The sequence below is a fragment of the Macadamia integrifolia genome, chromosome 11, assembly GCF_013358625.1.
Source record: "Macadamia integrifolia cultivar HAES 741 chromosome 11, SCU_Mint_v3, whole genome shotgun sequence".
NCBI classification, from domain to species: domain Eukaryota; kingdom Viridiplantae; phylum Streptophyta; class Magnoliopsida; order Proteales; family Proteaceae; genus Macadamia; species Macadamia integrifolia.
Window position 1 is genome coordinate 1,308,314 of NC_056567.1, and position 72,089 is coordinate 1,380,402.

Consider the following 72,089-nt stretch of genomic DNA (forward strand, 5'->3'; position numbering starts at 1 on the left):
TGTTTAGAGTTTTCAGATGAAAGACTGACCTGTTAGGGAAGTATTTGCTTTTGAGAGTTTGAGACCATAAGGTGTTACTTTCCTTGAGTAGTCTCCACCATAATTTAAGCAAAAGTGTTTTATTCTGAGTAGCAGTATTGCGAAGTCTAAGACCTCCAGCAAACTTGTGTAAGTAAATCTTATGCCATCCTAATAGGTGAGCTTTCTTACGCTGATTGTTGTCCCCATTCCAGAAATGTAGTTGGATGGAGTCCAGCTGAAGACAGGTTTGTTTGGGGAAAGTAAAGCACGACATGAGATGGTTCGGGGTTGCAGCTAAAACCGATTTGATCATTACCGTTCGCCCTACAAATGAAAGAAAATTTACTTTCCAGAGAGAAAGTTTAGACCTTACCTGTTGAACGACATATGTGAATTTATTCCCATGGTTCCTTCTCAGGTGAATCTCAGTGCCCAAATAGGTACAAGATCGGTCCATTTCCTTGATATTGAGTAAATGACTGATCCGGGATCTACCTGCAAGCAAGGATTAAAGTATCGGTATCGGTCACCGTATCGGTCGACCAAAATTAAGATACGTATCGGAGGGTATCGTATCGTATCGGAGATACACTAAGATACGCTAAAGATACACACATAAATGGATAGGAAACATTTTTTTGAACACTTTTGCATAAAGAATTTGTTAAAAAAAGCTATTGATAACATGTATTATGTATAAACACTAAATTGAGGGTATCGTACTAAGAATTCAAGGTCTGTAGTTGTCCCATAAATGTAAAATCCTTGTTCCCAACATTGATTTCCACTTTAGTTAGAGAGAAATATGGTTGACAGTAACTTTGGAATAAAAACCCTTCAAAAAATCGTTTTTTTCTGAAAAATTACCCATATTGGCCATTATATGACCGTAGCGCCGATACGTATCGATACTCACCGATACGTGCTAATATATACCGATACGTACCGATCGATACATATCGATACTCACCGATACGTACCAATACATACCGAAACGTACATTTTACCTCAATTTTATATTTTTCATAGAGTCGTATCGAGGCATGTCGTATTGTATCGATGTGTATTAGTGGTGTATTGATGCATATCGGTATGTATTGTAGGATATATATCGATACGAAATGATTTAAAAGATTCAATGTATCGTATCGGTGTGTATCGTATCGGCCGACTAAATTTAAGATACGTATCGAAGGGTATCGTATCGGTATCGGAGATACTTAAAACCATGCCTGCAGGTGACACATTTGAACTAAAAGCTATGCTGCTTTTGTCAAAATTCACAGTTAGTCCAGATAGAGTGGAGAAGAGGTCAAGAATACACTTGATGGTAGATACATCTTCCTCTGTGGCCCGACAGAATATGAATATATCATCGGCGAAGAACAGGTGAGAGATCTCCGATGCTCTACGAGCCACCTTTATTCCTTGTACAAATTGAGATCTCGATAAGTGTGGAGAAGTCTTGATAGACCTTCCATGGCAAAAAGGAATAGAAAGGGACTTAATAAACAGCCCTGTAGTATTCCACGGGAGGGTTCGAAGTGAGTGTAAGTAGCACCCTGAAGGTTAATGGAAAAGGAGGTAGAGCTTATTAAGTAGCTAATCATGTCTCCCCATAAATTACCAAAACCCAGATAGTCAAAAATGCCCCAAAGAAAGCCCCATTCTAGCCTATCATAAGCCTTGGCCATATCAATCTTAATGGCCACAAATCCCTTTTTACCTTTGGTATGCTTAAGATAGTGAAATATCTCGTTAGCAATTATGATATTCTCAGAGATTTGTCTGTTAGGGACAAAGGCCGATTGATATGGGGAAATAAATTTGTGAAGCAAAGGTTTAAGTCTATTAGCTAAGATTTTAGCAATAAACTTGTAATTGACATTGCATAGGCTGATGGGCGGAATTCATCAACTCAGAGGGTTGATTCCTTTTTCGGGATAAGAGAAATGAGGGTATAATTGGTTTCTGCTGGTAAAGAGACATTTGTGAAGAAGTAATTGATAAAAGAGGAGACATCCTCCTTGACCAGATTCCAGAATCTTTGACAAAACACTACTTGGAAGCCATTAGGGCCTAGGGCCTTATGCTGGCCAAAAGAAAATACCGTATTCCGGATTTCCTCCATGGTAGGAGGGGAGATGAGGGCCAAAATTTCTTCTTGGGAAATAGAAGTGGTGAAGAGTGGTTTTATGAACGAAGGGTCGAGTGGGTTAGAGGTGGTAAAGAGGTTTGATAGGTAAGAGGAGAATTTATGAGCAATTTTTGGAGGGGTGGTAAGGAAGGTCCCATTGCTGGCCCGAATTTGGTCAATATGTCTGCTTTTTAGGTTTGCATTGTCCACCGCATGGAAGTATTTGGAATTGCGATCTCCCAGATAAATGTGATCCTGTCTTGACTTTTGGAACCAGAATTTCTCTTCTGCTTCAAAAATCCAATTGAGTTCTTGAACTAAAGAGTTCCTCAATGAGAGTGATGAGGGGGTCAGGGGTGTTAAGTGATCCTCAGCTAGAAGATGAGAATCAAGAATTCTTTGTTTTAAGGAGGAAATATGACCAAATACATATTTGTTCCATTTGGAGAGTAATCAGCTAAAAGCACAGAGTTTGCTTATTAGAGAGTCATCCGCACCTTTGAGCCATGTTGACCAACAAAATGATGAAAATTCTGGATGGGATGTCCATGCATTTTAAAAATGGAAAAGTTTGGTACCCGCATTATGGACAGAAGGGTGGTGGAGAACAATCGGGTTATGGTCCAATCCAAGAGAGGATAATTTGGTAATGCGGGCTTTCGGAAAAATACTAAACCAAGATGGGGAGGCAAATGCTTTATCGAGGGATTCCTTAATAAGGTGTGGGTGATTCTGTTTGTTTGTCCAAAGTGAATGGAGAGAATAAACCCAAAGACCAGTGAAAGGTGTGGGGGATTCTATTAGTTGATCTACTCAATGCTCAACAAACCTACATCACTGTAAGGTGGCAGCATGAGTATGAGAACACATAGCCAGTCAACTAGATGATGTACTGAATGGAAAGATGTACTTCAGACTGAAAAAGAAGAGAAATTAGTTCTGAATAACCCACCATGTAGAGAATAAACCCAAAGACCAGTGGTCAAGAAATCCCTGAAAACTACACGGCATGCTGCAACAGTGTCCCTCAACAGAGTCCAGATCAATGTTACCAAGTATAGCTTCATGTACCCCTTTTTTGTGGATTCTACAATCTAGCTATGCTTTGCTGTGTCATTTTCTTCTCATCTGCATAGAAATAATTCTGTATACATATGCCGCAGCTGAACTAGTATTTTCACGGTGCTTGGGGCTTTTATCACAGGGCTAGCCACAGAACTTATCTCACCTTTGCTTTGCTGGGGAATGTCAGCGGATGCAAGTGAGGTACGGAGAGCATGTAAAAGCAGCCATCACGCACTTCAGCTGTGTAGCATGAGATGGAGCCACTACCTCCAATTTTAATTGTTTAGGGCAGCCACCATTATTCTTTTGCCCCTCATCTGCCTACCTCAGCGCATACCATAAATAAGCCTGGTTCCATACAGTACCTGACCCATATGTCAAGGTGTTTACTGAACGCAAATTTGAAACATGGATAGTTTCTCCCAATGATTACTCACACACACCCAATTATCTCTTTTTTAATCCCTTCAATAGTTTTCCCTATTGCATGTAAAATCCTCTTTTCCAAATAAATATATGTAAACTTATGAAACTTCCATTAACAATCATGCATGTAATACATTGGAGGTACAGAATATCTGGTTTGAATATACATCTTTATATGCACAGCCATAGGGCTCCACAAAAGGATAAAGAAAGGAAGAGAGAGTAGAAATGGACTCATGAATGACTATTTGCAGCAGTGGACATGATTTTATTAAAATCCTTACAATTCCAAGCACTAGGTTACTAAATTCAACCACGATTTCATACACATATTACATAGCCACTTTTTCTCTCCTTTTCACAGAAATCTCATTTTTAATAGACAAATAGAAGATTACATTCTTCTTAAATTGTCTAACCTAGCCTGTAGCTCATTATCTATGCCACCGTCATCGTTCCCTGTTGCCTCAGCTTGAGCAACTTTGGAATTTGCAGCTGGAGCAGCCACTGCTGTTGAGGGTGCATTCAGTAGCTGTACGTTAAATACCAAGAACAGTGTTTATCATTGCCTCGCATTATAAGGAAACTGAATTCACAGGGTTTGTTTAAGAAATAAAGAAACATGCAATGTCAAAGAGCGACCAGGCACTTGAATAATGGTCTGAGCATTTGGGACATAGACCCAAATTTCCCAGTCGTCCACAGTTCTTGAAGAGTATTCGAGGTTGGCCCATCAGGGTGGGTGATATCATTCAACCACTGGGCCAGAATAATCCAAGGTCTATTGTTTGTTTCAAAAAATATTGATGCAAAAGACATACCTCTGAATTGATGTCAATTCCTATCTCATCAAGCACCTGGCTCACAAGCTCATCAGTTTCCTCCTCTTCCTCATCCCCTTCCAAAGCATCATCAATGGCTTCTCCCATCACCTCTGTCACCATTTCCATCTTTTCATTCTGCCTCTCAAATTCTTGCATTATCTTCTGCAAAGATGGTAAATTCATCTGCCTATTCATCTGGCCCATTGCCTTTGTGACGCCTTTCATGGCCTCCCCCATTGCTTGTGTAGATTTCAATGTCTGAAAACATTAACAAAAAGAAGTTTCAATCTTGACACTAGATAACTCACAAGAAAAAGGAAAAAAAGACATTGTTGGCATGCAACAAGATCAAGACTTGTGGAGGCCCTACATTTATAGTGGTTTTGGTTCAGATTGGTGATTCTGTAAACTGTACATTTATTCTTTTAAATTTTTTGCTATGAATATTATTTGTATTTCTTGGGAGTTGATCATAGGGTACCCCCAGACCCGTGTTCTCTCCCTTCACTTTTATTAAAGCTATCAAAAACAATATGAACCAAAACAGTGGCAGAAACAGTAAAACCCCAGCCAATGTATTGATCATGCCCTCCGGCCCCTCCCCCAAAACAGAAACAATTTTTAAAGAAAAAAATGTAAACCAATTGCATATTCTTGAAAGAGATCAATGGCAATGAGTGCAAAAATAGCCATCAGGTTACATGCGCAAGAAGCAAGAATCCACCATGATACCCAACCACTGAGTATTTGAAAACATATAAGTAGCTAGAAGAACTATTCTCGACTTCTTTCTCCCTTTCGTCCTATCTTATTCTTCTTAGAAAAAAAGTATGGACACTCTTAAGCTTAATAGCCATAATACACAAACAAATAAGGGTACCAATTATCTGGTTGGAAACTTGGAACTAAAGTTGCAGAAATCCTTATTTGTCCTTCCAGTACTATTATAATTATAAATTCTCCATATTTCTTCCAAGTGTTGCTGTCTATTTTCAAAAACTCCTGTAGCAGGAACAGTAGTATTATTTTCAACAAGAGGATAACAGAAGCTTCTCAACTGATAAAATGGAAGCAGCTTTTCATATTCAGTTCATTTGATCAGGGTAGCATCATTATTTTTTTTTTTTTAACTATGGATGGGGCCATTGCTTGGAGCAATGGAAAAGGGTTCAGACTCCAGGGCAAATGCCCGGGTTCGAGTCTTGAGAGCGGCTACTTTGCAAAAAATACCGAAGGTTAGGACTGTCCTATTTAGCTGAGATTCTCCTGTCTTGCTGGGCTGTATCCTCTTTCCTCTTGCTTTGCTACTTTCATATTTCAACTCTCGCTTGTCATATTGCATTTTTCATCTTACATTTGTCATGTCCCATTTTTAATATGTTTGAATCCATGTAGCAAACCTCATTAAGTTGGGATAAGGCTTAGTTCGTTGTTTTTGTAGTACCGTCTCCAAACTCATCCCTCCTAGGACCCCGCATAAGTGGGACGAGCACCAATATTATAAAATAAAACATCTTGTGATGGAACACACACGTAGGTGACACTCCAAAATTGTAACCGGCATCAAATATCTGCCTCTGATGGGACCCAAATTTTCTTGAAAGGTTGAACCTGAGGTCTCCTGCCCACATGTCCAGTTTCAGCCAATTCAAGCTGGCCAGATGATAGAACCAATCATCAACAAATCCAGGATTATGAAGATGGTGCATGGGACTACAAGGGGGGACATGAACATAAATGTGGGGGAGGGGGGAGGGGGGAGGGGGGAGGGGATAGTAAATGATTGAACTTAATACTGAAATTTGGCAGATGGCCAATTCGGATCTTATTCTGTCTATCCAAGGTTTAGAATTTCTGTCATCATCCTGGAAGTAAGGCCATTTTCTGTTAGGTGTGATCTTGGAAGATCACCCACCTGGGTGATACATGGTCTTCCCCCATTACCCAAGATTAGGTGTAGAGGTTATTTGAAAGAAGAAAGGCATGCCACATGAACAAATTTCTATGATTCAAGATAAAAAAGTTCTAAAAGATTAGTTTGGACCCCTAAGAGATTGATAAGATTCATAATGTCTGAAAAAGAAAAATAATAATAATAATAAATAAAATAAAATTGGAGTGGAAATGGAAAAATATGAGAAAGTTGGAAAGCAAAGACTTGCAATAAGTCATGGAATCTGAAGACATAACGGGTACAATACGACATGAAACTTTCATAAATTTTCCTGGTCAAAAAATAATTAGCAGATTGGTCAACAAGTATTATTTTGTACTACAATAACTCAAACAATAAAGCGTTAGCACTGGGCGCTCGTTTCAACTGTTCCTTATAAACCAGTCTCCTGGTCTTTTTGTTCTTCAAGAACAAATTATTAAGCATATTTCAACCGTAAAGCGGAAAAAATAATACTCCAGCATAACGTTCCACATAAAAAAATGAGGAGAAAAATAATCCACGAGCAGGAACCCCAGTTGTAATAACAAACTTATAAAGCTTCCCCATAAAAAAAAATTATGCCATCTAAGATGATTACATATAGAATAACGAAAAGGAAAGGGTACAAACAGTATACCTGAATTCTAAGAGCAACACCTTGAAGTTGTGATTTAAGCTTGTAGAATTTTTCAACCTGATGTCGTGTTCTAATAAGGTCTTTGGCCATTATTTTGACAGCTCCCTGCACCAATATCAGACAAAGTATAGGTCAGACAACTATGAAACTCGTCCCATTTGTGGTCATTAATCATACTACAAATATTTTCTAACAGGTGAAAGGCACAGTGTCATACATACACCTATAAACAGAAGTAGAATCATGGATTGATCTTTTGAAACATGATATCAACACACATGCTGTCTTCAGTCACAACAATTAAACAATCTCTTTCTATAAAACCTTAGGCATTTATGAAAGACTAATTAAAAAAAAAATCAAATGCATAATAATTGAACAAAAGTTTTCCTTGTTCCTCTCGCAATAGTAGAAGCTAAAATCACAATCACCAACTTCAAAATGAAAGCTCCAAAATAAATCTTCCTAATATATGCACATCTATTGCAACCAAACAGAAATCTAAGCTAACTGAATAATGAAAGTGAAGAGGTATAGATAATGATATCTATTAACATCAAGATAGAGGATATTACGCTACAAAGTGTGCAAAAATAGCACTTCCAGAATAACCACATAAAAAGAAAAGGCATCACTAGTATGTTTTAATAAATGCACTGCTTAAAACCATGATATGGCCTGTACAGAGTGTAAGAACAAAACAAATTTTGAGTTTGGATGCCTTTAACAAATTTTGAGTTTGGATGCCTTTCATTCATGTTATTAAGCAAGAGGAAATAATTAATGTATTGAGATCCATGGTTACATAAGGATAAAATGTCAGAACAACTTAAGGCTATCACTCAAAAGCTTATGCCTTATAGACAAATCAACTCTATATGTTCTAGCTCCTGATATGCGTAAATTGATTCATGGGGAAGTGATGCTAAAACAAATAAACACGAAAAATAAAATTGGCATACCATCTGCCCTTGCTTAGCACTTTTTTTTATTTCTACAATAAGCTTTTTCTCTTGTGTTTGTAGACCTTGTCTCTCCCGTTCAATTTCTCTGATTGATTTGTCCAACATCCTCTTATTCTCCCGCAGAAGCTCTGCAGAAGAGAACCAAATAAAAATGTATACGTAAAATAAGGTCACAACAAGACAACCAACTTTTAATGGAAATTTTAAGTAAAAAGTGTTCATCTAGATGAGCACCAAGGCACCGAAGTGAAAACCAGCTGAATGAATACAGCAGCCGTACACTAATCAATCAAGGTAAAAATTCCAGATCATATAGGAAATACCGCAATAAGGCAATTCCCAACAACCCAAGTGACTCATTGATTGGTCAAGTGTCTGAAATTTGTTGCTTTCGATAACTTTAGATGATGGTGAGTTAGTTCCTCAGGTAAATTACCTTTTAAATCTTCCAACAAAAATTTTGATCATTACAAATTTATTGAATTATATAAGTTGAGTCATTGCACCTGCTAAGGATTTCACAGATTTGTACACTGAGAGAAAATGACAATCATGATCAACTTATTGTCTTATTCTGATCAGTAAAAATTTGAACACATGGTGTGCCACAGTTGCCTAGACGCACACATTACTTTCGATAGTATTATCTGAAAATGTTTTATCTTTCAATCAAAGACAATAAAATCATATGTTTGGAGTCCAGTGAAATCAATAAATGTTAAGAGAACCAACAGTTCCAACACAAGCCCCAGAACCTTTTGGCATTTCAGAATTAGGAACCTCAAGGGACTCTCAAGTCTCAGTCCAAAAACAAAATTACATCCAGGTGAGATCCGATACATACTGAGAAACTCATCATAGACTAAACAGGAAAATTTGAGATCCCCTTTTGGTTTTGCTTTCTAACAATTACCCATCACTGATCAACCATTTAAAAAACCCTAATTTCTGACTCGTGACTGAAAGATTCAAACTTGATAGAGTTTAAGAAGTCTTTTGTTCCCAACCCAGATAGGAAAAAAAAATTGCAATCTATCTTGTAATTGAAATTAATGTTCGGTTCTTCTGCATGTGATTTAAAGGGGTCATCTTGAAGTAATAAATAATCATCAATACTCACTCAGAGTTTTGGATAATCGGAAAAAAAAATTGGACACTACAGAGAATGAGTTAAAAAACAATCATCAAAAACTTAAAAAACCAATCGAGACACCTACCTGCGGGTGTCTTCCTCTTGCCAAAGAGGAAACTCATCTCTCCGGATTGCTGGAACGGATTGATTGCTAGACAAGAAATATCTGATCGATCGATCGATCAAAGGTGTTCTCTCTCTCTCTCTCTCTCTCTCTCTCTCTCTCTCTCGGGGGTGTGCCTTTCTCCTCTCGCGTAAAAATAAATGGATTACTTCGTTCATACAACTTTCTCACCAATTTCTTTGATCAATACGCGGTTATCGTCACAGTCGTGGGTGGGGCCCAATGGGGCGGCCCACCCAACTGGGAAAGTTGGCCTAGTTTTTGCTAGTTCCAGTCTTTTTAACATTCTTATTTTTTAAATTACATGATTACCCACTTTTGGGCTTTTGTTTACAAAACTACCCACCCAAAATTTCAGTTAACAAAAATACCCAAAGTCAGTTTAGTTTACAAAACTACCCACCCAATGTTTCAGTTAACAAAAATATCCAAAATTAGGTTTGGGTTTATAAAACTACCTAAAATAGTGATTCTTCATCTTCCACATATAATTTTGGGTAGTTTTGTAAACCCATTTTGGGTATTTTTGTTAACTTACACTTTAAGTGGGTAATTTTGTAAAGGGAAACCTAATTTTGGGTAGTTTTGGTAACTGAAACTTTTGGTGGATGATTTTGTAAAGAGAAACTCAGAAGCAGGTAATCATGTAATTTTTCCTTCTATTTTCTATTGCATGAAAACGTTGATCTAGGGAAATAGCCATTTTCCATTTGGGTCAGACTCTGGGCAAGGTTCTAATATTCGGGAATGATCAAAGGATTGGCCAAGGTCCATACCATTCTGATATTGATTGAATCGATCTGAATCTAATCATAATATCAGATAGATTTATCTTTTTTTTTTTTTTTAATCAGTTTCTATTACAATTTTACTATTGAACCATAGATCAAATATCAATACCATTCTGATCTGACCGGTACCGACCGATCCAAGTTTTAGAACCTTGTTCCTTGTCGCATAAGTACACTCTTCATTTGCTGAATGTGGGCCGTATAAGAGGTAAGTAAGAAGGGTTCAAGCCCAGTTGAACATCACGGGCTTCAGGGATTTTGGATTGGGCCCGCCCATGATCGTTGTTACGGACCAGGTACGACATTATATTTGTGATCAGGGGGAATTATGATTCATATCACAGGGCAAAGTTGACCACAGAAATTGTCACCAATCTCCTATTTTCCAGACATGGTGTGGGTACATGTTATAGATGACCCAAAACTCACTTAATGTGCCTTAATAGAGTTCAAATGGATAAAAAGGTTGCAGATGCTTACTAGGTTTCATCATGGTAGTAAATAGCATCGTATTTTACCACAAAAAGAAAAAAACAAAAGCAGTATGTAATTGGGCGTTTGTTGTCACGAAAATGAAGTGAGAAATTGTAACTTTTTTTTATTGTCACTTGTATTATTCGTAAAAATTATTTAAAGTAGGGTAAAAAGTGCTCCAAATCTATCATCATGCTTTAAAAATTGGATCGGATCGATAAGGATTGCCTAGATTGGATTGGTATTGGCAGATACCAGTCTTTGATACCTATCCGCTCCATTTTGATCCACTAGTAAGGTATCGAGGTTAAAACGGTCCAAAATACCAGTTAAAAAAGAAAAAGTTAAATCCATCTGATTCAGACTGTCATAATCAGATTTGGATCCTCTGTGGTGTAACAGGGCATCTAGTGCACATTCAACACCCAAAAACGTCTTGGGTTGTATGCGACTACCTTAGGTTGTATGGCTAAGCGTTTCTGACCATTGGATGCACACCAAATGCCCTATTATGTCACAAAAGAATTCAGTCCGTCATTTTCTCACACATCATATAAAATGACATGATTTTTAACCCCGTTAAAAAAATAATAATAAAAAAAAAAATATGCTACACTAAAAGAATTCAAAAATAAGACAACTCTTCCACATACTTTGATTACAAAAAGAATTTCACTTTATTTTACAAAACCTTAGAATAACTTTTGAACCACTTCAATTTTCCATTTTCTCTCTCTCCTTTTTTTTTTTTTTTTTTTTTTAATTTAATGATACAAAAGGTTATCGTATCCTTTCCCATTTCAGTATTGTCCAATTCCTATCCATTGCTTCTAAGTCTTTTGCATTGTCATACGTGGCGTTGTCTTTTATTGATTGTCAGATATTGTTAGATTCGTTCACAAAGTAGTTTTGCACAGCTCATACACCATCAGAATTTACCTAATCACTCGAGTTGGGTAAGGTAGGGCTGGAGGCGGTAGGACTTAGGAGTTGGTTGAGGCTGGACTGGGCCTTCTACACTTAATGATGTGGGTGCCAATCAGTTGGTTCGGTTCAATTTTGATCAGACTGCACCGGTTTTGGTGTGAAAGGGGTGAGCCTAAAACCAAACCAATAAAAGATGTTTGGATTCAGTTGGTTGCAGCCTGGTTTGGATTCAGTTTAATTCGAATTTCTCTTTTATCAGTTTGCTTTCCGTCTGATATCAGTTTCCATGCTTGGTTTGGGTTCAGTTTCAGTCTTGTTTTCCATGCTCGGTGAGGTTTTGGTCAGTTTTAATATGATCTGATTTTTTTCAATGTGATCCAATTTTCATTCAGTTCCACAATACCCTAATCCAAAATCAATCCAATAAAAAATCAGTTTGATTTCAACTGTTCAATCTGGTTTCACCAGTTCGTGCTAGGGTTTGAAACCCCTACTGATGGCTTTGTTTGGCCCCAAACCTCAATCCCCTGCAATCCATATTTATAAATCATAAAGATGACTCTAACCCTTTTCCTTCCATGGGCATATGATATCCTAACATTGAAATTAAATTTTACATTGACCAACCTCTTCACTATGTAAACAACTTATCTTGGAACAAATCTCATTCATCCATGATCCCATGTTGATTGTTTTTGTAATATTGTTGATATAATTCATAACCATCTTTTTCTTAGAAAGATAATTTGCTTTCTTTTTATTGGTCGTAAGATTCTAATACAATCTGTTCTGTATTCAATATCATCTTATGTATTGTTTTGAATTCCCTCTTAATACCTGTCATACCATTGATTCTATTTGTTCTCATTTTTGGAATGGAGGGAAACAATCTTCAAAAAAAATGGCATCTCATTGCCTAAAGGAAAATTGGTTCTCTGCTCTCTCAGGAAGAGTTGGGGATTCGGGATTCCTCGACACAAAATAAAGCCCTCCTCTTTAAGCTTAGTTGGAGATTTCTTATTGACCTAATGCTCTATGGTCTAAAGTTTTTCAAGCTAGATATTGTCCCACATCCTCCCCCTTTGACCCTAGAACTCTCAAGTACAAAGGGTCTTGGACCTGGAATGGTTTCTCTTCCATTTTAACCTTTCTCCCAAAAATTGTGATTTTTAAGGTAGGAACTAGTAGAGATATTTTCCTTTGGCATAACCCTTGGATCCCTTCCTTGAAGCCAAACCAATTCCTTTGCACCGGTTATAGAATCAATCCTATTGAAAGAGTAGCTGATTTCATCTCCAATAATGAATTGAAGATTAACAGGCTCTACTCAACCCCTCCCAAGTCCCATAACCCCGATTGGTGGTGGTGCACTATATCCAGGAGTGGTATCTTCTCTACACCCTTTGCTGCTAATATCATTTCTTCTCAAGATCGATTTTCCATTGGACCCTGGTTCAAAGGAATAGAGACAAACACCTAAATCGAAATGGTGGAAATATTTGTGAAAACTCCATATCCACCCAAATTCAAGGTCTCTTATGGATAATTCTACTCAATGGAATACTGGAAAGGAACTTGCTAGGTAAATGGATGAATATTGATCCATCTTGTGTGTTCTATGATTGTTCAACGGAAACATCACATCATCTATTCATATCATGTGATTTTTCATCGCGAATTTGGCCCTCAGGATCCTTGGGACTACGGCCTCAACAGACAAGAGGCATCTTCTTTTGTAAGTGCAGTTCGGTACATCTTTACATCCAAGCACTTCTCTTTAACAGGTCTAAAATGGTGTTTTAGTGTCTTTGTCATTACCAATTATTTCTCTTAGAAACCAGATCATTGCTAATTCAAGTGTCCCTAATAGGCTAATACCACTGCAGTTTGTTACTCAAAATCGGTAGTCACTTCAATTTATTCCTCAACCAATTAGAGGCTCATGGCCTTGGCACTCTTTTCCAATTTTTTTGGATATATATAACGAGTGCACATCTCTCCTATTTTGTTATAAGTGTACTAGTACTAATCAAGTCATGCAGTTTTTATTAGATTTAGCTTGGAAACTCTGTTCCCTCTCTTTAATGAAGGTTTTCTTTTCTTGAGATCCAAAAAAAAAACCCTCAGCCTTACCACTATGTTAAAAATAACCAATACAAAGAATATAAAGGCAAGATCTACTCGTAATACACGCATATACATCAAAACCAGCAATTAGCTACAAAATTACATACATCAACTTAACTTCTTGTTACTGTTCTTAGAGGCCCGTTTCGCATTACTTGATATTGGCAACTCCGACCCATCCTTAATTTCAGTTGCTATTGGATGCTGCTGCTGCTCAGTCTGAGCTGCTTCAAGTTGCACCATCAATCCTTGAAGCTGTCAAAAGAGTAGCCGACTATCATCAAGGGCCCTCAGTAATTTAATTTTGTTTATAATGAACACTAACATTCGGTTAAAGCTGGCCGTAGTGGAGAGATTAGGTTACCTGTTCCTCCAAGTCTAATATTTTCTTATCTTTCAACATCAATGTCTTTTTCGCCCTGCACCAAAGATGTATGAAGATTAGAAAGAACATATTTCTCTTTTCTTTTCTTTTTCCTCTTTTGACCCTAATAATCAGAAGGCAAGGCAAACAGAGGGCAGAATTGAGAGTAGATCGTTGTTTTATCAGTGCCTGAATGCAAGCCCAAGCATCTCAAAATCTCTGCCATACATTGCAGCATGGAGACAAACTCAACAAAGTGGTGATTGATGGCAACCATTGTTGTTAAAACAAACACACGACACTATCATATTATCAAAATCAAAATAATTTCCCTAGTTCCTTCATAAACTGCTCCCTCTTATGAGAACAGCAATGACAGAACTTTGTGTAAAACCACATAAATGATCTCAGTAACAGATCCTCCCTGATATACTCTCAAACCCAATTAAGGGAGGAAATGGTTTAGTGTCTAAAGTAGGCTTAGGTCGGGTTACATAAACGTTGAGCCTTGGGTCTAAGGGGTATGTGTTGTAATAGGCCACTATAATGGGCCTAAACTAAGGGTAAGAGCTAGGGATACAAGATTAGTCAAGTAGGATTAGTTTAGTCCAAATAGTGAATTAATTTGAGTCCTCTTGTTAGAAGCTAACTAAGTCCTAAAATCATTAGGACTTTCTCTGTTCTATTTCCAGAGTCCTAGTTTGAGGAGTGTCAGAGACATCTGTTTTGGCTTTTTCAAGCAGTAGTTTGAATTTCAAGTCATTATAGGATTAGAAAGTTAGTTTCATGAAATCTATACATAGATGTAGTGGTATATGGCCTCAACCACAAAACAGTGAGTAATATCATATTATCGAAGTTTTCCTCAAGTGTCGTGGATTCAGTTTCGTTTTACCAAGTAGATTCTCAAGTTCAACTTTTTTCGGGTGCAACTCAAGTTCAACAAGGTGGATTCCAAAACCATAGCAGGTGGATCGCTGCCCTGGTATCTCTTCTACTTTCTTATTCTCTAACCAGACAACAGGCAGAATCTAGTAACCAATACCAATAGGACCACTCAACCTGAATATATCAGGCCATTCAGAACATCACATTTCAATTTAAAAAGTTTGTCCCTAGTTCTCTAGTGGGCTCTGTTTTCTGGTGACCCTGTGTTGCAAATCAGTCACTAGTTTCTAGCTTGGGACTGGTGTTTGTACTAGAATAATTTATTGAGTTTGTATTAGGTTTTTATCCATCCCAAATCAAATTGAACTTCCATTTTTCTGACCCCTATTTTGAGTTGCCATAGTTCTGCACTGACCATCTCAAGACTGCAGTAGTAGTCATCCAATATAAGACATTATAAATATCGTGACCAGTTCACAATCTAGTAATATAGAACCCTATGACAACAGCTGCACTGAAATGTACACCTTGCCACAGAGAGCATAATTATCAACTGTTCAGTGCAGCAACCTCTCAATGTTTACTCTTCACAGGCTATACAGTTTTTTCAAGAAATACTAGACTTCGCTGCTGAATTATATATACTACAGAATAGGAACTCAAAACCCGTAGTTGACTAAAGTAAAACTTTTACATCTCACATATTTTCGTCAATTATGGAAGGACCAAGCCTCTAGAGGAAAACTATTGTTCTTGGCACTTTGAAGCGAAGGGAGTGGAAGGAGATGCATTGTTATTGCTATTACTACTAAAACTGATGATTTTTTCCAAACTACAGCACTACTTTAAATTTTTCATTAACTGATCTTAATGAAAAGCTCCTCCCTTCTAGTAGCTAAGTGGGTGCATGTGTTTGCCTTGCGTTAATTATTAGTTTAAAAAAATGGACGGATGGTATCCCAAAAGGGGACTGCCCACTTTTTCCTAATTTGGCCTTGACACAAAACAATTCAACCCCCCCCCCTCCAAAAAAAAAATGTGGGTCCATGTGTCTCATTGAGAATGTTTAATATCCATTAAATCAGATACCCCCTGTTAGTTTGACTTCCATCAAAAGTTATAGTTAAATTCATTTTGATAGGAGCAGCAGAACAATGCATCTACCACAAACCATCAATCTTCCTAGAAAACAATATTTGTAACGAAGGCAACTAGGCATTCAGGGTTATTTGTGGAATCTATATACCACAGCATTTACTTTTTTCCCAGAAAAGATGAAGTATTTTACAATTTTCAAGACTTCCAAGCTATCCCTTAGTCTGTAATTATACATCTAATGGTGTGTCTCAACAGGTTTTGATTTTTAGCATCATCTGGTTTCAAATGCCTGGTACCATATCATAGAGGCTAACGATATCACCAGAAAAACTACAGAGAAATCAAAAGGACATTCCTAGCCTAACCAAAACAAGACAAAATATTATCCAACTGTAATGTCCTTTGAGGTACTTCCTCATGATACTGGATTCCTTTCCCATAAGCCTATGCTTATCAATGTCACTTCTTTTTTTCCTGTGCTTGATTAATTAGGAACTAGAATCCAAAAACCAAACTCAGTGGGGATCGAGAGACCATGACTATAAAAGATGAGGACAACCTATAAGTAGCAATGCAAGCTTTCAATTTATCATTCGTACTGTAACAAGAAGGAAATATATGACAAAAGGCATACCTTTCTTCAATTTCCAGAATTTTGGCCTCCCAAATTTTCTGATTTTTGATGAGATTGTCATTGATCTGCAACAGAAACAAAAAAAAAAATGCACAAAATTCAGTAAGAAGAGTTGAGTAACAAAGAATATATAGAAATTCAAAGTAATAAATGTTTGTTGTCCTGCAAGACTTTCCAGTGATCACTATAAGATCTGCAATATGCCAGTCCAAGATGCAGCAAACGGACTTACATCATCAAAAAACCTCTTCTCTTCAACACATTTATCCAGCTTAGGTTGCATCTTTTGCAATTTAAGATTTACAGCCTTTTCAACAGCTTCAGAAATTTCTTTCTCAGTCTCCTCCTCGAGCTCAAGCAACAGAGACTCATAATACTGGGGTCAAACAAGAGGAAGGGATTAATCTAATTGCCAGACCAAAAATATGCAATATTTATCCACCTAATCATTAAAATGGAAGAAGTAGCAGAAGTTCTTTATTCAGTCTCCATGGTTTTTCCAATTTTACATTGAATATTAAGCTCCACCACAGGATCAAATGGTGGAAAGAATTGTAACAAAAACTTCAGCTGTGAAAATGGACTAATAGACTTACTTTTCTTTGATTCTCCAGTTGTGTAGTAAGGAGGTCATTATACTCGTTAACAATCTGTTGAAAGCATTTAAACAAACAAGAACCAGACAAAAAATGTCACAAGAGAATCAAATTTTAGATAAGTGTTAATGAGGAAACAATAAACCAAAATGATCGTGCAAAGAACAATAATTACAGCTTCAACTTTACTGTTGAATAAAGCTTCACTAATCCCAGAATCCACACTACATTCACAACTTCCACAACCGTCATCTGCATATGCACAATGGGAATTTAACTCAACTAGCTTCCCATCAGTTTTGGATTGGATCAACCTGTGGACATAGTTGTCTCCTACATAGTCCCACACGCGTCGGGTTTCCAATTCCAAGGAATAGCAGTGTTGTGTTTCTTTCCAATGTCTGATAGCATGACCTTCTTTATACCTACATCAGAGTTTTTCTAATAAGGGATGAAGAACATGGCATACGAAACAAATCTGACCAACCATCATGAGTTATTACTCTTGAAGGGATGATAATTATATGGAAGAGAATGAAGCTAGTTACCTCCCACAGCCAACAAAACCACAGATAACACAAATCCAAAGATTTTCAGACGTTTCACAAACAGAACATGTGGTCTTCTCAGGTTGTTGCTGGCAATATCGGCATACCTGAAATAACAAGTTGAATCCAAGTTAACTGATGATGTTTTTCTTAGGCATGACTAGGGACAAGCTAATCACATCATTGGTAACTTTATACAAAATCCAATCGCAGATAAGAAATAAATTATGAGAAAACAAGTGGGAAAGGGAAAATAAAATCGTACACCAGTCATATTTTCCCAGCGGGCTTTTCAGGATTCTTTAGCTTGTTAGGCCCAGCAGTGGGACACTCTTAAGGACATCTCAGGTCTGGTGGTAATGCATAATTTATAATACTTGAGCTTAAAACCATCTTTCACTTTTGTTGTACAGTACCGAGATATTTAAAAAGATTCCTTTACTTTCAGTAAGATTGTAAGTGTGAGTGTAGAATAGCATACAGCTATAGATTTCCAAGGCTGAACTATGAGAAAAGGTGGTGGGAGAGAGGTTAAAACTTATTATGGTTCTAAAAATAAAACAAATCAGGTACTGCTAAGGGGTTCTGAATAGTACTCACTAGTAGTAACCTTGAGAAAGAGGGAGAAGAAAGGGAATAGAAGAGAAAACCACGTGACAACACCTCGCGCACACTCAGTAAGCTAAAGGGGTTACGTCCTTTATGTGGATTAATATAGAAAAAATAAATCACAGAAACTGCCTAACTAGTAACTACGTTAGGACTACTAACTTGACTCTTACAAAAAAAAAAAAAAAAAAAACCTAGAAAAGACTCGTAACTCAAGTCAGACTCACCTGAGAAAATAGGAAACATATCAAGGCCCCTAAGACTATGTAAAATAAAGTCATGCTCCGCCTGTGACGAGTGAACCAGTAAAATATCAAGCTCGCACCACATGTAATATCAGAACAGGCAATGTTGCTACTTGCAACTGCATCATAGTCTTAGTGGAATGAGTCGTTAAAACTCATGTCATTCGGGTTATATTGTTTTGATTGTGTTTCCCATCACTAGGAATATAGGATAAGAATGTAACTGAATAAGTTATGCAGAAAAGTTTGATTTCCTGAAGATATAGTCTATTTCTAGTAGGCAAAACTTAGATTTCAGAGATGAATGACGACTACTCCAATCCCCCCACCCAAGAGAGAGAGAGAGAGACACACAGAGTTTAAAGGTCCACAAATGGGGCTGAAATTTAACAGGCGTAGTTAAAATGAACCATTTTTCCACCTTATAGCTATAATGTTCCCCTCTCAGACGTAAAAATTCATGGTGATTGCAGGTGGGTTCCTAAGAAAAAATGCCTCAGTCCAAGGATTGATCTAACACTAAACAGTAAAGCCACTTTAATGGTAACCTGCTGTCCAACCGGCTGTCCAAATTAGAAACTAGGGAAACCCTTATTCCAAATCTCAATATACTGTCAAACTAAGGTAAAACAGTAGTTAATAATATATCAATAAGACACTCCCAAACTATCGGCTGCAACAGGTAACTAGAATTGAGTTTAAAAAGTTGAGTCCCAAATAGAAACTAAGGGAGAACAGCAGTAATATCCCAAGGATGCCATGAATTGTGTTACAGGGTTTGTCCTGTTTGATTTAGGGACCTCTCAACCTTTCTTTTGGTCTGACCAAAGAAAGTTGTAAAGGTTGCCTTATTCTGTATTTTTATATTTTTCTTTTTCCTTAATACATACAAGTTACCTATCAAAAAAAAAAAATCCCAAGGACGCCCTTGATGGACCAAGTTTAATTCCCAAAAATAAAAAACAAAGGGACAGCAGCAGTAATAGCCCAAGGCCGCCACTGATGGACTTCAACTCCCTGTCGGGAGTAGGACATAAGGAGTCCAACTCTTTAAAAAACTTGGCCACAAATGATGGCTAGATCACCAAGTTATGAATATGACTCAAAATTGGAAACACAAACTCAGAATTAGTAGCGTACTGACATAAGTGTCAAGCCATTAGATGGTCTTGAAACTACTACCAAAGTAAGGCGGTGATGTGCAGAACAACATAGTAGAAGGTTGGCCTCAGGTGATAGATGGATGGATGAAGGGATCTTCTAACTTGAAGTTTTCAGCCAAAATCTCCAGGATCAGAAGTGTTGAGAGTCGCTAATCCCAATATCGGGATTAGCGCTATTTCCTGGACCCGATAGGATAGGGGCATTCCTGTCCTATCGGGTCCCTATGTGGTCTTTAGGGTTTGGTTCTCTTATTTTGGGGGCATACTAATTGTTCTCATATTATTATGTTTATATACCTAAGGGTTCCTGCGATCAGTATTATTTTGGACTGATCGCAGGTTGCTCTCGCTTTGAGGCTCTCTGTGGTTCTCCTTTCTCTCTTCTCTTTCTTTTTCTCTTTTCTTCCTCACTTCTTCTTATTTTTTACTGGTTTGGTTACAGGAATCTGGGATTGTAACATGGTATTAGAGCTTCTGTAATCAAATCAAGGATTTAGGTCAACAATCTCTGCTGATCTCTACCCTGCGCTACTCCTCTCTAGTGCGCAGCCACCTATTGCTGCTGTTACTCTAATTTTTTGGTCTAATTATAATGATATAAGTACAATCAGGCGTCCCTACCGCTGCTGCATGGATTCAGACTTGATTCCCTGAAATCGCTGAAGCTGATACCTATTTCTGCAGTTTTTTAATGGCCGCCGCCCCTAATTCTGATGTGTTTGTGGCTGCTGCCCTATGTGTGAAGCCTCTACTGCTTCACGGTTGAATGTGCTGCCGTTTACTACTTATCTACATAATCTACTAAGCTTTTGAAGCCTCTTTTGTTGCTCCCATCAAGATCGACTCTACCCTACCAGCGGCCCCTATCGGCTGGAATTTTTTTTTTCGGTTTCTTGGGGTCCGATTGCTACTTGGCTGCTGTTTATCAGATCTTATTGCTGGGTTCTCCTTATTTGGTTGTCTCTACACTACTTGTCACTATTCCTTGCTCTCATGGCTGAGACCAAGACTACTACTACCCCTACCACTACCTCCTCTGCATCGGACAATGTGAATGTCCAAATTACATCTATCAAGCTTAAGGGAAGCTCGAATTACCTTCTTTGGGCTTAGTCGGTCAAAGTTTATCTAATGGCAAATGATAAGTTTGATTACACCACCTCTGATCCTCCCAAAGAATCTGACACTGGTTACGCTCAATGGCAGAAAGAGAATGCATTAATCTTAATTTGGTTATGGAACAGTATGGAACCAGATGTCGTTGCCAATGTTATGTTTCATTCTACTGCCAAGGGAGTGTGGAATGACTTGAAGGAGACCTACTCTCAGGAGAAGAACATGACCCGTGTCTATGATATCTATGAAAACCCGTTTCAGTTTCGCCAGTCAGACAAGCCACTTTCCGAATATTACATTACTTTCAGAGGTATGGTTGAAGAACTCAATGTCTTCCAACCCTTGACCACTGACATTGACAAATTGAAGGCTCAGCGTAACGAGTTCTTCGTCTCCAAATTCCTGGCTAGTTTGAACAATGACTTGAAGGCAGTGAAGGGTCACTTACTTGCAGGGGATATTGTGCCTACTCTGAATGATACCTACTCATGACTGCAACGAATTACCTCTTCCACAAAACCTAATCAGTCTACCAAAGACAGTTCTGTCTTCCATGCCATCTGTGGACGTGGTCGCAGTCGTGGAGGCAGTCGTAGGGGAGGTCGTGGTTCGGCTGGTCGAGGATCTGGTGGACAACCCTCTAATCATACAGCTTGCCAGTGTACTTTTTGTGGAAAGTCCAACCATACTGTTGAAACTTGTTGGGCAAAACATGGCAAACCAGAGCGGGCAACACAGTTAGCTAATCATGCAGTGTCAAACGATGGTACTGACACAATGGCTCCAGTTGATCCTAAACCAACACCTTCTTCAGGAGATTCAGCTACCAATCTGCACGATGACATCAATCAGTTGCTCCGGCACTTGCACACTCTTGAGGCATCCTCTAATATATCTAATGGTGCGTCTACATCCGCTGCTACCCTAGCCCACACAGGTACCTCAGCTTTTCTTACCACTACATCTACTCCTTGGATCATTGATTCAGGTGCCTCTGCCCATATGACCGGTAAGTCATCACTTTTTAAGAATTTCTCTACTAATACCAGTTCCAATTCTGTTATCCTTGCTAATGGTGCTTCCACACCAATCCTTGGACATGGTACTATTTTACCTACCCCATCCATTAATTTATCTTCTGTCCTCTATGTTCCTCAATTTCCACTAAGTCTTCTCTTTGTAAGTCAATTAACAAGTTCATTAAATTGCTCAGCAACATTCTTTTCTTCTTACTGTGTCTTTCAGGATCTTCACACGAGGAAGACGATTGGTGGAGGGCGTGAAAAGGATGGGTTATACTACCTCAACAGCGGCTGTCCTCCTTCTACTGCTGCTGCTACAGCTGTTGGGGACGTGACTCATTTCCAATGGCACTGTCGTTAAGGTCATTCATCGCTTTCTAGGTTACAGTTTTTATTTCCTAGTTTTAAGTTTGTCCCTAGGTTAGAGTGTGAGGCATGTGAATTGGTTAAACATCATCGTGTGTCCTTCCCATCTCGCTCTGTGTCTCGTAGTCCATCCTTATTTTCTTTCGTCCATTCTGATGCATGAGGTCCTTGCAGAGTCAGTAACTGATTTGATTTCCGCTATTTTGTGACTTTTGTGGATGATCATTCTCGCCTTACATGGTTGTACATGTTAAAGGACAGATCTGAATTTTTACATGTGTTTCACAAATTTTATAATGAAATAAAGACTCAATTTGGCATTCCTATTAAAAATTTTCGTTCTGACAATGCTTTAGAATATACTCAAACTGATATTTTTGATTTTTGTGATACCCATGGGATGATACACCAGACTAGTTGTACCTATACCCCACAGCAAAATAGGGCAGCAGGGCGCAAGAACCAGCATCTTCTTGCAGTTGCCCGTGCCATTATGATTTACATGCATGTTCCTAAACATTTTTGGGGTGATGGTGTTTTAACCGCTTGTTATTTGATTAATCGCGTGCCATCTTCTGTCCTATCAGACAAGTCTCCATTTTCTATTCTATTCCCTAATTTACCAAGTTTTACTGTTCCACCCCGCGTCTTTGGGTGTGTGTGTTTCGTCCATAACTTGCATATGCAAGTTGACAAGTTATCCCCGAGGTCTACTAAGTGCATCTTTCTGGGTTACTCTCGTACCCATAAAGCGTATAAGTGTTATAACCCCATTACTCATGGGAATTTTGTTAATGCTGATGTGACCTTTTTTGAAAGCACATCATTTTATTCTCCTCAGGCGTCCCAGTCTAGTCCGGAGTGGTCTTCTCCATCTCCTTCACCCATACCCTCCCTTGTACCCCTCCCTGATGCTCCTAGTACCAGTGCCTCACCTCCCCTACAGCTTTATCAGCGCAGGAAGAAGACTGGACAGCCAGGTGGCGAGGTCATTAATCCTGAAGATTCACTCCTTCCACTGTCGTCTTCCACTGGTGAAACTCCTCTTCCTCCTCTGCTTGATGACTTCCCAATTGCACATCATAAAGGTACACGTTCCTGCACTCAAAAATCCATGGTTGTGTACCCTATTGATAACTTTATGTCATTATCTCATCTTACCTCTCCCATCCATGGCCTTGCACTATCCCTTTCCACTAACCCTATTCCCCGTACCCATAATGATGCCCTACGTATCCTTGGATGGAAGGCTGCCATGGATGTAGAAATAGATGCTCTCCTGAGTCGTGGTACCTGGAGCCTGGTAGATTTACCTCCTGGTAAGGATCTGGTTAAGTGTCGCTGGGTGTACACTGTTAAGTATCATTCTGATGGTTTGTTGAGGGGTTAAAGGCCCGTCTGGTTGCTAAAGGGTATGCTCAGACTTATGGTGTTGATTACTTTGAGACATTCTCTCCGGTTGCCAGAATGAACTCTATTCGCCTTCTTATTTCTCTTGTTGTCAACCTTGATTGGCCGTCGTTTCAGTTGGACATCAAGAATGTTTTTTTGTATGGTGATCTACAAGAGGAGGTGTATATGGAGCAACCTCCTGGTTATGTTGCTCAGGGGGAGAGTACAAGTCATGTGTGTCACTTGCACAAGGCTATTTATGGGCTTAAACAATCCCCTCGAGTATGGTTTGACAAGTTCAATTCCACCATTGTAACGTGTGGTTTTTCTCAGTGCTATTTTGACCATTCTGTCTTTGTTCGTCGAAGAGGTGACAAGCTGGTAGTCTTGGTAGTATATGTTGATGACATTATTCTTACTGGCAATGATGAGGCAAGTATTTCTGAAGTAAAAGCTCATCTCCAACGCCATTTTCAGACCAAGGATCTTTGTCATCTCCACTATTTTCTCGAGATTGAGGTGATCCGCTGCAAGAAAGGAAGTATGTTGTGGATCTCCTACCTGATACTGGGATGCTTGCATCTAAACCCATTGATATTCCTATGGATCCTCACCAAAAGTTTGGTATTGATGATGGTGAACCTTTTCAGGATGTGCATCAGTACAAAAGTTTGATTGGCACGCTGATTTACCTTACTATGACTCATCCTAACATTTTTTATGCTGTTGGAATTCTTAGTCAGTTCATACAGTCTCCTCAGAAAGCCCATTGGGATGCTGATGTCCGTGTTCTTTGTTATCTGAAAGGTGCCCTTGGAAAAGGGTTGATTTATCGTCCTAATCGGCATATGGAACTAGTTGGCTACTCTGATGCTGATTGAGCTGGCTTTGCTAGTAATCGGAGATCTACTACTGGATATTGTACCTTTGTTGGAGGTAATCTTATTACGTGGCGTTGCAAGAAGCAGACTACTATTGCCCGGTCCAGTGCAGAGGCCGAGTACAGAGCTATGGCTCATACCACTACTGATTTGATGTGGCTGAGGTCGTTACTCTTAGAGTCAGGATTTCCAATGACCAAGCCAATGAAGATGTATTGTGACAACCAAGCTGCAGTTTACATTGCTAGTAACCTGATCTTCCATGAGAGGACCAAACACATAGAGGTGGACTGCCATTTTATTCGTGATGTTGTTCTGAAGAAGCTGATTGAGACTCTGATTGTTCCTTCAACGGATCAGTTAGCTGACATGTTTACTAAGTCCTTGTTTACTCCTAGTTTTCGCAATGGTTGTACCAAGCTGAGCATAGGTGATGTGTATGCTCCAGCTTGAGGGAGAGTGTTGAGAGACGCTAATCCCGATATCGCTATTTCCTGGACCCGATAGGGGCATTCCTGTCCTATCGGGTCCCTATGTGGTCTTTAGGGTTTGGTTCTCTTATGTTGGGGGCATACTTGTAATTGTTCTCATATTATTATGTTTATATATCTAAGGGTTCCTGCGATCAGTATTATTTTGGACTGATCGCAGGTTGCTCTCTCTTTGAGGCTCTCTGTGGTTTCTCCTTTCTCTCTTCTCTTTCTTTTTCTCTTTTCATCCTCTCTTCTTCTTGTTTTTTACTGGTTTGGTCACAGGAATCTGGGATTGTAACAAGAAGATTCAGCAAGGTACAGATCAGTTTCCAATCTTCAAATCTCTGATGGAACTCAAAGGATCATGCTAGAGGACATTAAAAGCACCTTAGATGGTCTCCAATGAGGGCTCGGTAGTCCCCGACAGATCACAGTTGCAGCCTGCAGGGTATGAAAATTGTTAGGATTTTTATGTGGGCTTAACTGATACTGATTGATCCATTGGGCCCAAGCAATTATAGACCCACTATGATTAGGAAACTCCTAACTCTTTCCATTGTGAGAATAGAATAGGGTTTTAGGGATTCTATTATAAATAGAATACTGATGGTCCCTGCAGCCATTACTTAATGCCTTATTGGTTTTGGGAGCATGGCTTTCTCACAAGAGCAAGTGCACAGAAAGAGAGGAAATCCTAGAGTAAGAGGTTGTAGAAGATCTCAGTAGAAGGACTCCACTTGCGTAGTTCGTCATTGTCATCTTCATGGGAGTAATGTTTGACCACATGGGACAGAGGTTCATGATCTATGTTCATGGGGCTTCTAAACTTACACAGGTATTTCTCTATTCTCATTTATGGTTCATGTCATGGATGTCCCATTGATTGTTATAGATATGGTAAATCTATATGGTTATGTATGTTAATATGGGAGTACTTTATTGTTCTTGGTTTAGGGACTACACCCATGATTAATCTTTTATGATTGGTTGATGATTCTTATATTCTAAACACTATAGGGTTATTCATATGTTTAATATGGTAAAAGATCCCCTACAAAAATAACAACTGAAAAGAAGAAAAGGTAGAGAAGTAGAGTAAAGAAGAAGGGGGGGGAGGGGGAGGGGGAGGCGGGGGGGAGGATATGACCAAAGCCTCTCACCTATGGCCTCGGTCATTCTCTCACTGAATCTCTCACCATAACTGAATCTCACAGCACAAAGCAACAGCTTTTTTTTCTGAACTCCAAATTGCAGGGGCAGTAGTGCAGCCCCTATTTTATTAATAATCTCAAAGCAAACCTCCTTTGCTTGGAGAAGAAGATTCCTTACAAGAAACAATCCATCAAAAATATAAACTACCATAGCATGCTTGCTAATTTCTAGTTGCACCAAAATAGGAACTAAATAACTACTTAAAATTAGAAACAAAGATAAAAAATAAAAATCTACCTGAAGCCTCCCACACGTCATTAAAACGGTCCCTTAATGGGTCCAAATGATTTACCAAAAAAAGGGTCCAAATGAGGCCAACTAGTTAGGCCTAAAACTCAAACCACCAGGCCTTGTATGCAGTCCACACTGGCCCCATTGCTGGCCCATATGAGGGCCAAAAGGCGCTGGTTCGGTAGGAGCAGGACTGGCCAAATGTGGCTGGATCTTCCTCCTCTACAAGCCCCATCATCCTGCATCACCTAGGGGTAAAGACTCAATTAGTTTTCTCATTCTGATTCCATGTGTACAGATTGGGCATTCTGAGGTTGAAGACGATCTTTGTGTTGTTATTTTATTTATCACAATTGATGCAGATCAGGGGTCCCCAAAACTGGAATTGGACCGCTAATGGGCCCACCCAAGTATTAGATGGCTCAATTGCAAAAAATAATGGCAGATTTGTAAATTGTGTTGGAGTTTACAAAGTGGAATGGCAATCTGGTAAATAAAGTGAACAATATAGGGTTCATTAGAAGAGTAAAAATGCTTTGGGACAATATGGATTTAAATTGTAAGGTAAGAGTAATTCTGAAAATTAATAAAAGAAGGGAAACTTGACGAAGGACTTGAAGGTTGGAGGGGCTTATATGCAATAACCAGAAATTAAACTCATAAAAGCAATAGAAGTAGCTTTCTTCTTCTCAAAAGAACACCAGGGCCAGGCGGTAAACTGGGGAGCACTTCAAACAGAAGATCTCACTAGGGCAGCACTCAACAACCGAATGCCTTATTACGAGCAAGAATAGTTGCACTTGCCCTATGATTCTTCATTCCTCTCCAAGATAGATAGACTAGAAAGATGGACTGGAAAGCTTGGTTGGATAGATGCCTTCTGATACGGCCAAATTGATTGTCTAGTAGGGTAAGAACACGTGGTATCTAAGAAAAGGACACGTGCCGCCTACCTGATAGAGGCTGCAAAGATTCTGACCACGTCAACCGCGTGAAGAGAATATTGCCCATGAAGGGGATAGGACGTATCCGGGTAGGACTCGAAAAGGAAAGGAGGCGGACCCGAGGAGGACTCCTCCAAGGAAAAGAGAAATCCTAAACCCTAAGGACTATAAGAGAAGGCTCGAGAGAAGGAAAAAAGGTAAGCAGAAAAGACCCACACTATTACCCCTGTGAAAAGCTGTGCGGCCGATCTCTAACTTGGGCATCGGAGGACTAACCCCGGATAAACCTCCGGGCCTCTGCCTTCTTTGTTTGTGCAGGATCAGCTCATACGGATTTTCGGCAGCAACAGATTGGCGTCGTCCGTGGGAACGACAGTAATGGTGGGGAGAACCTACAATCGTAAGAAGACTAGAGCAGCGTCGAACATAAACATGGGGGAGAAAGAACATCAAGAGAGCTCCCTCCCTCGACGGAAGTCAGAGAAGAAAGGGGAAACGATGATCAGGAAGGTTCCGCGAGCGACCAGCGTTCGGCCAGATATTCGGTGTGAGGAGATAGTAATCCTCCACCCCCTCCTAGAGCACAGGAATATGTGACAATGAAGCAGTGCGAAGTCCTCCAGGAGAAATACTCCTTCATGGCCGAGGCAATGAAGGAGGTCTCCAAAGCTCTCTTAGAAGACCGGCGGAGCACCGCGAGGCCCCCATATCCGGCCTGAGCAAGCTCGAGACGAGGACCGGAACAGTACAGGATCGATAAGGTCCGATCATAATCCTCAGAACCGAGCGATGAGGGAAAGTCCCGCACCCAGGGGAAGGACTCGGCGTGCTGCCGGGGCCAGGCATGGGGAACCACGCCAAGGAGATGAACAGAGACACGAGGACTCGGGGTTGAAGTTGATGATCCTGGACCTGAAAGATGAGATCAGGAAGGTGGCAGAAAACCAGACGGGAGCTCGCGAGCCAAACCTCACTAATGACACGGCTCTAGCTGATGAGCTCATGAGGGACCTGCTCCCGGTCGGCTTTTGCCTACCAAAGTATGACACCTACGACGGGTCTGGGGACCCCATCGATCATCTGGAAGGCTTCAAGGTTGCTATGCAGTTCCATCGAGTCTCGGAAAACATCATGTGTCGTGCCCTATAATTGACGTTCAGAGGAGCGGCAAGGCTATGGTATAACCATTTGCCGACGAAGTCGATCCACAGGTTCAGCGATTTAAGTTACTTCTTCCTGAAGGGATTCTCCAGTAGCCAACCCCTTCAGAAGACCACGTTGAACTTGACCAACGTCAAGCAACATGAAGGAGAATCACTGCGAAACTACATGAAACGCTTCCAACAAGAGAAGATCACGATCAGAGGTCTGGACCCGAAAGAAGAGTTCATAGCCCTGCTGGGAGGTTTCAAGGATAAGGAGCTGAAAAGGTCTTTGGCGAAGCATACACCGAGGAACCTGGCCGAGTTGAGAGCTCCGTGCGATAAGTACATCCAGATGGAAGAAACCCTTCAAGTCGATGAAGAAGCTGAAGGGAAGATGGGAAGGAAAAGGATCTCAAGAGGCGACGACAAACCTTCCGAAGAAAGCAAAAGACAAAAGTCCGAGCGTGGTCGAGCACTCAGTCCACCAAGGAAGTTCGAGAAATATGCACCCCTGAACCGGAAACAAACGGATGTGCTGATGCAGATAAAGGACTCCCAAGATGCCAGAGCCATGAAGTGGCCGGGGAAGATGGGACGACACCTCGAGAGACGCAATATGGACAAATATTGCCACTTCCACAGGGACCACGGCCACGACACCGAAGATTGTTGGCACCTCAAGGGGAAAATAGAAGGAATGATCCGAAGATGATATCTAGGCCGATTCGTGGACCGCGAAAGGAGGATGCCTAAGACGGTAGTGACCGTAAGGACAACCGTCGTAGAGATGGCAGAGGCCGCTATGAAAGAAGGGGGCCAGCCCACAGAGGCAAACGGCAGAGGAACCGGACACCCGAGGAAGCTGACCATCACCTCCGGGACGAGAATAAAAGCCCAACTAGGGTTATAACGACAATCTGTGGAGGCCTAGCCGCTGGAGAAAGTTCAGTCTCGGCCAGGAAAGCAAAAGCCTGTGCAAGAAGCGTACATGTGGCTAAATGGTCGAACAAGAAGGCGAGGACAGGGACGGTTATTTCCTTCTCAGACGACGATCTGGAAGGAGTGCACACTCCGCAAGACGATGCCCTGGTAATCACCATGACCATAGCCGATTGCAGAGTGAAGAGGATCTTGGTGGATAACAACAGTTCAGCTGATATCCTGTTACTTGAAGCTTTCTAAAAGATGGGCTTGGACGAGGGAAAGCTGAAGAAAGTCGAACACCCGTTGCAGGGATTCTCCGGCGTCCCAGTAAAAGCGGAGGGATCGATTGAGTTGCCGGTAAGAGCCGGCACCGGAGATCACCAAGTAACAGGCATGATCAACTTCCTGGTAGTAGGCATTACTTCGACATACAACGTCATACTTAGGAGAGTTGATTTGAACCTGTTAAAGGCTATCGTCTCCACACCACATCTCAAGATGAAATTCCCAACCAAGAACGGTGTCGGTGAATGTCGAGGCGATCAGGAGGCATCCCGGAGGTGCTACGCCACTACCTTATGGGGAAGAGAAAAGGCAGGCGAGGCGCTCCCGATAGAAGATCTGCGCGATGACACCAGTTATCAAAGGGGGGAACCGGCTGAGGATCTTATAAAAGTTGAGGCCGAAGAGGGGGATAACACTCGCCAATTCCAGGTTGTGGCTACAATGCCAAGGCAACAACGAGAAAAACTCATCTCATTCCTCCGAAACAACTTTGACGTCTTTGCCTGGTCGGCCTTAGACATGCCTGGAATAGACCGAGAGGTAATAGAGCATCATCTGAGTGTCAACCCGGCAAAGAAGCCGGTGCAACAGAAGAAGAGGACCTTCGCCCCTGAAAGGCAACAGAAAATAGACGAAGAGGTAGAGAAGTTGTTGAAGGCCTAGTTCATCCGCGAGATCCAATATCCGGAGTGGATATCCAACGTGGTGATGGTCCCAAAGGCAAATGGAAAGCGGAGGATCTACATCGACTTCACCGATCTGAACAAGGCCTGCCCAAAGGACGGATACCCCTTGCCGAAAATAGACCTCCTCATCGATGCCACCGCTGGATATGAGGCGCTGAGCTTCATGGATGCGTACTCGGGATACAATCAAATCAAGATGTTTGAGGGTGATGTCCCGAAGACATCCTTCATGACCGAGGGGGGATTGTACTGCTATGAAGTCATGCCCTTCGGGCTAAAAAAAGCAGGGACCACCTATCAAAGGTTGGTGAATAAAATCTTCAAGGGGATGATCGGTAAAACCATGAAGGTATACGTGGACAATATGCTTGTAAAAAGCCTGAAGGCGGAATAACACATTCAAGACTTAGAAAAGGCGTTCCAGATGCTGAGGCAATACGGCATGAAGCTGAACCAGGCAAAGTGCGCATTCGGAGTAGCATCGGGAAATTTCCTCGGCTTTATTGTCTCGGAGAGGAGAATTGCAGCCAAACCGATGAAAATACAAGCCATTCGAGATATAAGGTCACCCCAGAATGTGAAGCAAGTCCAAGAGCTAACAGGTAGAGTCGCCGCCCCAGGGCGATTCATGTCTCGGTCGGCTGACAAGTGCCCCCCTTCTTCAAAGCCTTGAAGGGATCCAAAAAGTTCAAATGGACAGAAGAATGCGAAAAGTCCTTTAAACAACTGAAGGAGTACCTGGCCGCACCCCACTGCTGACGAAGCCAGACACCGGGGATACCTTGCAGTTGTACCTTGTTGTATTAGTAGTGGAAGTAAGCGCAGTACTGACGAAGGAAGAAGGAAGACAACAATGGCCAATATACTACGTCAGCCGAACCCTGCTAGATGCCGAAGCAAGATACAGAAAGACGGAGAAAGTGACGTACGCCCTAGTAACAGCGCCAAGAAGCTGAGTCCCTATTTTCAATCACATACGGTATATGTATTCACAGACCAGCCCCTGAAGAAGATACTACAGCGGCTGTATATGTCCGGTCGCCTGGTAAACTGGGCCATAAAGTTGGGAGAATTCGACATCCAGTACAAACCGAGAACCGCAATAAAAGCACAGGCCCTCGCAGACTTAATAGCCGAAACGACACTCCCTGATGATCCCCAGGAGTTTTCTAAGGACCGAGGAGAAAAGGCTTGGGCATTGTACGTGGACGGTGCTTCCAATAGCGCGAGAAGTGGCTCAGGGATCATATTGGTCAGCCCCGGAGGTTTCAAGATCGAGTAAGGCCTACGGTTCGACTTCGATGCCTCCAACAATGAAGTAGTGTACGAAGCGTTAATAGCCAGAATTAATTTGGCGCGGGCTTTGATGGTACAGGAGCTGGTGGTGCATAGTGATTCACAGCTCATGGTACGACAGGTGAATGGAGACTATGAAGCCAAAAAACAAATGATGGCGGGTACTTGAAGACAGTGCGAGAAAGAATAACAGCCTTCAAGGAATTCGAGATAAGGCAGGTGCCTCGAGAAGAGAATGCTAGTGCAGACGCACTGTCGCAGTTGGCCACCTCCGACTTCACAGACCTTGGACGATCGGTGTATTTTGAAGTGCTACCACAGCCAAGTACCGAAAGACCCCAAGAGGTATTACCCGTAGGTGAATACGGCCATAGCTGGATGGATGCCATAACCAAATACCTGAAGGAACACACCCCGAGAATAGGGACGAGGCAAGGAAGATACGAATGAGGTCAGCACGCTTCCTTCTGAAGGACGAGACGTTGTACAACATAGGGTTCACCGTGCCGTACCTCAAGTGCCTGAACCCCACCGATGGCGAGTACGCGCTCCGAGAAGTGCATGAAGGGATATGTGGCCAACACTTGGGAGCCCGGGCCTTGGCACATAAAGTGCTGAGGCAGGGCCTGTTCTGGCCGACGATGAGGAAGGGCACAGAATCGCTAGTCAGGAAGTGCGTCAAGTGTCAGATGTTCGCCCCCGTCCCCAGGCAGCACTCTACCGAGCTCTCATCCCTATCAAGCCCAATACCATTCGCCATGCGGGGAATGGACATCCTGGGCCCATTCCCCCTGGCCACGAGACAAAGGAAGTTTGTAGTGGTGGCGGTAGACTACTTCACAAAATGGGCAGATGCCGAAGCACTGGCGACGATATCCGAAAAGAATGTAAGGAACTTCTTCCAGAGGGCGGTAGTCTATCGATTTGGAATCCCTCGGGTGGTGGTAACGGACAATGGAACTCAGTTCGCCAACCCGACTTTCGGCTTGTTTTGTGATGCCCTCGGCATTGACCACAGGAAAACATCTGTCGGTTATCCATTGACCAATGGGCTAACAGAGGTAACCAATCGTACCCTGCTCCAAAGAATAAATAAGAGACTAGATGATGCCAAAGGGTTATGGGCAGATGAGTTGTACAACATCCTCTGGGCTTACCGCACAACTGAGAGATCGGCCACCGGAGAAACACCCTTCATTTTAACTTACGGCACCGAAGCTGTACTTCTGGTAGAGGTAAGGGCCGTAACCCACCGGATTCAATACTACAATGAAGAAGAAAACTATAAAGGACTCCAAGCGAATTTAGACCTCTTGACCGAAGTCAAGGACACCTCGCAAGTAAGGATCGCCACCTACCAGCAGAGGGTTGCGAGGCACTACAACTCCAAAGTCCGAAAGAACGAGTTCAGAATGGGTGACCTCGTCCTCAGAAGGGCAGAAGTATCAGACCCGAGGCATCAAGGAAAGCTAGCTCCAAATTGGGAAGGTCCTTACAGAGTCTCAAGGGTAATACGACCAGGGTCCTATCACCTGGAGACTACGGGGGGAGAAAAGGTACCCTGATCGTGGAACTCGAAGAACTTAAGAAAATTCTACCAGTAGTGAAGTAGCAAGCACACTCACATTTTGTAATTTTTTGCTCCTAAGCACTTTCAAGTTGTAACTCCTCATCCTAAGCTCTCCGGAGGATTTTATTTATGAAAAATATGTAAGCTGATTTACGGCAATTGATAGGAATTCTCCTGTTTGGTGGCTCTAGCTTTGCCGAAGGGATACAGCCGAAGGAAATTTGCCGAAGGGATACAGCCGAAGGTCCTCACCTATGTGACGATAGCCGAGGGAGCTACCCTCGACTAGATGTTCGGCCCAGGACCAGAGGTTAAAAGACCCCTCGGCTGGAGCTGAAGGGGAACACCACTTGGTGAAAATCCTACTTGTTCAGGATCCCTTAAAGTCCACGGCCCTCGGACTTGGGAAACCTCTGGGATAAGCCGATGGAGCAGAACCAAGCCTCGTACTAGAGTAGAGGCATATTAATCCGTGGGCCACCAAGGGGTTCGGCCTTCTTACACCTACCTACAGGCTAAAAATCCCTATTCAGAAAGAAAATGCGAAAAAGCAAAAGGCAAAGGTATCCGAAGAAACGGAAATATTCATTCATTGAAAAGGCCCGAAGGCCGAGATTACATGAAAAGGGCCGAAGGATCACATCACAAAAAAAAAAGAGCCCGAAGGCTACGGTAAGATGCAGGGTGGCTTCAGGGGGCGTCCATCGGGTTCACGGCCTCGTCGTCGGCATGGTGGAGGGTCTCCCGATCGGAGCCATCGTGACCAGAAGTCAAAGGCACCTCACGTTGTAGCTGAACCTCACCTTCCTCGCTACAGCCTTCGCCGTCGGCGTCGGCAACCTCGGTGGCTATTGGGGCTGCCTCAACACACTCCTCTTCAAAGATGAGCCTGCTGTCCTCGAAAGAGACCTCTAGGTAATGCTCGAGGACCCAGTCTCAGACCTCAGTAGCACCCATTGTGAACCCAGGGGCGATGGCGTGCTTGATCTCCTCCCGAAAGCCCTCAGAGGCCCTATACTTCTCGGCCCCTCGGGTCTCAACCTCCTGAACCCTTGCCGTTATCTACGCCTTCAGCTCCGCAAGCTTCCGATCGCATTCCTGGCGAGTACGAAGAAGGTCCGCTTCCAGGTGCTCCACCTTCTCAAGGAGAACCGAACGCTCATTCTCCAAAGCTAACTTCTCGCGTTCGGAAGCCTCGAGGTCTCGGGCCATGGCTTCGGCCCGGATCGCCAGCTGACCCACTTGGTTTTGGGCCTACATAAGACACTGATGGTCAATATGTTGCAATGATATATTAAGGTTTGGAGGACCGAAGCTTACCCCTGCCATAAAGATGCAGGCGCTAGTTATCATGGCCGCCGTCCCTTGTCGTTGTGCTTCGGTGGCATCTCGGGGGAGACTGCCCTTCAGTACCAGCTCACGAGCGACACACCCGATGGACAAAGTGTCTTCTTTGACCGACCACCGAGGGACGAAGCCAACCTCGGCCCTCACATTCCCAGCCCTCGGGCTTCTGAAGTATGCCACTGGGGAAGAGTCTCGGGCAAACAAGCTATGGCCTGGAGCAGCGAGGGCCTCGACCGCTTCGGTACTGGGTCCTTCGGCCCTGGATCTTTTCTTCGGTGGGGGAGCTTTGGAGGGGGGCCCCTTCTTCTCTTTCCTCTTCAGCCTTTGCTGCTGCTACACATCCCGCGCCCTGGCCTCCCTTATCTGGACTTGCCTCTCCGCAGCTGCAGCTGCAGCTACAGCCACAGCCACAGCCACAGCCCTAGCCTCGGCCCTGGAGATTTGCACAGCATGAAGATGAAGGGAGTTAGTATGAAATACAAATACCCGTGGCAAGTAAACTTAGGTTGGCCTAAGACTCACCCGGGCTAAGCCCGAATCTGAACAAAATGGCGTCGGACTTAAGGTTGTCGGACTCAACTGGAGGGCAGGTGTTTTGACGCCTCGCCATCACCATCGACTCTGCGTCTGCCCCAAGAAGGGCAGGGGTGGAGTTCACAGTCCTCAGATCGGGGATATCCCAGACGGTGCCGAAGGGCACCCCCTCGAACGACCTCACGAAGAAGAATTTATCCTTCCACCCGTGGATCGACGTTGGATAACCGTTCAGCAGCCGAAGGTCTTTCCGAGGGCTGAAGTAGTACCAGCCCGAAGGCCCCTTACAAGCCTGAAGGAGGAAGCAGTTGTCGAAGAGAGGGAGAGAGGCCTCTGGTGCCTAGAGAAAAGGACAGCGAAGCTGAGCATCTGCCGCCATCCGTTCGCCGTCAGCTGGGTCGGATAAATCCCGTAGTGCCGAAACACCCGGGCGAAGAAAGGATGGAGGGGAAGCCGAAGGCCGGCCTTAAACACCTCCTTATACAAGCACAGCTCTTCGGAGTTCCGATAGCTGGCTCGTTCAGTCGGTTTCGGTAGCCGAAGCTCGAAAGCATCCGAGATACTGAAGGAGGCCCTTAGCTCCCCCAGCTCTAGCTCATCCATGGTGGAAACAATGTGGAGAGCCTCCACATCAAGGGGGTCTTGAGTCTGGGCTCGGGATTCAAGAACCCTCTCCCTGAATCCCTCACCGTTTGAGCCACCCTCGGACCCAGACGGCGAGGCAGCGGACAATGAGTCGCAAGCAGAGGGTGAATCAGGGGAAGCGTCCGAGGACATCCCTCGGACCCCCCGGACTCCGATACCTACGGTTAGACATTGTCCTCTCAGAGGACAAGGGACTGTACCCAGACGAACAAGACATCGTACTTACTTTTGGTGAAGACGAAGCGCTAAAGGAAAAGGAACACCTAGACCGAAGGAAGGCTCTCCGAGGGAAAAACAAAAGTGACCCACAAATGGACCCCCACACTTTCTAAATAGAAGAAAAATAATACGACTGCCCAAGCATTAATGGCGCCGTCATGTCACCAATTACCACCCCTCGAGATTTGCGCCAGGGCGGATCTGACCGAAGGTCCTTACCTTGGTTGGGAGCTCAGGCAAAGGCCGAGCAGACCTGACCAAAGGTCCTTACCTCGGTTGGGAGCTCAGGCAAAGGCCTAGCTGACCTGACCGAAGGTCTTTCCCTCGGTTGGGAGCTTAGGCAAAGTCCGAGCTGACCTGACCGAAGGTCCATACCTCGGTTGGGGGAGCCGGCTAAGGCCAAGCAAACCTGATCGAAGGTCACCACCTCGGTTGGGTGCTCTGGCTAAGGCCGAGCTGACCTGACCGAAGGTCACAACCTCGGTAGAGGGCTCCGACAAAAGCCGAGCAGACCTGACCGAAGGTCACCACCTCGATTGGGAGCTCCGGCTAAGGCCGAGCTGACCTGACCGAAGGTCCCTACCATGGTTGGGGGCACCGGCTAAGGCTGAGCAGACCTGATCGAAGGTCACCACCTCGGTTGGGTGCTCTGGCTAAGGCCGAGCTGACCTGACCAAAGGTCACAACCTCGGAAGGGGGCTCCGGCAAAAGCCGAACAGACCTGACCGAAGGTCACCACCTCGGTTGGGAGCTCTGGCTAAGGCCTAGCGGACCTGACCGAATGACCTTACCTCGGTTGGGAGCTCAGGCCAAAGCCGAGCGGACCTAACCGAAGGTCCTTACCTCGGTTGGGAGCTCAAGCAAAGGCCAAGCGGACCTGACCAAAGGTCACCACCTCGGTTGGGTGCTCTGGCTAAGGCCGAGCTGACCTAACCGAAGGTCACAACCTCGGTAGGGGGCTCAGGCAAAGGCCGACCTGACCTGACTGAAGGTCCTTACCTCGGTTGGGGGCTCAGGCATAGGCCGAGCTGACCTGACCGAAGATCCTCACCTCGGTTGGGAGCTCAGGCAAAGGCCGAGCGGACCTGACTGAAGGTCACCACCTCGGTTGGGGGCACAGGCAAAGGCCGAGCTAACCTGACCGAAGGTCCTTATCTCAATTGAGGACTCAGACAAAGGCCGAGCTAACCTGACCGAAGGTCCTCACCTCGGTTGGGAGCTCAGGCAGAGGCCGAGTGGACCTGACCGAAGGTCACCACCTCGATTGGGGGCTCTGGCTAAGGTCGAGCTGAACTGACCGAAGGTCACAACCTCGGTAGGGGGCTCAGGCAAAGGCTGAGCTGACCTGACCGAAGGTCCTTACCACGGTTGGGGGCTCAGGCAAAGGCCGAGCTGACCTGACCGAAGGTCCTTACCTCGGTTGGGAGCTCAGGCAAAGGCCGAGCGTACCTGACCGAAGGTCCTCACCTCGGTTGGGAGCTTAGGGAGAGGCCAAGCGGATCTGACCGAGGGTCCTTACCTCGATTGGGAGCTAAGGCAAAGGCCGAGCTGACCTGACCGAAGGTCCTCACCTCGGTTGGAAGCTCAAGCAAAGGCCGAGCGGACCTGACCGAAGGTCACCACCTCGGTTGGGGGCTCTGACTAAGGCCTAGCTAACCTGACCGAAGGTCACAACCACTGTAGGGGGCTTAGGCAAAGGCCGAGCTGACCTAACCGAAGGTCCTTACCTCAGTTGGGAGCTCAGGCAAAGGCCAAGCAGACCTGACCGAAGGTCCTTACCTCGATTGGGGGCTCAGGCAAAGGCCTAGCTGACCTGACCAAAGGTCTTTACCTCGGTTGGGAGCTCAGGCAAAGTCTGAGCTGACCTGATCGAAGGTCCTTACCTCGGTTGGGGGCACCAGCTAAGGCCAAGCAGACCTGACCGAAGGTCAGCACCTCGGTTGGGTGCTCTGGCTAAGGCCGAGCTGACCTGACCGAAGGTCACAACCTCGGTAGGGGGCTCCGGCAAAAGCCGAGCAGACCTAACCGAAGGTCACCACCTCGGTTGGGAGCTCCGACTAAGGCCAAGCTGACCTGACCGAAGGTTCTTACCTTAGTTGGGGGCACCGGCTAAGGCCGAGCAGACCTAACCGAAGATCACCACCTCGGTTGGGTGCTCTGGCTAAGGCCAAGTTGACCTGACCGAAGGTCACAACCTCGGTAGGGGGCGCCGACAAAAGCCAAGCCGAACAGACCTGACCGAAGGTCACCACCTCAGTTGGGAGCTCCGGCTAAGGCCGAGCGGACCTGACCGAAGGTCCTTACCTCGGTTGGGAGCTCAGGCCAAGGCCGAGCGGACCTGACCAAAGGTCTTTACCTCGGTTGGGAGCTCAGGCAAAGTCCGAGCGGACCTAACCAAAGGTCCTTACCTCGGTTGGGAGCTCAGGCAAAGGCCGAGCGAACCTGACCGAAGGTCACCACCTCGGTTGGGTGCTCTGGCTGAGGCCGAGCTGACCTGACCGAAGGTCACAACCTCGGTAGGGGGCTCAGGCAAAGGCCAAGCTAACCTGACCGAAGGTCCTTATCTCGGTTGGGGGCTCAGACAAAGGCCGAGCTGACCTGACCGAAGGTCCTCACCTAGGTTAGGAGCTCAGGCAGAGGCCGAGCAGACCTGACCGAAGGTCACCACCTCGGTTGGGGGCTCTGGCTAAGGCCGAGCTGACCTGACCTGACCGAAGGTCATAACCTTGGTAGGGGGCTCTGGCTAAGGCTGAGCTGACCTAACCGAAGGTCCTTACCTCGGTTGGGAGCTCAGGCAAAGGCCGAGCGGACCTGACCAAAGGTCACCACCTCGGTTGGGTGCTCTGGCTAAGGCCGAGCTGACCTGACCGAAGGTCCTTACCTCGGTTGAGGGCACCGGCTAAGGCCGAGCAGACCTGACCGAAGGTCACCACCTCGGTTGGGGGCTCTGGCTAAGGCCGAGCTGAACTGACCGAAGGTCACAACCTCGGTAGGGGGCTCAGGCAAAGGCTGAGCTGACCTGACCGAAGGTCCTTACCTCGGTTGGGGGCTCAGGCAAAGGCCGAGCTGACCTGACCGAAGGTCCTTACCTCGGTTGGGGGCATGGGCTAAGGCCGAACATACCTAATTGAAGGTCCTTACCTCAGTTGGGAGCTCAGGCAAAGGCCGAGCGTACCTGACCGAAGGTCCTCACCTCGATTGGGAGCTCAGGCAAAGGCCGAGCGGATCTGACCGAAGGTCCTTTCCTCAGTTGGGGGCTCAGGCCAAGGCCGAGCAACCTGACCGAAGGTCCTTACCTCGGTTGGGGGCACTGGCCAAGGCCGAGCAGACATGACCGAAGGTCACCACCTCGGTTAGGGGCTCAGGCAAAGGCCGAGTTAGCTTGACCGAAGGTCTTTACCTCGGTTGGAAGCTTAGGCAGAGGCCGAGCGGACCTGACCGAAGGTCCTTACCTCGGTTGGGGGCTCAGGCCAAGGCTGAGCAGACCTGACCGAAGGTCGTTACCTCGGTTGGGGGCTCAGGCAAAGGCCAAGCGGATCTGACCGAGGGTCCTTACCTCGATTGGGGGCTCAGGCCAAAGCCGAGCAGACCTGACCGAAGGTCGTTACCTCTGTTGGGGGCTCAGGCAAAGGCCGAGCTGATCTGACCGAGGGTCCTTACCTCGGTTGGGGGCTCAGGTCAGGCCCGAGCATACCTGATCGAAGATCCCGGTAGCAAGCAAAACTAAAGCCAAAGCCGAAGCCGAAGGAATAAGGCCTAAGGGACGAATGAATGAGAGAAAATGATGAAAAAGTTGATTACTCCCACAGGAAGAGCCTCCCAGTGGGAGTAAGGGGGTTACTGATACGGCCAAATTGATTGCCCAGTAGGGTAAGAACACGTGGTATCTAAGGAAAGGACACGTGCCGCCCACCTGATAGAGGCTGCAAGGATTCTAACCACGTCAACCGCGTGAAGAGAATATTCCCCACGAAGGGGATAGGACGTATCCGGGTAGGACTCGAAAAGGAAAGGAGGCAGACCCGAGGAGGACTCCTCCAAGGAAAAGAGAAACCCTAAACCCTAAGGACTATAAGAGAAGGCCCGAGAGGAGGAAAAAATGTAAGCAGAAAAGACCCACACCATTACCCCTGTGAAAAGCTGTGCGGCCGATCTCTAACTTGGGCGTCGGAGGACTAACCCCGGATAAACCTCCGGGCCTCTGCCTTCTGTGTTTGTGCAAGATCAGTTCATACGGATTTTCGGCAACACCACCTTCCAATCTTGAAATGGGAGCTTTTTTTCTTCCTTTCATATTATCTGGCTAGCTAGGCGGGTGAAGTGGCTAACCGTAGCCCCACTGTTGTGTTGGACATCACAGCTAGATTGGCCTGTTTCATTTATATAGGTAGGGTGGTCCGAGGATTTCCATGGAGATCAACGATTTCAGGTTTAGCACCCCAAACAACAGCAAGAAGTTCAACATACGATCACTACAACTCAGTTTCGGCGATGGATAATAACCAGCTCAGAATTTTGATTCGATCCTTTTTTTTTTCCAGCATGGGTCTCAACAAAGAAGCTGCAGGTAGGTTCGCCTTCGTAGATCAAAGATTTCCCAAATTTATAGAGGGAATAGAAGGTGACGAAGGAGATCAATGAACTCTCTCTCTCAGCCTTAGGTTTCAGTATTGCAGGGTTACGCAGAACAGAATAACAAAAGGTAAAAAGGAGAAATAAAAGAAGAGAGAAGATCAAAGGAGTAAAAGGTATGTGGAGCTCACGGCAGCCATGGTTTCAAGTTTCAACCCAAAAACTATTCATTCAACTTCTAAATTCCATTCCAATCGTTGGGTACAAAAAGACTATCTAAAAACTCAAATAACCCTCTATTCCTATAAGGAAACTGAAATAAAAGAAAAATATTACTCTAAAATATAAATAAAAATCTTACTTAAATAGAAATAAAATTTGACTCTAACTCAACGCCCAACTAACATGACTGACATCCAACTCTAAGAAAAAAGGAAACAAATAAATAAATCAAATTACAAAATTAACCCTAATTAACTGAACGCCCAACTGCATCAACAATATTACTTTCTTTCCCAAATACCCCTCCCCTTCATCCTCCATCCTACTTCTATCCTTATTTTACGATAATGCCAAGACTACCATTGACCTTTAATTCCTAATGTTTACCTTTCCCACCTTATTCATTTGCCTACATGCCCATATAATTATTCTGTTTATTTACAAATCTGCCACTTCCCTTTAATACTTGGATTTTGTGGATTGGGTGGGCAGATGGCGATCTGAACCTTGGATTGCATCACCAATACCACCATAGCACAGCACTTTCTTTTCCAACAAGGTGGCAACCAACCATTACCAAAACCTTTTCATCAGTCCTTCTCAACACAACCTAACCACTGCAAAAGCCTAGCAAATACACCACTGATTGGATTCGTGGATCAAGATTTGATCAAGACAGAAACTTCTCCAAGACTCCAGCACCCACAACTAGCCACACCACTTTAGAAGCGAGGGAAACCACTTCTCTCTCTATACCCCCTCCATCTTCCCCTTCTCATTCTATTTTTCAAGTTTAATCAAATTCTATTATAATTTGGTCTTCTTTCGTTGTATATCTATTTCAACTCTATATGAACCCCATTTTATTTCTTTCACTTGTTTCCTTGAATCAATTATGCAGAGAATTGAGTGAGTCATCATTACTTAGGTGAGAGTTGCAGAGATTACAGCCTTACACTCCTAATCGATGAATCAGTTATAGAGTATATACTGTTAGATGCAAGTTGCAGGTCCCCGATTCATACATAATAAAGTGATACAGGTCAATTTACAACTTCTATGACATCATATTTTAAAGTTAATTCTTTCCACCTTCAGTTTTTTGGAATTATTATTTCTCATTTTTCGTCCAGTCTGAATGGAACAACTCCAACATAGCCATGTACTGTGCCAAAAATCTTGACAAATAGCTTTCGGTCATCAGCATTTTCCTTCCCAGAAAGTAGTAACAGTTTCCAATGAAGATCAAATCCCTGCAGATGCCTCATTTTCCCAACCAGCTTACGTATCACTGAACAATCACTGCTCATAATGATATCTGCAATGTGTCAATTTTCATACTAAGCTTCTAATACACACAAGTATTTTAGAAAGTCATATTGTGCAATTAATTTTTTTGGAGAACAAAGTTGCTTCCCCAATAGCCCGTGCTTCATTGAAGGAAGTAATAAACCCTTGCCACTATGACTCTATCTCAATGGAGCAATAATGCAAATGAGCTAAAAAATTTACATGGGGATAAGTAGAGAAAAAAGATATCAAATCCTTAGGGGATAAGTAGAGAGAAAAGATATCAAATCCTTAGGTTTAACAACAAAAATGGCTTTAAACAGGGTTGCATGGTGAAACATAATTCATGTAGCCACACCATTTAGTTGGGAAAAGGCATAGTAGACTTGAGTTGAATTGAGCTGAGGGAAAAAAATATATATTTTTCAGCCTTGAACTTCACCATTTGTCATCACTTGCAGTACACTCTAACCAGGACAATGATTTCTGCTAATGCTCTCATTCAAACTGAATTCAACCTTCTTTTACCAATTTCATTCAGGTCGGATCTACATTTCGGTTGACCTATTATAATCTTCACTTACCCTCTCACTTCAGCTCTAAAACCTATAATTCAGTATCTAGAACTCCTTCAAGATGGAAGTCCACATCCAATTCATCAAGTTGAGTTTCATTTCGTTCAACAGCTCATTACAATTTTTTTTTCTCCCAAAAATCCTCTAAATATTTTTCCATACCTCTTAACAGCAAGAGGGAGCCTCTTTAGCTGAAGTTAGCTAAAGAAGGAATCCATAGGGATTTCACATATCTAGAGCAGTACACAATAGTGTAGTTCACAATTAGGTCTGTTTTGGCCTTTGGCCTGGTGGTTGTTGTCCTTGTCACATATACTGTTGTACCTATTCCTTTGCTTCTTCAATTTAACTTTTGCCATTTTTTCTAGGGCCGGTGGGGGGGGTGGAATAGACAGATAGTAATCACAAAGTAATCAAGTCAAACTTCTGATGTGTCCTAAGCCAACCCAAGCCAAAAAAAAACACAGCCCAGATCAGTTTGCACCACAGCCCAACTTTTAAAGTATTTCCCAACAGGAAGAAGAAAAAAAATGTGTACTTGAAGATAAGAGAGAAGAGAATCAATTACTGCAGAAAGAGAATAAAGGAAAATTACACAGATGAAGATACAATCACTGAAGACCATTTCATCATTGTAGTGCTTACCGGACAAGAAGAATCTGTCCATTTAGAAATACAGGAACAATGGAAAGAATGATTGCAGATAGTTGTGAGAATCCCACCCATGTCTTGATCTAATCTCTCTGTAAATATAGAGACAGGATTAGAGGAATTTTATCGATCACAAAAAGAAGGAAAAAAAAGATGTTATTAGACAGAGAAATGGATAGAAGGAAATGAAGAGGTAAACATTGCCACAGAAACATTTAACTAAATTTAGGCTAAAAAGTTACCCTACAAAAGCATTTTCTGTTTCACCTCACAGATAAACATGTAGGTGTTGCCTAGGTAGCTTGCTAGAACTCTAAAATCAGGAAGATGAAAATGATAAAGAACACACCAGAAGATGCAAAGCAGATCCAAAAAAGGAATGGGAAATTTTAAGAATTAAACAAATCAGCGCAATCAATGACTATCACAGTACAAGGACCAAAATCAAGCAACTCATTGCAAACTATGATCACACTACGACCATAAACAGACTAGACTCCTATGTGTTTTTATGGGCTAGAATGGGGACCATGTACATAAGCAACACTTAATGTACAGTAGGATCCAAAAACCAAGGAAAAAAATGATATTATGATTTTTATGTTCTTTTCGAATAAATAAAAATAAAAAAAGATGCAGATATTCTTTTGAGTTGCTGCATCTGACCAATTAAATATCAACAGATAAAGCATGTTAAGAGCAAAGTTAAAAACTTACATTTTTTTTTTTTTTTGGGTATAAGAATAAGTAACATATTTTAATTTCCTGACAGTCTTTTTTTTTCTTTTTTTCTTTTTTACCTTGTCAGAGAGAAAGATGATAAACCACCTAGCTCAATACAGCAACATTATTTGTCTTGTTCTTTTTTATATGAATGCAAATAATTGCAGTTCCTCACGCTGCAAAGCATTCCGATGTCAAAAACATGCATCAGTATTTCTTTTCTTTCTTTTTTTTTCCCCTATAAGTTGCATCAGTAAAGTTTTACAGGACTCATTGTAGAATTAAACTGGATTTTTTCATACACTACACTGAAAGCCTTACCAAGGCAGACTGGGCACGAGGGCTGCTCAGTTGAGCTTGCAGGAGAGCTCTGTGCATGTTCAATAGAACCAGTGTACTGTACATCAAGAGTGAAAAGGACCTGACAAACCCCTACCTGCGTCGAACCCGAAAACAATTAAACCAAAGCCATAAATACATAATATAGCCTTCTCAATTATGAAACAAATTCTTAAGCAACATAAATAGTAAATACGTCCTGGAGAAACCCAACCTCCAGCGATGAGAAACGCTTCCCATTGAAATGCTTGTAGAAATTATCTGTGGAACTCTGGCTATCAAACCTCATCAGAATACTGTACCGGTCCTCCATTCCATCACTTCTGAACTCCCAGTCAATAAGAAAATCAATAAATAAACAATTTAAACCCCACTAAATAGGGGAAAAAAATTAAGATGTTCACTGAATTGAACCTGACAGTCCGCATTTCCAATATATACTGAATGAAAGAACCACAAAACTGGCAGAAGTCCGCATATGTCATATGATTTGGCACTGCCAGCACACAAACAAGTGGTTTCCTCCCTACCTAATAAGAATAGTTTTGAGAAACAAAGACATGCATTAAACTCTCATTCTGCTATCATAATAAAAATTTAAATTTAAATTTAAAAAAATATATATATATATCTTCATTGATCTTCACATTTCAATTCCTAAAAAGAACTGAGTTCCACGTGAATTGAAACCAAAGACAAGGAATTCAGATAAATAAGAAAAGATTAATCAAAAATAAAGAATCACTCACTGGAAGCTCAGAACTTGAGGAGAATACGTCTTCCCGGTAGAGATGCATGATTCCCCTAGTTTGCTCAAATCTAGGGTTTCCCGAAGAAAAATGTAAGGCCTGAGTAAGTCCCAAACCGGAAGGATCGCTCAGGTCGTCAGACTTCACAGCAGAAGATGGTCGAAGTACATCTTCCGACGAGGCGCCAGCGGCGCTGGCGCTGGCACTGGTGGAGGTTTCAGACATGGTCGAGAAGCAACAAATTGAAAAGCCTCGCGCTAGAAAACAAACTGGAAAGCCCTTATTTTCCAGATTGTATGTGTAATTACTTAAATGCCCTTATTTTCCTTTCCCAAAGGTCTATATTTTTTGGGGGAAACGAGGGCTACCCAGTCGCAGCCCTCGCAGCAGCGGGGGTCAATGAGAGGGATTTGGCTGTTACCCTGGTCTTTGCTTGCAGTCAAATAAATATAATACTTCACTTTCCCTTCAATTCACAAATAACTTGCTATATCTTAAGATTTTATTTCTTTGCATGCCAAGAAGGGCTGCAATTAATGACAACTGCTAAATTTTGTTCACGAGGAATCCCTACTCTGACATTGTGGCGATCTTTATCCCATAATCTTCCGTCCACCATCCTGGTGTGTCCTTTCTCCTCCTCTAAGGAGTGTATGGTGTTGTAGTTCCCTTTTAGACCTTCCCGTCATCTCTTCTAGCCAGTCATGGCTTTTCAACATTTGCATTTACCATTATCACCACCACCAACTACCTTACGTGATTCATCACCGCCACCTACTTCTCAGCCAGAAGATATCTCAGATAGTGAAGATGTGCTTATTCTTGACGATGAAACAGATGAGCGTCTTGCACATTGTGAAGCACTAACGATTGCGGGTTATATTCTGCCTGGGAAATCATATAGAAAGCAGGCAGTAACTGAGGCACTCATCTCTGCCTGGAATACTAGCCACCCAGTGGTTGTATCTTCCATCCACAGGCATACATATCTCTTTCGTTTCCAACACCCAATGGACGCTCACAATGTTCTCAATGAGGTACCTTGGTAGGTAGCAGGGAACCTAATTGTCTTGGAGCGTTGGAGGCCATCGAAGGATTGGTCATTTTCTTCAACATACATAAGGGCTCAGTTTCATGATATTCCCGATGAACTCCAAGATCATCAGCTAGTGTCTCGGTTGGTCCAGAAGGTGGGTCATGTGTTTAAGCTTCTGCAAGTCTCCGGTATCCGTTTTGGCCAAAGAGTGCAATTCTTCAGAGCTCGCATCACCTTGGATGTAAATAAGCCATTAAAACCATCACTGAGTATCAAACGACGAAGCAGACAGCAGCTCCCTGTATGGATCCGGTATGAGCGTCTGCCTCTTTTTTGTTATTATTGTGGCCTTCTGTGACATGATGAACAACGGTGTAAAATCTTGTTCGAGAACGAGCAGGAGCATCGTGCCACCCACGGTTGCCCTTCCACCACCCCTTGCCTTGACTTCACGTACCGTCACTTTCATCCAACTCTTAGGTGCCCAGCTCCAGATGCGGCAATTCTTGAACGCGCCACCATTGTTCTACCAAAACCACAAACCACCACCTCACCGGCTGCCACCACCACCTCGTTCAGTCGGCGATCACAACCACCTACGGAAGTGGCATCAACCTATTCCTCTCCTGTAACTGCCTATGGTAGCCATCAATATCTAAACCTACGTTCTCCACCGCCATCATCTCATAACTCACAACCCATTAACTCCCCAATGCCATTAATTGCCCCACCATCAATAGCCCATTACCCACGTTCTCCTCATACTAGTGATAGAGAATTACTATCACATGTTATTGAGACTTTACCCACCCATCATGGCCTAATACCGTTACCGACCCAACTTGGTATGCCAACTTCTCCCATGCTGGACACGTCCTCCACCTTTCCTAATAATGCTAGCCTTCCATCTCTACATACCATAACACCTCCTAATCAGTTACGCCCTCCATCCACTACCGAAAAGGTGGGATATCAATTTCTACCTTATCTCCATAACCTACCATGTACTCCTGAAATCACTCGAGCCTTAACAACCCTCCTCCCACATCTTTCCAATTGTACTGTTTCAAATTCAACAGTCCCCACTAGTCCCAATCCTACCCAATCACCCATACCAAGTACCATGACCCCAAACGTCCAAGGACGAATTTTACAATCCCCTAAGCGCCCTAGGGTGGCGATAGAGAATTCAGAAGGATCAGATGATAAGGAAATGAGTTATCAGGATATGGAAATGTGCCATTTTTTAGGGCAGACCGCCGTGGAGGCTGGAGAGAATCAGCCCCACGGGTTGCAATGAAGCTTTTGGGTTGGAACTGTCAAGGGTTGGGGAGACCCTTGACTTTACGTTCCATTCACCATCTCCTCAATACGGAGCATCCTGATATTGTTTATCTCATGGAGACGAAGAGTAAAAAGGCAACAATTGGGAGGTTATGTCACTCTGGTAAATTTCATGGCTTCACTACAGTTGAACCTCAAGGTACCTCAAGGGGTCTTGCACTACTTTGGAAGGACAATGTCCAATTGTCTTTACTGTCTGCGAACTCAAGATTCCTCGATGTTGAAGTTACAGTGGTGGATACACCACCCTTCTATCTTACTTGTGTTTATGGAGATCCTCAAAAACACAAGAGGAAGCAGGTGTGGGATCGCATAACTTCTATTGGAAGATCGCGACAGGGGAAATGGGTATGCCTTGGAGACTTTAATTCATATCTCTCTTGGTATGAGAAGACTGGGGGCGCTCAACATAGTGCTCGGGATACTGGCACCTTTAGAGAATTTCTGGATGACTGTAATTTTATTGATCTTGGTTTCCATGGCCCATCCTTCACGTGGAACAATAAGCGAGATGGTTCCTCCAATATTAGAGTTCGATTGGACCGCGCTCTTTGCAACCCTGAATGGCAACAGTGCTTCATCAATGCTACAGTGTTTGTGAAACCCGCAATCAGTTATGATCATTCACCTCTTGTTCTTGATACGAAAGGTGGCTTATCTCGAGGTAGGAGACCTTTCGATTCGAATCGATGTTGTTGAGGCATGAAGATTGTAAGAATGTAGCAACACAAGGGTGGTCTATCTCTCCATCAGGTATGACAGTTAATCGGGTCATGGGAAAAACTAAGCACTGTCGTGCCATTTTCCAAAAGTGGAATAAGGAGGTATTCGGGAATATTTTTGAAAATATTAAGAGGCTTAAGGCTGAGTTTGAGTACATCCAAGGTCTACCCGCTTCAACCTTTTCTCAGACAAGGGAGACTGAAATACAAAATCTCTTGGAGGCGGAACTTCAAAAGGAGGAGGAGATGTGGCGTCAGAAGTCAAGAATTGCATGGTTGCAGGGAGGTGATAAGAACACTTCTTTCTTCCATTTATCAATTGTATGACGTCGTCATCGAAATAAAATATTAAAGCTCAAATTACCATTAGGGCAGTGGACATCAACAGAAACTGAGGTTACAAATATTATAAATTCCCATTTCCTTACTTTGTATTCCACGGAATCTGTAGATAATGTTGCTCTAGCACAAGTATTAGATATGGTTCAACCTGTGGTTACTGATGAACTTAATAATTCTTTGTGTGTAATCCCAACTTTGGAGGAGATTCGAGCAGCCTTGTTTTCAATGGCGCCTCTCAAGTCCCCAGGACCGGATGGGATGCCGCCTATATTTTTCCAACGGTATTGGGACTTGGTGAAGACAGACCTGTTTTCTTATGTTGCTGAATTTTTTCAAACAGGTCACATCCCGACGGATCTAAATAAAACTTTCATTTGCCTAATCCCAAAAGTGGCCAATCTTGAGACTGCTGATCAACTTCGCCCAATCAGTATTTGTAATGTGATTTTCAAAATCATTACAAAAATCATAGCTGGTCGGCTTCAGGGAGCATTGAATCAAATTATTTCACCAAACCAATCGGCGTTTATCCCTTCTCGTTTAATCTCTGATAATATTATGGTGGCTCACGAGATGTTCCACTATATCAAGAAGCAGAAAAAGGGGAAGGATAAATTTCTTGCATTGAAGCTAGATATGCGTAAAGCATATGATCGGTTGGAATGGAATTTTATTGAATCCATCCTGTTAAAGCTGGGGTTTTGCCATGCTTGGGTTGCTCGAGTTATGACATGTATTCGGACGGTCTCTTATAATCTCCTTGTGAATGGCTGCATCAAAGGGGGAATCATTCCCACACGTGGTATTAGACAAGGGGACCCGATCTCACCAGCTATCTTCATCATCTGCTCTCAAGCTCTCACATCTATCATTAAGCATGCTGAAGATTCGGGTACACTCCATGGAATTAAGGTGCGCCACAGGGGATCCCCTATTACACATCTTCTATTTGTTGACGATTGTCTGCTTTTTTCTCAAGTTAAGCTTCAAGAAATCACTACTCTTAAAGCTTGTCTTGAGTTGTATTGCAAGGCTACAGGTCAATCTATAAACTTGCAAAAATCCAGTCTCACTATCAGCCCAAATACTCATGTGAAGTTCAAAAGATGGTTCTCTCGTGTGCTTCAAATTCCGTATGGTGATGGGCCCACCAAGTATTTGGGGTTGCCAACGGAATTTGGAATCTCAAAAAAAGATTTATTCCAAGAAGTGAGGGAGAAATCACTTAATAAATTGCAAGGTTGGAAAAAGAATTTGCTCTCTCATGCAGGAAAAGAAGTATTGATTAAAGTGGCTCTATCTCCAATGTCAAATTATGCAAATTCCCATTTCAAGCTTCCAGCCTCACTCCATGATTCCATTAGGAAAGCAATGGCAAATTTTTATTGGGGGGATTCAGATAAGGGGGAAAAAATACACTGGATCTCATGGTCAAGATTATGTCGACCAAAAAGTAGAGGAGGGCTTGGTTTCAAAGACTTAAGGCTTCAAAATCAAGCACTCTTGGCAAAGGCAACATGGCGTTTATGGTCTTCTCCAGGTTCATATTGGGCCCAATTTCTTAAGTCCATCTACTTCCCTAGATCTGATTTTCTGAATGCAAGTCTGGGAAATATCATGGGGATGGCGTGGCTTGCTAGAAGGGAGAAAAACCTTTACTGCTGGATTAGTGTGGCACATCGGTGATGGGAACATGGTGAATATTTGGAGCGATAATTGGATACCATCACTACCACATTACAAGCTCCAAGGGCCAAGGCCAACAGGTTGCACTCTTTCAAGGGTCTCTGACCTAATAGATCCTTCTACTAGATCATGGAGAATGGACCTTCTGCATCAATTTTTCCAACCGCTAGACATTGAAGCAATCTTAAAAATCCAACTTAGTATCTTTCCAAGTGTGGATAAGCAAGTTTGGGGAGCCTCCAAAAATGGTATTTTCACTGTCAAGTCGGCATATTATCTTTTGACTAAAATTAAAGATGCAAGGTCTGCCTTAGAAGCATCCACTTCTCGAGTACACCAATGGGATCAGATTCCAGATGATGTATGGAAGCGGATCTTGTCAATCCAAACTCTTCCGAAAATTAAGTCCTTCATATGGAGAGCTTGTAATGAAGGTGTGGCCACGGGAGAAGGCCTACTTTCACGACGTGTACCAGTGGATCCAAAATGTCATAGATGTGGTGCAGTCAATGAATCGGTAGACCACCTTCTTTTTGAATGCCCCTTTGCGAAGGCAGTCTGGTATGGGAGTACTCTTTCCTATGCTCCTCCATCTGATAGAGCACCAAGATTATCAGATTGGTTGAAGAGTTGGGACCTGTTGGGCATTCAAGACAAGAAGCTTGCTCGAGAAACTCTCTCTCGTGCATCTTTTCTATGCTGGAACTTGTGGCGTGCACGGAACGATGGGTTTTTTAGGACAAATGATTGGACTCTACAAGAGGTTATTTCTATTGCATAAAGGGCATTCCTAGAGTTTCATTCGGCCGCTGTTGTCCCAAATTCTTCGCCCGTTACTTCACCTACCACTAACACTTCGGAATATGGAAAGTGGGAGGCCCCACCCAGGGGTTTCGTGAAGGCAAACTGTGATGCTGCCCATCCACAGGGAGGGATTTCTGGTGGACTGGGTATTATCTATAGGAAACATGATGGGCATCTCCATAAAGCACTCTCCATCCCTCAACCCTTTGCCTCTGCGATGCAAGGAGAAGCTGTAGCTATTAGAACGACGCTTTCGCAGGCTCTCGGTTATGGCTACACCCGTCTTCTAGTTGAATCAGATTGCAAGGAGATCATCGACTATATTCAAGATCCACGCAGTTTTCCTCCAGGCGAGGTTGCAGTAGTTATTGAGGATGTGCACAAGTTATGTTATTCTTTTGCTTCTATATCTTTTCACTTTATTGCACGGGTTATAAACTCTATTGCAGACGCCCTGGCAAGGAAGGCCTTGTCCATCATGTGTAGGACAGACTGGCCGATTACCACTCCATGGCTTCAGTACCTTTGTGTAAATGAGGCTATTGGCTGTACACATGGTTATTTCCATCAGTAAATTTTCTTTCCACCAAAAAAAAAAAAAAAAAAAATTTGTTCACAATGAGAGTACTTGTTCGAGCAACAACATGTAAGAGATTCGTGATTTCGTAGGGGGCAAAAGTAATTTTATGAGTTATGTCTGGTAACCGTGCCAGCGGGTAGTTTTCTTTCCTTTTTTTCCTTTTTATAACAAAACTTTATATATATATATATATATATATATCGGATTGGATAAATAGAGCTCTATACATCTCAAACTAAGCAAAGGTTGAAGTCATTTTGCTAAAGTAAACACCACTTGTCTAAGGTACCATTTGATAATGTTCCGTTTCTGGTGTTTCTACGTTTTCTTGTTCCCAAAAATGGAGAAACAGCCTAAAAAACGTTTGATAAAATTGTTCTGTTTCGCCATTTCTAAAAACATAAATCAAAATTTATGTCTATTTACAATTATATAAACGACTTTGAAGAAACAAGTCATTTGTTTTGTCGTTTATAGAAACGAATTTGAGAGAAAAAAAAATATTCTTGTGCCCAATAAATCTCTCAACTATTTAAGCCTAAAAAGAGGCAACCAAACCATCTCTCCCTTTTGGGCATCCGATGATACTATTGGGTTTTTTAGTGGCATTATGTCTACAAAAAACGTTTAGAGACACAGGTTTATCAAACACAAAAATCCGTTCTTGCTTCCGGAAATGTGAAAAGCCATTTCTGTTGTTTCTAGACAAACGTTATCAAACAGTGCCTAAGTCGTTTTGTTGACCAAAAAAGTCCTCAAATAGTTCCATGACTTATGAATGATATAGATATTTCCATTGTTGTTTTGCAAAAGATAAAAATATCATCTACAAAAAAACATATGAGATTTTATGAGAAGTTCCACCAATTTTAATGCTTTTTAAAAGAATAAGCTATCCCTATAGACTATTGGACATCGAGAAAGCCCTTCCATCGCAGTTGAATAGGAATTGACTAATGAAACAGACTTATCTAAATCCCTTAAGAGGGTTCAATAGCTAAGTGGCTCCTTTCCAACTTGATAGAATAGATGCAAGATGAAATGAAATAGGCACTTATATTGCACTAATGAGATTGGACCCCAAAAAATATAACTGCCCTTAGATAGTCCCATTCCAATCTATCATGAGTATTGGACATATCCAATTTAATAACTTGTTTGCCTTTGGTTTTGTTGAGATAGTGGAAATTTTCATGAACAATAATGATATATATATATATATATATATTTCTTCTTATTCTTTTTTTTTTTTTTAACAAAAGTCACCTGACAAGGGGAGAGAAATTTATCAAAGAAATTATAGACACTTCGTTCTGTCATCCCATAGGGTGCTCACAATGATGAAGATGAATAATTATACAAGAACCATGCAAATCTTCCATTTTCAAACTGTTTGGTTTAAACATTCTAAATATTTTTCCTTTTCTACAGGTAATAAATGATTTCTTATTCATAGTTAAAATCTTCATAAAAAACTATATAGTTTTTTAATGCATCTTTTTCCATTTGAAACAAAAAATAATAAAGTTTTTGGAACCATGTTTCAATTAAAATTGTATTTGTTTGATAAATACAATTTTCTTGGAAATTTGACTCCAACATTCAAGGTCATCCATCAGCTCTCAGGGGTTTCTAAATAAATATTTTGGATTTTGTAAGCAAATGAAATTTTTTTTTCTTGTTGCAAAAATCGCATATTTCTTTTCCAGATGAGGGAGAAACAAATATTAATCCTTGTATTGCAAAGGCCACCAATAGCTTATATTAAATATGTGTTAAATGAGGATCATGATAAGGTTTATGATTTAAGCAATTTATTTGTCGAAGGGTGTATCCTCAATCAAAGTACTTATCTATTAATGATAAGCGTTCGGTTCCAAGGTTATTATCATATTTATGTGTCTCCTCATTTGTTTGTTTGCTAGATGGGGTCTCTTTTGTCAAGGATTTAGTAGTTAGGAACCAATAGAATGTTCATATCTTGTATGATATTTTCCCATCTCTGGTTGCTCGTGCAATTTCTAACATTTAGTTTGTTGATACTCCTTGTGACAACGAGTGGTATTGTACTCTTTCTCCTTCTGGCCACCTTACAACCTGGTTCATAGTTAGGCACCTTTTTTTTTTCTTTTTTGTTTGGGGTGAAGAGGTCAAGTACCTTTTTATAATAGTGCTATGGTTATATTGCCATCGTCTTAAGAAAAAACCGGAGTACGATTTAGAAGCTTAAATTGCATCCTCCATATAATAATTTATTTATAAAGTTTTTTTATTGATGGTCTTCTTACCAAAGATACAGTATTAAGGTATGCTAACGTGGATACTTCATGCCTTATGTGTCGCGTTGAGCTTGAATCTTCATGACACTTGTTTCATGCATACTCCAGTCATATTTGGGCTGAAAGCCCCCTTGGATTGCATACTAAAACTGCATTGTTCTACTGTATTGTATCATCCACAACTGCTCTCTCATAATTTCCATTACTTATTTCAACTATTGTTACCAACATACATTTTATTTTGGTCGTTTCATAATAAATATATATTACATCATCAATCTTTTGATCATTGTCGTGTTTTAAAATTTACTACGAAATGGATAATTATTAGAACAAACACCAAAGAAAAAGAATAAATCAAACAAGTTCACGCAAGATATATAGATTTAACAAGGTTCACACACCGATATGATGTGCTACATCCTCAAGCGAAGAAGAAGATGACTTCAAACTATGCTGGAAGAAAAGTTACGATGGGGATCTCTTAAGAACACCTAAACTTGCATAAATAAACTCTCACCTAGAAACCCTAAAATGAAAAAACCCCAAATCTCATAGTATTTGCTTATCAAGATGATAGTACAAATGTATACTCTTCCAAGTCGGGTCAATCTATCGGGTCACAGTCATACCGTACTATGGGGGATTTGCCCATGCAACCCCATACGATATTAGTGGTAAGCTCCAGCTCAAGCCCTTTGCTACCATCATAAACCTTAGGAAAAAAAAATCCTATTCGATTGCCACCAAAACTTGTTGGGATGGGTCAAGAATTCGAGATAGACATGACAATAAACATATCAAGGTTTCTTCATAAACACCTCTTTTCTCACTCCACCGATCTATGAATATGACTATGTCTGATTACCAAGCTTTGCGTCATGGCCATGGATCATCCAATTATCATTTGTGACGGGCTTAAGGATGTAAGTTCTTACTATTATGGTTGGACTTCGGTCATCTTATTTAACTCTAAGTTTTTATTGGGTCTTTGTAAGCAATTGTTTTTCCATAATTATGTTAGCACCAAATGCTAAAAGTTGTATTGTAGGGTTTGTGCTAAGCAATGACAAAAGGATTAAGGAAAACATAAGTTTGGGCAGGGAATGTCGATATCTATTTATGATGGATGTTTGAGATTTTCTACTTCTCCTCAACATCTCATGTATTATGACCAATATGTATGTTACTATCTGTTGTAAAGATGCTTACATGGGTTTAGTAACAAACTAGGGTTGCGATTATAGATAGGGGTAGTAAACTATCACAAAAAAGGGGAAATGAATGCCCTTGGTCTCGTGGCCCCTGTGCCTCGACATAGAGGGCTGGGAAATGACACCACCACCCCTATTGATGCTTATAGTACATCCCCTCATTCGGCCAACGATGGCGTAGGGGTTGTGCGATCAGAGAGCGTTCTTTTCCCCACAAACAATCACTGATGATGATTAAGAACTACCGCAGAGAAATTATTTTAAATACTTAGGGTCAATCATTAGCAAGTAAGGAGATATAGAGGATGATGTGTCACATTGAATTAAAGTGGACTGGATGAAGTGGAAAGTGCATTGGGAGTGCTTTATGACAAACGTATGCTGGTTAAACTCAAGGGAAAAGTTTATAGAAATGCAATATGAACAACTATGACTATGGGGTAGAGCATTGTGTAGTCAATGAGAATAATTTGAATTAAGTGAGGGTAGTTGAGACGAAGATGTTATACGCGGGATGTGCGACAAGTCTAGGAGAGATAGGATAAGGAATAATTGTATTAGAAACAAAGTCGGGGTCGCTCCGATCTAGGACAAGCTCCCTAAGACCCGGTTGAGGTGGTATGGTCATATTCAATGGAGGCCTAGGATGCCCCGGTCAGAAGAAGCGACTGGATTCATATCAAGAGTCCTAAAAGAGGTAGGGGCATAAATAAAATAACTACTGGCGAAATGGTAAGAAAATATATGCATATGGTAGAGTTGGATTATAGTGTGACTACTATAGACCTCTGTAGAGGACAAAGAACCATGTAGCCAATCCCCTATAGGGGTTGTTATTGGGAAGTTGTTATACTTTTATTCTAATTTTTATATTTTCTTAGTCTTCTATTTCCTTGTTGTCTTTTTTCTTTTTCTGTTGATCATATCGAATTCATGCAACCAACCCCATTTAGTTAGGATAAAAAGGTTATGGTTATTATTGTTGTTGTAAAAACCTTTTTATTGTTTTAATTGTTCTAAAAAATATATATTTCCATAATTTTTATTTTTTATTTTCTAATAGAATTTTAAAGCTTCATTTTACCACATAATCTCCAGTTGGTATCAAGGTGAATATGTAAGAGAGAAGAATGTTGATCCTACATGATCTGCCACAGTGTAGAGACTAGGCCGTACAGAAAAAACTTCCTAGGGGGTCGTCCATGAAACCAGACCCTCTTTATAATAACCTCAATACCAGAACCCTGCGAGCCAGACCTAAGCTGAGTTTAGTTTCCGTATCATGCCATCTTTGAGGGCCCCTCGTTGCCAAGCCTAGCCATCTCACCTTCATATATCATGAACCCTAGCTGTGAGACTATCGTACGCTTTCGGCTCACTATAGAATAAGCCCGTTATTGCCGTTAGAACCCTTTGATTTTCTTCGAAGTTCTACATGTAATGCCCCTATCTGATTCTGTTCATTCAATACCCTTTCTCCAAAATCTTCGAGTCCATTTACCCTAGTTGAACCAGTCCTGCTTTGCTACTATAATTCCTTTTCTGTTAACAGCAGCTATTCTCTTTTATACTCCATTCGTATACTCCTTTAACAAACAACCTAGGGTTTGGTAATGCTTGAAGACCGGAGACGGTTGCTCGGAAGCTGAAGGGAAGAATAGTTTGAGAGGTATACGGCTTTACAGTGTATGTATCTTGATCTTTACTGCAGAGTTTACTGATCATTTCTGCTTATTTAGGTTCCAGAATGTTCTGATAGGGGAAATGGTTAACACACTTAGTTAGGTTTTTTTCCCACTAACCCCCACCCCATCTGGCGAAATGGGAGATGAGTTATGACCAAACAAGAATGTGGTTGGCGGTAGGACTTTCTCTTCAACGCTTTCTTGAGATGACCTTATCTCTGAGGTGCTTCGTATTATTAAAGGTACTGGTTTAGCTTGGTTCATTTAAGACGAGAGAAATGATAATCAGTAGGAGAATTTGTAGTCATAAGAAAGTCGGCAACTGATTTAAATTTTCTTGGACGTAAAGAAAGTATGTGATTATTGTGATTTTCCTTGATTATTTTTCACCTTCGGTTGAATATTGGTAAATTTTTGGCACACTGTTAAGGAAAATCTTGTGGTGTCTTTGGGTAACCTGCGAATTCTTCTTCTAACTGCCATGTAGTAATAGAGAACAATAATTATCATTTTATTTGATCTGTTGTTGGCACTACTTGTAAAATCTTGTATTTTTTTCTTATAACTACTTTAATCTTTTTGTAGGCCTTAAAGTATAGACGTTCAGCCTAGAGGTATGCCAGCTATGTCTCGAGCAGAAGAAGCAGTTAATCAGGAGGTTTGTGACTTTAAGTGGGGTAAAAAACGAGGGCGCGGAGGGAAAAAGAAAGAGGTCCAATTCTATGAATCCTTTACATATGATCGTGTGGAATACTCTCTCTATGACTGTGTGTATCTACTACCAGAAGATGAGACTGAACCCTACATTGGTAAACTCATAAAAATGTGGGAGCAACCAAAAAATGAAAAGAATAAGCAGCCAAAAATCGAGAAGAGAGTGAAGATCTTATGGTTTTTCCGGCCCATGGAGATTCAGAATTGGCTTGGAGATGTTTTGCCACTTGAGAATGAACTATTTTTGGCATCTGGTGAAGGTGTAGGCCTTGCAAATGTCAATGATTTGGTAAGTTGGAAAATTAAGCAGTCTTGGGCTTTCCATCTTTTTCCTCCCCCCCCTCCCCCCTTTTTGTTCTTCCAGTGCCCCACTTCATCCGTTCATTGTGATAAAGACATATATATATATATATATATATTTTAAATTTATAAATAAAATAAGTTGTAATGTGATCAACGAACCTAATGGGTCATCACTAGAGAAGACCTCTTGGATGTGGAATAATCAGTTACCGCAATGGAAAACAAGAAGATTGTGGATCAAGTAACGATGGAAGCTGGTGGTGTTAAAACTATTCTCCATCACGAGTTCATTATCCCCCATGATTTTCCAGCCTTAGATGGAATCCCAAAGCTTTATATTTTTGTTCGTATGGTTCTCCCTTTCTCTTTTCTCATGGAACTTACACCATCCCCTCTCCCGGAAGAAAAGAATGCCCAGTCATCCTATAGGGTGCAAAATTCTAGGTGATCAACAAACTAGACAGTGGTGTGTAGCTAAGACAGTATTAGGATTGACTAGAGAGGGTAGGTTCAAATGATTGCATCGAGAGCAAGGTTCTAAATCTCGGGTTTTGACCATATAGGTCGAAACCTATGAAATATCGAGGAAACCATGTATTTTTTTGGGTTGTGGAAACCTTGGTCTCAACCCCTAGAAAGTGTTTTTTGGTCTAGTTTTTGTGTACAACCTATTTTTGACATTTAAAGCTAATCCATGAACTATTTTCACACAAAAAAATCCAAAATGTTGCTTGTGGTGTTGACCCAAGTTTGCTAGTGTACGTCGAATGATGTTGTACACTAGCCTTGTTAATTTATTATACACATTGTCACTAAGTTTACTTATAACTTAGATACTAGAATCATAAATAATCTATTAAAACAATCAAAACATATAACTTAGATAATGAATTAGTCATTCAACACTCTCCACTTAATACCAGGAGGAGTTTTTAGGGGGCTCCAATCCATGAGGTGCATACCACTGCAGATGTCATAGCTGCTCCTCTAAATGCATAACAAATATCAATACCATGACATGTTTGGTCCCAATTGTTTTGAAAGTCCATCATTGTCCACCTATAAGCCCCATCATCAACATGTTGCAGGTATCCCAAACTATTGAATGGCTCACTGAGACTGAGGATGTGGAAGTGGCACACATGGTTGCTTTGAAATAATTCTACTATGTTTGCTACTAGTAGAATTAAAGTGGATGGATGAAGTAGAGATGTGCATCCAGAGTCTTATGTGATTGGCATATCCCTCTGAAGCTCAAGGGAAAATTTATAGGACTGTTGTGCATCCAACCATGATGTATGAGGTAGAATGTTGGGTAGTCAAGAAGAGTCATATTGAGAAGCTATGTGTGGTTGAGATGAGGATGTTAAGATGGATGTGCGATAAAGCTAAGAAGGATAAAGCAAGGAATGAGCATATTAGAGCTGTTTTGGGAGTTGCAACGATTAACGACAAGCTTCGTGAAATTCGTTTGAGGTAGTATGACCATGTTCAAAGGAGGCTTGAGGACGCCCCAATATGGAAGAGTGATCGGATTTTGATTAAAGGACCCAAAAGAACTAGGGGCAGGCCTAAAATGACCATTAGCGAAGTGATGAGGAATGGCATGTGTAGCCTTGGTCTTGTCCGAAGTATGAAATTGGATAGAACCTATTGGAGGGCAAGGATCCATGTAGCCAACCCCCATTTAGCTGAGATTTTCGTAACTATTGGGATGTGCCTCTTTCCTCCTATTCTCATCTCTCATCTTTCCGTCCCCCTCTTTTGTTTGGACTTTCTATTTTGTTTTGTATAGATCCATGTAGCAGACTTCATCAAGTTGGGATAAAGTTGAGTTTGTTGTTGTTTGCTGTTGTAGAATTGGGTAAATTGGACTAGTGTTTCTAGTTGTGGAGGGGAAGGAGAAGGCTGCTTCTGTAAATGTCCTACTCATCTAGGGTTACTTCAGACCAGATGTGGAAACTTTGGTGCCTAACATTGCACATTATGGGTAAAAGTTCTAGGATGGAAGACTTTCCACCAGAAATGCTGGGTATTATCAAATGTTATTTGATTTAGGTTCTCAAACAATTCCTTAAGGGGGACATACCAAATAAAGGCCCAAACAACACATTCTCATCTTTAACTGCAAGGATGAAGGTGAAGAGGATTGGAAAGATTTCCGACTAATTAACCTAATACCAAGGTGTAAAGCATATTTCATGTTGAATGGGGATTACTTTGTTAAAATTGATCAAGGTTATAGAGTTTGAAGTGCAACGAAGTAAATTATGGAAGTTTGCTTGTCAATGGCCTTTCTTTATCTAGTGGTAGAGGTTTAAGTAAGGTGACCTTTTATCTTCTGACTTGTTTTTTTAGCAAAAGAATACTATAGACTAGCGGTGATGGGGTAATTTGAAGGAATGCTAGAGAATGGTGATGCTATCCTATTATTTTACATTTGCAAATTCTGATTACAACACTATCCTTTTTGGTGCTGATATCAGGCAATCAACAAGGGAGAGCTAAGTTTATGGGGCCCATAAACAGAGGATTAGAATTGCTTCTTGGAACATTGGTTCGCTAACGGGTAAGAGTTTGGAGCTGATTGATGTTATGAGGAGAAGGGGGATTAATGTCGTATGCATTCATAAGACTAGATGGAAGAGATATAAAGCTAAGATGTTGAATGATTTCAAACTTTGGTATTCGGGAGACCATAGTGGTAAAAGGTGGAGTTGGCATAGTGGTGGATAAAGACGTAAAAAATGATGATGTGGATGTTAAAAGAGTGGGAGACATGATTCTATCCATGAAGCTTGTGTTAGAAAAAGAGGTTAACATAGTTAGCGTATTTGGACCCTAAGCAGGGTTGGATGAATCAACAAGTTACAATTTTGGGAACACTTGGATTATTTACTGCATGGATTTGGCCCGGGTGAAAAGATTATTATGGGACGGGACCTAAACAGACACGTCGGTAGGGATAGAGGAGAGGTTATGGAGAGGTTCATGGAGGATTTGGAGTTGGGGAGAGGAATGAGGAGGGGACCGTAGTTTTGGACTTTGCGACAGCCTATGTATGACCTATCCATTGTGAACACATTCTTCGCTAAGAGAGAAGAGCACTTGGTTTCTTATAAAAGTGGGCAACACACTAGCCAAATTGACTTCTTCCTTACAAGAAGGTCCGACAGATTGTTATATAAGGATTGCAAGGTTATCCCTGGGGAGAGCTTAACATCTCAACATTGACTATTGATCTTGGATTTATGCTTCAATGTGCCAAAGAGTAAGCTGAGGAATCATATTTGCTCAAAGGTAAGGTGGTGGAGATTGAAAGGAGATTCCTTGGGGTCTTTTACCGATAAAGTGGTGAAGCAAGGTTAAATGGCAATGTTTGAATGCAGCTTCTTAAAAATTTTTACCTTAAGAATGTCGTCCATCTGGTAGAGATGTAGATGTCCAACGGCTGGTCGAGGAACCACCCAGATTCGGAGATGAAAGAGCTAGTTTTGGCATGGGAGGATCAGCCCAACACGTTGGAGAGGTGTTCCTCTTGAAGGAGGACGTTGCCGTTGAGCTACAAGTCATGCCAAAGTAACATTAGGTTGCCATCATGAGTGAGATATTTAAGGAATTTGATTTCATGAGCGTAGCCTTTCAAGATAGCTTTGGAAGTTTGGGAGGGAGATAGTGGGAAACATGAATGGACCAAATAGAGTGGTCCTTGCTACTTGTTTTTAATCCAATTGACTCAAGTGGAGGCCTTGGAAGCAGCCAAGCACCAATTTTTTTTTTTGTTAAAGGGGCTTGGTTGACCTCGCACTAGGGGCAGACCTTGAGGCCCCCTTCCTCATGGGGAGGGGGCAAATGTTGCTCCAAGCAACCTTGTAGACCCCTTTGATGTTGTTACCGAGCCAAAGAAATTTAGCCAAGTGATTCAACTTCACGAGTGATTGATTTAGTAGTTGGAAAACTTGAACCCAATAGTTTAGGATTATTATAAGAACAAACTAGATTGATTGACGATGACCATCGTAAGATAGAGCTAGACCATTCGAAGCAGAGAGCTTGCAGGAGATGGTGAGTAGGAGGGGGACAAATCTGCCGTGAGTGAGATGTTCAGAAGTTAAAGGCACTCCTGGACACCAAATGGGGAAATATCCAATTGAAATTCCCATATTGCAATATTGCATGAGATGTAGTGTTGGACGGTAGGGTTGCAGTTGGCGAAGAACAGGGCTGATTTGCTGTAGTCTATAGATAGATCTGAATAGGAGAAGTGGTGGATGATATCCATGATATGGTGAAACACGGATTAATAAGTTTGAGGTGGTGGCAGTCTTGATGCAGGTGGATGTGGTTGGAATTTGCTGCTTAACCGAAGAGATCGGTGAGGTGCTGAAGAGTGATAAAAAAGAGATAAGGAGATAGGGGCCATCCCTTATGAAGGCCTTGGTGATGCGGATCCGGGTTTCAATAGACTGAGATCGGATTGCTTAGGGCCCACAATAATGATAAAATATTTCAAGGTAATGGCTGAGGAGCAATCTTGTAAATTCAGGAACACTCAAGCACTTAAAGAGTATAAAATAACTAATAGGGTCAAACTGGAATATAAAAGTAGAGAGGAGGGGTATTCTGGAATTACTAATAAATTTAGGACAAGAAAAGAATAACAAGTAAGTGAAGGGCAATATGGTCAGACTAGGTGATTATATGCCCTAAATAGCCCACGATTCTGCAATTTTCTTCTTGTCGTGAGAACCAGAAACCAGCAGAATAGAAGGGCTTCAGATCGATAGGACTCCTTCTTCAGGGCTCGGTTGGGCCTGAACTTCCAAATGAAGGCTGCCAATTCTAAGGTCTCTTGAATCCGACAGATAAATACTTCAAACTAGAAGCAAGAGGAGCTGTGTTGTCCCTGCAACTCAGGTCTGGCGGTAACAGTGGAACCAAATCTGAAATCCTGGTCAGATCTTCCTGTAGAGACAACACTTTGTCTTGAATCTGTGCAAGGTGAGTCGTCTCCATTGTGGGAATGAGTCCCAAAAATCTTGAGCTGGTCTGATGGGTATTTGTAGAGATCGAGCCCCAATACTAGGGCTGGAAGTACCGCCCAGAATAGGGAAAGGAAAGAAAACCAGAAATAAAGACAAGATGAAGAAATAGGGAAGAAGAAAATAAAGAAGGAAGAAGAGAAGATTTCAGAGATAGATAGGGAGGGGAATGGCATCCACGACAACTATGGTTCACACCCAAAATTCTCAACCAAGATTTAAATCTTCAAAATTCTTCAAAAACTAAAACTGAAATTTCATATTGTCTTACATGACTACTTAAAGGAAAAGACTATCAATTAATGGAGGCTAAATTAATTGGAAACTATCCTAAATAGCAATTGGAATAAAATCTCCTACCAAACTAATTTCTAATTAAAAAGGAAAGTAAATAAAGAACCAAATCAAAATTTATTGTTTCTAAATCCATTCCCCAACTGCATCAGCTCTTCCAGTCTTAAAAGAGCTTGGCGGAACTCGACTTTGTCGAGTCAGGTCATGCTCCCAAGATAACCCTGTAAATTGCTCGTCGATGAGGTGGCACATATCTCAAAGCAGATGACGGAAACACAACTCCACGAGGGAGAGTAGACTGACGTGTCACTGTAGCAAGAGTCAGTCGACGACGTGACATGTTTGATAATGCATGTGGCATAATTAAATACATACGACCTCCTTGCTTCACCTTGATGGTGTTCCGTGCACCATCATAGAGAATGCATGCATGTCGTTGCCAATGTCTCCCTAGAAGAATGTCGCAGTGTGCCAATGGGGTGACCAAGCAAGTGTCATGGTACTGTAATAGCCCAAACTATAGATGTGCTCGAACAACTGCAGTGGCCTCTTCTCGAGGTATGGGTCCAAAACCTTGCACGTGAATCTTCTTGAAAAGCTGCTTCTGTAGAAGGTTGTGTGCTCGAACAAATTCAGCAGATATAAGATTTGCTTCTGCCTCGGTATCAACAACTGCATGAACATCAGTAGGATCTAGAACTGTGTAGGAGAGTAGGGGTGTCAACCAGTCGGGCCGGTCCGATTTCGGTCGGGCTTAATCGGGCTTGAAGACTTTCAAAGGCTACACCGTGTCCGCCCATTTAACTAATCGGGCTTAGTTATTGAGGGTATGGTACACTTTATATTCGGTCGGTCGGCCTCGGGCTATAATCGGGCTACCTTAATCGGGCTTTAGTCGGGCCTTAACCGGGCTACGAACATGTTTAATGTTAAACGGACTTTAACCGGTTTTTAAATGGGCCTTCTTTAAAATGTGCTCTTATATTTCGGCCCACTCATGCAAGCCCAAAAAAATGACAATAAATCAATAAATGATACCAAATATAACCATTATTTAAAATGTGAACATGTCTTTACTTTTTAGTTTTTTTTTTCTTTAATTTGGAGGGTAAAATAGGTATTCTACAATCATTAAAGGGTCGGGCCAAGTCGGTGCACAATAGGCCGGTCTCAGTCGGGCGCCCGACAGTCCAAGTAGCAAAACCGAGACCGACCATTTATAAACAGGCCGGGCTCAAGCCCGACACGTTTAATAAACGGTCGGGGCTGGGCCGGTCTATAAACGGTCGGTCCCGGTCGGTTTAGTCGGGTTGGGCCACGAATTGACACCCCTATAGGAGAGTACCCTTTTGTCTGAAGAGAGGAGTTTTGCCAACTAATTTGTTTGAAAAGGATGTAAGACTAGCGGAATGAGCTTCTATATCCTCATCTTCATCATCTCATCATCAATATCATCTTCATCGAGGGGATAAGGATACAAAGCAGAAACATCTTCACTCTTCTCTGTCAGTTGCTTTTCTGTTGCATTCACAGAACGAGTCCTGTTGGAACACTTGTTGGAGTAGTGACTCGCCACAACTATGGCATCTGATGTTCTTCACCCCATCACTGTCCTTGTTGAACTTTGACCTTTTTTCTTCAACTCTGCGAGCTTTAGGCCTCTTTTCATCCATACGTGGTGGAAGTCTATAAATTGAAGAAGTCTTGAGCATACTCTTCCAATAAATGAACTTCTCTTCAATTATCTTAGCATGAACCGCTGCCACATCAACGGACCTGAAATCAGTGTTAGCCAATTCAAGTCGGATCTTAGTACTTAGCCCACTGATATATCACATCACCCGTTGCTGGTTTGTTTCCTGAAGTCGTCACATTGAAGAAAGTTTGTGGAAGTCGAGGGTGTAGGAATCCACATCCTTGTTGCCTTGTTGCAAGTTAAGCAATTTATGGAATATTGCCTTCTCATAATTAAGAGGAACAAAATTTTCAGTCAGGATCTACTTCATGACCTCCCAATCGGTAACGGGTCCAAGCCTTCTGACAAACCTTGTATGCAGTACATCATCCCACTATGAACATGCATATCCAATAAACTTGGTGAGGATGAGTTTACACTTCTTCTCGTTCGGAAGAGATTTATATGTAAAAATCCTCTCAACTTTGGTAAGCCAGTCAAGGAATTCTTCAGGTCCCTTTTCACCACTGAACTTTGGAACTTCAACTTTGATGCCATAATCTCTGTCAGAAAATTGTCGTGTAATTGGATTAAGTTGTTGATTCTAAGGTGTATCTTTGATCCATAAAGTATTGAACTGAGGAGCTAGTGTAGAGGATCCTTCTTCAGCGCGCTTGTCGGACCTCTTCATAAAAGCAGTCATCTTTTCAGTAAACTTGTCAAACTTGGCTTCAGTCCTCTCAAGCCCAGCATCAGTATTCTGTTGATTCTCAGCTAATTCACGATATAATTTGTGTAGCTCGGCATTTGTGACATGACCTGCCATGGCTAAAAATTGTAGAAAATTTGCTTTGATACCACTCTATGCGGATCCGGGCTCCAATAGGCTGAAGTCGGATTGCTTAGGGCCCACAATAATGATAAAATATCTCAAGGTAATGGTTGGGGGGCAATCTTGTAAATTCAAGAACACTCAAGCACTTAAAAGAGTATAAAATAGCCAATAGGGTCAAACTGGAATATAAAAGTAGAGAGGAGGGGTATTCTAGAATTACTAATAAATTTAGGACAAGAAAAGAATAACAAGTGAAGGGCAATATGGTCAGACGAGGTGATTATATGCCCTAAGTAGCCCATGATTCTTCAATTTTCTTCTTCTTGTCATGAGAACCAGAAACCAGCAGAATAGAAGGGCTTCAGATCGATAGGACTCCTTCAGGACTCGGTTGGGCCTGAACTTCCAAACGAAGGCTGCCAATTCCTAAGGTCTCTTGAATCCGACAGATAAACACTTCAAACTAGAAGCAAGAGGAGCTGTGTTGTCCCTGCAACTCAGGTCTGGCGGTAACAGTGGAACTAGATCTGAAATCCTGGTCAGATCTTCTTGTAGAGACCACACTTTGTCTTGAATCTGTGCAAGGTGAGTCGTCTCCATTGTGGGAATGAGTCCCAAAAATCTTGAGCTGGTTTGATGGGTATTTGTAGAGATCGAGCCCCAATACTAGGGCTGGAAGTACTACCCAGAATAGGGAAAGGAAAGAAAACCAGAAATAAAGACAAGATGAAGAAATAGGGAAGAAGAAAATAAAGAAGGAAGAAGAGAAGATTTCAGAGATAGACAGGGAGGGGAATGGCATCCTCGACAGCCATGGTTTACACCCAAAATTCTCAACCAAGATTGAAATCTTCAAAATTCTTCAAAAACTAAAACTGAAATTTCATATTGTCTTACATGACTACTTAAAGGTAAAGACCATCAATTAATGGAAGCTAAATTAATTGAAAACTATCCTAAATAGCAATTGGAATAAAATCTCATACCAAACTATTTTTTAACTAAAAAGGAAAGTAAATAAAGAACCAAATTAAAAGATCTTGTTTCTAAACCCATTGCCCAACTGCATCACTTGGTTACCCCAAAGTTGTTTTGTTGTTTCCCATTGATCATGACCTCATAGTTAGGATTGGTGATACATTCAGCCAGCTAAGATATTTAAGTTTGGAAGAAATTAAGAAATTGAGTTTGAGGAGCAATGTAAATAGGAAACTACATTGAAGGGAGTCGAAGGCTTTCCGAATATCAGGCTGCACAACAAACCTTGGCAAATCCCCTTTGGAAGGGGATATTGGGTCGTGAGCTATTGGCAAAGAAGGATGTTGTCGGTGACGTTTCTCCCATGGATGAAAGCTGATTGATTCACACCAAGGAGTTTATTAACGACTTTTAGGGGCTGATGACAATTGGATGGAAGTCACCAAAGGATTCAGGTTTTTCTGTCCTTGAATGTGCAAAAATCACGACTGGTGATGTCCTATTCAGCCTTGAAGAATATGGGACCAAAGTCATCCATCTCTGGGGCTGTATCATTTTAGTAACTGAAGACGATTTGATGAATCTCTATGACAAGGTTTTAAATTTCGTTTTTGATGTTGTTTTAGACCTTGGACAAAACCAAAATTTCCTAGGTTTCGACCAAAATTTGGAATTTTTTTTAGGCCAAACTCAAAATGTCATGGGCTGGTTGAAATTGGTTGAAACTACTGAAACTAGTTTGAAACACGGTATTTTTTCGGTTGATAATGGTTGAAACCACCGAAATATTCGTAATATGGTTGAAACCTTGTGCGATCCTGTATCGGCCATAAGTTTCATCTTGGTTTATGATGAAACAGAGATATCTCAATTGAAAGATTTAGTACTGTGCTCTTCGATGGTAATTGGCCTGGCCATGAAGCTAGCTTTCTTGTAACTAAGGTCCTCTTTGGTAATAGCGCCACCCACTAGAGAATGCCACTATTAGAGACACCCCCTGTATAATACCAAATTATACTCAGATCCCCTGCTGTCAGTCACTGTTAAGTGAAGAGTTAACATGGCTGTTCTACCTTATTGATTAAAACCCATGTTTTTACCCAAGTCCCTCATCACCCCTACTTCCACTCAGACTTGAATTCATTTCTTCCTGTTGAACAGCATTAGAGATGGCGGAAGGAGCAATCAAAGTTTCTGTACTCCTTGAAAGCTCAAGGTGTAGATCTTCATTAAGACCATAACCCTCAACGTTGAAAGCTCGGATACTATCGACGACGTTAAGGCTAAGATCCAGGATAAAGAGGGAATCCTCCCAGAGCAGCAGCGTTTGATATTCGTTGGAAGGCAACTCGAGGACGGCCGTACCCTTGCTGACTATAACATTCAGAAAGAGTCTACACTCCACCTCGTCCTTAGGCTCATGGGAGGCGTGCAAAGCTTTGTTGAGATCCTCACCGGAAAGACGATTACCCTTGAGGTGGAGAGCTCTGACACTATCGATAACGTCAAAGCTAAGATCCAGGACAAGGAGGGAATCTCCCCAGACCAACAACGTTTGATCTTTCCCGGAAAGCAACTTGAAGACGGCTGAACCCTTGCAGGCTACAATTCCCCCAGACCAGCAACGTTAACTACTCTTATCCTAATACAAATTCTCTCATTTCTTAAGGAGAATAAATTTACCTTGGTTGCAGAGAACATGCTGCCATGGAGAAGATCAAGGGAGGCTCATAGGAGAGTGATGATGGCCAAATCTTTGTTAAGATCCTCACTGGAAAGATGATTACCCTTGAGGTGGAGGGCTCTGACACTATCGATAACATCAAAGCTAAGATCCAGGACAAGGAGGGAATCCCCCCAGACCAACAACGTTTGATCTTTCCCGGAAAGCAACTTGAAGACGGCCGAACCCTTGCAGACTACAATTCCCCCAGACTAGCAGCATTAACTACTCTTATCCTAATGCAAATTCTCATTTCTGAAGGAGAATAAATTTACCTTGGTTGCAGAGAACATGCTGCTACGAAGAAGATCAAGGAGGCTCATAGGAGAGTGATGATGGCCAACCACCCTGACAGTGGTGGGAACAAGTATGTTGCTCAAAAAATAAACGAAGCCAAGGATGTCATGATGGGGCGAACGAAGGGTAGTGGTTCTACATTATAGAACAATGCATATGAGGCTGATTATTTATTCTGATTTTCATTTCTATTATTGCATGAAAATTTTGTAACAGGTGATTGCTGCAATAAACTGTTTTTGAAGGGATGCTATTCATCTCAAAGGGGAGGAAAAGAATTGTTTTCGGAACTATGTTTCTTTATGATTTTTCGAACACTTGTAGATTGGTTTACAGGAAAACTGGACTTCGAAACCGAATCCCGGGTTAGAGTTAAGAAGAAGGGAAGAAATATTTGTGGAAGAAGGGTTAGATGGGTATATTAGGTACTTCACCTTTTGCAAGGGCATTTTGGTATTTAAAAAAAAATACAATAGTTGACATCAACATATAAGGTATATTCCGTAACAACGATTGACGGTAGGGGGTCTGAGTATAATTTGGTATTATACATGGGGTGTCTCTCTAATAGTGGCATTCCCTAGGGGGTGGAGCTGTAAATTATCCTTTTTCTTTTTGATTTTTGTTAAAAAAAAATGGTTTTGGTTGCATTTGGTATCATTTATGGCGCTTGTTTCTATTTAAAAAAAATTGATAAAACATGAAAACCAAAAAGAGATCAAGAGATTTATTTGTTTTGTCCAAAATTGATTTTTAGTTATTTTGCGTTGAACTTTAATGAGCACGCGCTTAAAGTTTCAATATGGAGAGGTAAGTAGTCATTTGCTTTGTAATTAGAAATCCAAGCCCATTGCCCCCTCTTCTTCCGTCCAAAGTGGAGAAAGAGTTATAAGAAAGATGGTTGAAGGGAATATCTCTTAACCCATTTCTTCAAAAACCATTTTGCACATAGGGATACCAAACTATATATCACAAAAAAACCATTTTTATCAAGTAGTTACTATACCATTTTTATGTTTTGATAAAAAATGTTTTCATTAATGATTTGTGTTAAATAAGTAAATATCAAAAAGAAAAATGATACCTAAGGTATTTGCTATTCAGGGCATCGTGGAGGGGATAGTTTTTGGAGTGAGTCATTGAAAGCTTCACCGAAACTTAGTTGTCATAGTGCCAAGGCGGTGGAGAGGGTAAAAAAAATAAAAAGGTGGCACCAGTAAGGCGACCAAGCCGCCCAAGTCGACCAAACGCCTTGCTATGCACCGAAATAATCTGTAGCCCCTTCCCTTATAGCTCAGTCGTCAAATAACAAATCACCATCAGAGTTCATTTTACTATGAATTCTATTAAAGCTTCGCTGAAAGGAGAGGGGCTAGTGAAAGATTTTTTTGTTGACGTCGCTTAGGTGAAGCCAGTTGACTCTTGTTTTTTGTCGCAGCTCAGATTCTTTTGTGAAAAGCAGTTCTTGAAGGAGTTCCATTGCATGATGTAGATCAAGCTTGCAAAAGAAGGGAGCTATTGGTTCTATCAAACCAAACCAATCAGCCTTGGCCCTTCAAGCCAACCCAATACCAGAAGTCATTGGTCATGTGAACAGTGATTTGGTCTTTTCTTTTTTTTTTGGTTTCATTTTTATTGTTTCTGTGTTAGCAAGTAGTCAAAAGTCAAATTTAGTCTCTAGAAGGGTCTTTTATTTCTATGTGTATATGTTTATTGTTTCTTAGCCTTAGCAATAGAGAAGTCTACTTTCAATTATTTAATTGAGTCCAAGCCTTCTATTATATAAAGAGGCATTGCTGTAATACAAAGAGATGGATTGATTGCTGAAGTTTATTGTGAGCTATGCTTACTCTTTGGAGGGGGGAGAGGTTTGTTCATCAACTGAGAGAGTTGAGGGTGAGAAACCTAGGCTGAGATAGTCATTCCCATACCCCCTTCATTTCCGATCAATTCTCACTCTCTTCCCTTTCTTTCTTTTTCTATTTTTATCTCTGTCTACCGTTTAAAGTGAGATTAAAGCCCTCTAAGATTGCTGACTAGAAGACACACACAAAGGCTATCGATTCCAGTTACAGGGTTTTCGCGGGGAGAAATTTCAAGTGGGTGTCTTCCAGACCAGATCTCTGATTGTTGCTGGATTTTGAGGGTTTGTTGAGGACCTTAGGAGGATCACTCGATCCAAATTTGAGGATCATCCGTCGCTTCCAACTCAAGTTCTTGAAGAATCAGCGGAAGTTTCATTTTTCTTGCAACAACCAGATCTCTCAATCCAGCTGGCAGAATTTGTTCATCCCTTAATGGTTTGTTCCCTCATATAGGATCTTCATTCAATCCAAAATTCAGCTCTATCTGAGTTGTGATTTGTGACTAATCGAAATCTCCTCCATTCAGTCCTATTTTCCATATATGTGTTTTCTGTTGGATCTGAACTTGATTTGTGTGTTTTATGACCTACTAAGATTGATTACCCTTTGGTTATTTAATCTGACATCTATAGCCATCCCCATAACCCCCTTCTTGTTCAATCAATTCTCACCTTCAACTCTTTCAGTTGATGACACACTTCTCTCAGGTCCAAGGAGTACAGCATAGCTCATAAATAAACTTCGTTGATTAATCCATGTCTTTGTATTTCAGCAATGCTTCTTTATATAATAGATGCTTGGACTCAATTACATAGAAAAATCTGAAGTAGGAAACAACTGGACAATAGAAACTAGACTTCTCTATTGCTAAAACTAAAACTTGGAGACTAAGAAACAATAATCATAGAAATAAAAGACCCTTCTAGAGACTAAATCTGACTTTTGATTACTTGTTAACATAGAAATAATAAAAAGGGGGAAAAAAAGAGGCCAAATCACTGTTCACATGTACTGTTCACGTGAACAGTAATTTCTGGTTTTCGGTTGGCTTGATGGGCCAACTTTGGGGCTGACTGGCTTGGTTTGATGGAACGAACAGTTCCTCCTTTGGCAAGGTTGATCTACATCATTGCATGCCTTTCTTGAGTGGCCAAGAGGGCATTATTGTGAGTGAATTGGAGCTGGTTCTGAAGATTGGCAACTTGCTTTTGGCTTGTGGATTTGAGCTTCAAGGTTGGGGAAGTTTACTTTGCTCCATGATTTTCAGGCTTCCTTTGTGGATCTGAGCGTGGAGAAGTTTGAATGTATGGATTGGAAAGGATGGAGAGAATAGTTGGGGTTGGCAAAAAAGATACCTTTCTCCTTGGGGTTTGTTCTACTCAATTGAAATGATGATTTGAAGTATCCTGATTTACAGATTTGCATCTTGAAAGTTTGTAGGGGACTGCTGAAAAGATAGGGAGGCTCTTGTTAAGAACCAGCAGTAAGCAATCCACCCTCAAAAGTCTGTCACGACTTTAATTCACTTCTT

The 72,089-nt window shown here is 41.9% G+C and overlaps 3 protein-coding genes across 6 annotated transcripts in view; 1 reads left to right on the forward strand and 2 right to left on the reverse strand.

Moving 5' to 3' along the window:
* Positions 1–3,878: 3,878 nt before the first annotated feature.
* LOC122093201 (vacuolar protein sorting-associated protein 2 homolog 1) lies at positions 3,879–9,420 on the reverse strand. The gene is made up of 5 exons (XM_042663481.1): positions 9,229–9,420; positions 8,009–8,139; positions 7,047–7,151; positions 4,471–4,731; positions 3,879–4,181 (listed from the first exon to the last, which is right to left on the reverse strand). The coding sequence occupies exons 1-5, from the start codon at positions 9,263–9,265 to the stop codon at positions 4,044–4,046; spliced, it is 672 nt and encodes a 223-aa protein (XP_042519415.1). The 5' UTR covers positions 9,266–9,420; the 3' UTR covers positions 3,879–4,043.
* A 4,059-nt stretch (positions 9,421–13,479) lies between these two features.
* Positions 13,480–45,407, reverse strand: LOC122092747 (BRAP2 RING ZnF UBP domain-containing protein 2). Its single transcript, XM_042663020.1, has 12 exons — positions 45,141–45,407; positions 44,806–44,921; positions 44,606–44,714; positions 44,374–44,488; positions 43,324–43,421; positions 17,715–17,821; positions 17,342–17,591; positions 17,167–17,220; positions 16,803–16,946; positions 16,571–16,635; positions 13,951–14,005; positions 13,480–13,841 (listed from the first exon to the last, which is right to left on the reverse strand). The coding sequence occupies exons 1-12, from the start codon at positions 45,363–45,365 to the stop codon at positions 13,695–13,697; spliced, it is 1,485 nt and encodes a 494-aa protein (XP_042518954.1). The 5' UTR covers positions 45,366–45,407; the 3' UTR covers positions 13,480–13,694.
* Positions 45,408–56,395: 10,988 nt separating this feature from the next.
* LOC122093150 (protein ANTI-SILENCING 1) overlaps positions 56,396–72,089 on the forward strand; it is a 53,147-nt gene continuing 37,453 nt past the window's right edge. For 2 of the 4 annotated variants that reach the window (XM_042663414.1, XM_042663418.1), the window contains exons 1-2: positions 56,396–56,833; positions 57,418–57,835. In XM_042663414.1, coding sequence (XP_042519348.1) covers positions 57,449–57,835 — 387 coding nt within the window. In that variant the 5' untranslated portion in view covers positions 56,396–56,833; positions 57,418–57,448. Of the gene's footprint in view, positions 56,834–56,886; positions 57,075–57,417; positions 57,836–72,089 lie in introns of all 4 variants that reach the window. The other 2 variants (XM_042663416.1, XM_042663415.1) reach the window with 2 other exon arrangements.

What these genes read in the sequence shown, in the direction of transcription:
- LOC122093201 (XM_042663481.1), bottom strand. Translation starts at nt 9,265, where the DNA reads ATGAGTTTCCTCTTTGGCAAGAGGAAGACACCCGCAG. An exon ending in GTGCTAAGCAAGGGCAGATG is followed by an intron (nt 7,152 to 8,008) that starts GTATGCCAATTT and finishes ATATTGGTGCAG; the next exon opens with GGAGCTGTCAAAATAATGGC. An exon ending in GAATTGACATCAATTCAGAG is followed by an intron (nt 4,182 to 4,470) that starts GTATGTCTTTTG and finishes TTTAACGTACAG; the next exon opens with CTACTGAATGCACCCTCAAC.
- LOC122092747 (XM_042663020.1), bottom strand. Translation starts at nt 45,365, where the DNA reads ATGTCTGAAACCTCCACCAGTGCCAGCGCCAGCGCCGCTGGCGCCTCG. An exon ending in TTGGAAATGCGGACTGTCAG is followed by an intron (nt 44,715 to 44,805) that starts GTTCAATTCAGT and finishes CTGGGAGTTCAG; the next exon opens with AAGTGATGGAATGGAGGACC. An exon ending in CTCGTGCCCAGTCTGCCTTG is followed by an intron (nt 43,422 to 44,373) that starts GTAAGGCTTTCA and finishes CTATATTTACAG; the next exon opens with AGAGATTAGATCAAGACATG.